Source organism: Vulpes lagopus, chromosome 3 (assembly GCF_018345385.1).
Source record: "Vulpes lagopus strain Blue_001 chromosome 3, ASM1834538v1, whole genome shotgun sequence".
Lineage (NCBI taxonomy): Eukaryota > Metazoa > Chordata > Mammalia > Carnivora > Canidae > Vulpes > Vulpes lagopus.
The window spans coordinates 147,561,707-147,633,795 of record NC_054826.1 but is presented as its reverse complement, the minus strand read 5'-3'; the positions used below and the strand labels follow the sequence as shown (position 1 = coordinate 147,633,795).

The 72,089-nt window shown below is 38.3% G+C and overlaps 1 protein-coding gene and 1 long non-coding RNA gene across 4 annotated transcripts; one reads left to right on the top strand and one right to left on the bottom strand.

The window, feature by feature from the left end:
* Window positions 1-16,762: 16,762 nt before the first annotated feature.
* Window positions 16,763-18,494, bottom strand: LOC121486669. Its single transcript, XR_005986702.1, has 2 exons — window positions 18,248-18,494; window positions 16,763-17,999 (listed from the first exon to the last, which is right to left on the bottom strand). It is a non-coding gene; the product is annotated as an uncharacterized LOC121486669 (long non-coding RNA).
* Window positions 18,495-18,774: 280 nt separating this feature from the next.
* Window positions 18,775-55,587, top strand: ZNF326 (zinc finger protein 326). Of its 3 annotated transcripts, XM_041747749.1 has the most exons (12): window positions 18,775-18,932; window positions 21,231-21,275; window positions 28,175-28,210; window positions 28,306-28,417; window positions 30,539-30,944; window positions 33,341-33,539; window positions 38,036-38,147; window positions 43,321-43,468; window positions 45,317-45,416; window positions 47,805-47,935; window positions 49,956-50,051; window positions 54,681-55,587. In XM_041747749.1, exons 1-12 carry the CDS (start codon window positions 18,917-18,919, stop codon window positions 55,050-55,052), a joined length of 1,773 nt encoding a protein of 590 aa, XP_041603683.1. In that variant the 5' UTR covers window positions 18,775-18,916; the 3' UTR covers window positions 55,053-55,587. The 3 variants fall into 3 exon arrangements, with proteins under 3 accessions (XP_041603683.1, XP_041603684.1, XP_041603685.1); XM_041747750.1 differs by lacking the exons at window positions 28,306-28,417; window positions 30,539-30,944 and having other exon boundaries at window positions 18,865-18,932; window positions 28,175-28,264; XM_041747751.1 differs by lacking the exons at window positions 18,775-18,932; window positions 21,231-21,275; window positions 30,539-30,944 and having other exon boundaries at window positions 28,192-28,210.
* Window positions 55,588-72,089: the final 16,502 nt, after the last annotated feature.

Sequence of the window (72,089 nt, the reverse complement as noted above, 5' to 3'; positions counted from 1 at the left end):
CCAGACTGGCCACCTGGAGTCAGTGATGTGTTCTGTGTGTCGTCTGCCTCACCAACAACCTCAGTCCAACCGGAGAGACTGCAGTGAACTGTGTTTACTGACTTGGCCAGATCATTGCCTTGTGGGCAGAGGGAAAGGACAGCAGCAGAAAATCTGGAAGCAAGACGGTCCACCTCCCACAGTGGGGTTTGAGAGACCCATTTGCCCCACCCCACCCTGCTCCTCCTTTTGAGTACCTAGCAGGGGCCACTGCTTTGGGACCACAGGCAAGGAACACTGCAAGGGGGGAAAGTGGAAAGTCTCCCTTGGTTACAAGGAGTAGAGAAACATTGAGCCCATCCAGGAAAGAGGATTTATCACAGATACAAAAGTAAACCAGAAAGCTGATCAGGGGTCAAGGCAGCGCGAGGGCCTGGCTGTTCCCTTTGTCTCTCCCATAGCATGTACCTTCTCCCTCTTGTGATCTCTCTGCTTTTCATCTAAGATATATCGGCTCTATTTTTCTCTATGTAGTAACGGGTCAATTCTTCTATCCAAAGGCCAGAAAGAGCTGGTCCAAATGGCTTTGCTTAATCACACTGTCCCTTTTGGTAGAGCTCTCTGCCCAAGGTTTCTTCATGAGCCATTAGCCAGCTGATGGACAGGTTCTTCAGGCCAGTGCCCACCACTGGTGCACTCAGGGATCACTGATGCACAGACAGCAGCCTAACCTGACTTTCCTGATCTGGGGGGCTGTGGGCAGGGCAGTTTATGCTAGAAGTAAGCGTCAGACGACACAGTCTTCTGGGACTTGCATTTAGACCAACTCCCAGTGTGATCACGTGCCAACTTTGCTTGACCAGATGGGCACTCAGATTTCCTTTTCTATAAAGAGGGGATAATAATTAAACCCATTTCACAGGATTGTGGTGAAGCTTGAACAGGATAGCACATAGGTTAAAGGGCTTGGTAAATTGTTAAATACTAAGCTCATGATATTATTATCAGAAAGAAATAACCTCAAGCCTTTGTGACCCGTTTTGGCTTCTCAGAAAGACTAATAGTTCATCTAAAAAGAGAACAGTGACAGGAAACATGTAAGGAGTGGGGAGTGTGGGGGGCCGGGGGAGCAGGGAGCGGGAATGCCCTTCTACCCTGAGTTAAGGGGTTTCCAGGGGTAGCTGGCCAGAGTCATGATCCTCAGGGTCTCACAAGACTCTGGGTGCTTGGTGTACGGGTGTTTGTAAGCTCATGCACACACATTTGTGTGTGTGTGTGTGTGTGTGTGTAAAATGATTGACAGAGAATAGAGAACCCTCTTTTGTCTCTTCAGAGCCTCTCTTCTCCTTTACTGAAGGTCCTCCTCCTTTTTTTAAAAAAAAATATTTTATTTATTTACTCATGAGAGACACAGACTGAGAGAGAGAGGCAGAGACACAGGCAGAGAGAGAAGCAGGCTCCATGGAGGGAGCCTGGTGCGAGACTCGATCCCCCATACTGGGAGGGCGACCTGAGCCGAGAAGGCAGGCACCCAATCACTGAGCCACCCAGGCATCCCAGTCCTCCTCCTTTAAAAAAAAATTTTTTTTTAATTTTTAAGTCATCTCTACACCCAACTTAGGGCTCTAACCCAAAACCTAGAGATCTAAGAGTTGCACACTCCACCAACTGAGCCAGCCAGGCACCCCCTGATGGTCCCCTCCCTACCACTAACCTTTCCAAATTTCTTTAAATACCAGGAGAAAAGCAAACAGGAAATTAAAATATCAGAGTTGAAAAGGGAGAGGTGACATAGGCAGAAGTCATATGATATTGGGTGTGAGTTCCCCAGAAGGACTGGGAGGTTGAGCCCACACAACTGGGGAGTTTTGGCTCATAACCAAACATCCTGTAGATGCCAGTAAGTACCAAGCCCTTTGAAAAGTGGCTCTGACCTTGGGCAGAGCTGCATCTGGGCACCCCTGGAACTCCCTGATTCACCACTGAGGTAGCTGAATGAGGGTGTGGTCCTGCCAAGTACAGTGACTTACTTGCTGAGCTCTCTGGATCCCTTAAGGCACAGGAGGAAAGGTAGAGAGGACTGCCTGCCAAGATTCTTCTTTAGCAGACCTCCTGTCCTGGATCAGAAACTAGGCTCTGTTCGAGTAGGCTCAGGTTGCTCCCGTTCAGGTTGTCACACAAAAATGTACTGAAGCATATAGGAAAAATTCAATTTATTCATGAAAACAAAGCATTCCAAAACACACTGCAAGCTGGAATGTCTGGGTCCAGCAGACTATCTACTGAATTCTGCTGGCTGAGATAGGCCTATAGGGCCTCATAGGGCAGGAAGATTAAATAGGAGAGAAGGAAAAGTAGAAGCAAAGTTCTGATATATGTTCCTTTGAGAAGCACTCAGGAAGGGCAAACAAGGCAAGATAGGGAAGTGAGGAAGGAGATGAATCATTCTCCTCTATATCTGGCTAATTCTCTCATTGGCATTGGCAGATCTGACTGCTGAATGGAAGTCCTGGGGTCCTTGTTTTCTTCTCCCAGGGCTTTCTGTTCTCTGTTAATTAGGACATTGGAGAAATTGTCATGATAATTATAGTGTCTAGACTTGGGGAACTATGGGAAGCAGTAAGTGAATATTTAATTGCAGAGTTGAGAAGACACATGTAGATGACAGTATTTTCAAAGTCTCTTCTGAGAACAATGCTGCACTGAGCTGTATTTCTTGGGATTGCCCTGACATTGCCTGTTATGTAAGGGGAATCTTGGATGTTTCGTCTGAGCATTTAGGGTTGTCAAAATTCTCATTTCTTCAGGAAGATTCCAAGGATATGCAAAGAAAGCTGTGGTGTAGTGCCCTGATCTTTATTAGTTTTACCCACCAAAAGTATCTTCAAAAGGGATGGCAGAGGCAGATGCTCTCAGTTTGTTGCCCACACTAGAAGGTATTGACTGATTCTCTTGGAAAGATAGGTCAGGTAATTCAGATGGAAACCTCCCACCTTGCCAAGTTTGATAATCATTGTTTCCCTTCCATAAAATCAATGGCACACTTTCTTCAGCTGCTTGGCAGAAGAATGGAACAGTGTTTCCCTTCCCAACATACAGTAAATCTATGCTTATTGGTATCTAGTTAGAAATCCCCATTATTCAGCATTTCCCCACTTGGAGAGGACAAAATGATTGGTGTTCATCATGATGCCTGGAAGGTTCAAGGCCACCTCCAGCTGCCTTTTTACTTTTCCCAAAGGAAATGTCACTATTGTTTTTGCTGATTATGCATCTAAAAGTGGCTTATTGTAAAGATTCAACATTGAAAAATGGGAAAGTGGAAAACCCCCTTATAAATGTTTCACCTCATGGTTAATCCCCCAGTTAAACACTCAATAGACTAGTATAATCACTTGGAAATTTTCATGCATATAAACATACACATGTATATAGGATATATTTATGCAAATGAGATCATACAATGCATACTATTGAGTAACCTACCTTTTTTTATTTTATATGTCATAAGCAAGTATGTTAAACATATAGAACTACTTCAATTTTTTTTTTTTTTTTACAGTGGGGAGGGAGGGGAATACCAAGCAGTCTTCATGTCCAGTGTGGAGCCTGATGTGGGGCTCAATCTCACAACCCCGAGATCTGACCTGAGCTGAAATCAAGAGTCCGACCCTTAACTCACCAGGCCACCTAGGTGCTCCTTCAACCTTTCTAATGGTTGCACAGCATTAAGTAGTACAGATTCATCATAATTGATTTTACTGTATATCTGTTAATGAATACTTAGGTTGCTTCCTATTCTTTGCTATTATAACTAATTCTGCAATGATATTTTAGCAGTGCTCTGATTATTATTTTCTTTAAGGTTTATTTATTTATTGGAGAGAGAGAGAGAGAGAGAGAGAGAGAAAGAGAGAAAGAATGGGAGGTGCAGAGGGAGAGGGAGAGAGAATCTCAAGCAGACTCCACACCAAACATGGAACCTGATGAGGTCCCAATTTCACAACACTGAGATCATGACCTGAGTGGAAACAAAGAGGTGCTTAACTAACTGCACCACCCAGGTGGTGCAATAACCCCTCTGATTATTTTTTATTTATTTATTTTTAAATTATTTTGTAAAGATTTTATTTATTTATTCATGAGAAACAGAGAGACAGAGAGGTAGAGACACAGGCAGAAGGAGAAGCAGGCTCCACGCAGGAAGCCTGACATGGGACTCAATCCCGGGACCCCAGGATCAGGCCCTGGGCTGAAGGCAGACGCTCAATTGCTGAGCCACCCAGGTGTCCCTGCTTTCTGTTACTATAGTTTACGTTTTCTATAGTTTCATGTAAGTAGAATTAAATAGTATATGCTTTTTTGAGTTTGGCTTCTTCCTCTTCGCATTATGTTTTTGAAATTCATCCACAGCGTTGCCTGCATCAGTAGTTCGTCTCTGTGTCCTGTCGAGTACTACCCCGCTGCCTGGGTATACCACAATTTGTTTATCTGTTCAACTACTGATGAAAATGTGGATTGTTTCCAATTTGGGGCTATTATGAATAAAGGTACTGTTAGCATTTGTGTAGAAGTCTTTGTGTAGACATATTTTTATTTCTGTTGGGTGTGAACTTTATAAGAAACCTTCGAACTGTTTGCCAAAGCAGTTGGTACCACTTTACCTTCCTCCCAGCAGTGGGGCAAAACACTAGCTATTCTATGTTTTTCTCAATACTTAACTTGTTAGCCTTTCTAATTAGAGCCATTGTTTTTGGGGTGCACAATAGTACATGATTATCACATTAATTTCTATTTTCCTGGTGACAAATGGTATGGAGCATCTTTTCATAAGCTTTTGGCCATTTGTATATCTTATTTTAGGAGGTATTTGTTGAAATATGTGGCCCATCTTCTAAAAATCAGGTTGTCTTATTATTATTGTAAGAATTCTTTATATTCTAGATACGACTTCTTTGTCAGATGTGTGCATTGCAAATATTTTCTCCCAATCTGTGGCTTGACTTTTTCTTTTCTTAATGGTGTTTTCCAAAGGGCAATATATTTAAATTTTAATAAAGTCCATGAATTATTTTTTAAATGTCAAAAAAACCCCACAAAAAAAGAATAAGACTAAATAGTGGTTAGTGCAGTTTTTGTACCAAGTGCATACAATATTTCATTTCCTTAGAAACTATAAACTTACATTAATTAGAGTACTGGATTAATCAAAACACCTTTTTTTTTTCTTATTGCCCTGGATAACAGAATTTGCTATATTATGTTTCCTCATGCAAGGACTCTGAAAGTCATCTTAAGTAAGCCCCTTATCCCTTTTAAAGTAATTTAATTGGGAAATGTAGAGAGAAAGGAAAGCATCAGATCTCTGCTGACCATTTATACCAAAATACTTCTTCCCTAAACAAATAATCTATAAAAATCTGTCAAGAGTAATAATGAAGGCATATATCGAGTGCTTACTACGTAGTGTCAGGCACTGTGTGCTAAATGGATTCTTTCATTTAATTCTTATAACAGTGACACTATTAATTGGTCATCATTGTTATTTCTACTTTATAGATCGAGAAACTTTTCAAGTTCACTGAACTGAATGGAGAGCTAGGATCTGAACTCCAGCTATATATGTGCCTATATGCTTCTTTTTTTTTTTTTTAAGACTTATTTATTTTAGAGAGGATGGGAGGGGCAGAGGGAGAGAGAATCTTAAGCAGATTCAGTGCTGAGCATGGAGCCAGACTTGGGGCTTGATCTCACAGCCCTGAGATCAGGACCTAGGCTGAAACCAACAAGATGCTTACCTGACTACGCCAATGAGGCACCCCTGTGCCTGTATACTTTAACCACCACCCACCCTTTACTCATTCTGTGAGTTTTCTTTGGTGCATTAATAGAGATGTATTAAATGTCCATCATACAATTAACTTAGCAATGTAACTAAATTGTTGTGCTCTAAGGTTATTTACTATCCAATCTGTATTCTGATTTCCCAACGCATCCCCCAATATATTTTAACACCAATAATTAACCCCTATTAATAGCATCAAGCATGCTGTAATAACCAGCTATTTCATCCTAACCATATATTTTTATTTTTAAATAGCTTTTATATGGCTGTCTCATCGTGTTTATTTAAGCATTTATTGGTTTTGAGGGGGACCCTTTTTGAGATTTTTGAATATTTCATTTTAACCTCAAAATGAATTTTTTCAATGTAGAGACTTCATTTTCAAGCTCACACTTGCTGATATTCTTAAGTAAGAAATTAGAAGATTCTGGTATTGAACCCTCTAACTTTCTGGCAAGGTATAGCTCAAAAGACAAGAATCTGGAAGGCTAGAGGGAAGTCGCTAAGGGAGACAAAAGCTGTCCGTCAAGAAATTTTGCTGAGTCACAGCTGTCCTGCATTTTCAGAAAAATTAATGAGAGTTAGCAGAGACACGCAGAGGTAAGGTCTCCGTGCATCGCAGAGCTGACTGCTAGGAAGGAGTGGTGCATTTTCACCATGGGCTTCAGAGGATGGTGGAGGACATTAGCACCATGAGTGTGTTTTTTTGTTTTTGTTTTTGTTTTTTGTTTTTTGTTTTTTTAGCACCATGAGTGTTGATTGAATGGAGCTTCCTTAGGCTCTGCAGTTACACCCTCCGCTGGTACTCCACTGGTCATCCTGGGAAAATGTCTGAGTAGAGCTGTAGAAGACAATGACAGGACATGCAGTAGGACATCTTCATTACTTTCAGCTTTAAAAATTAAATGAAGCCAAGTATATTGTGAACATTTTTCTTTCTCCTCTTCAGTTTCCTGAAGCAAAAAAACAACAAGGAAATTAAACGGCATGGGAACAAATTCCTTGGTCTTATATTAATTCCTGAGCAAAACATCACAAAATTATGACCCTTCTTCCCTTAACAATTTGTATCAGTGGAAAGGCTTAGATCATAAGACAGCTTTGGGGAGAATAGTATACTATGTAAATAGGACCTCTACTTCCTCCTGTAAGAGCATCATGAATCTGTAGGGCCAGGGCACATATTTTGTCAGAACAACTAGAGCCAAACTATGCCATTTGTATTCTCTCTCTCCCAGGCAGGTTTGGAGCAAGAGAAGAAGTGAAGGAAGAAGGGGGAGTCTTTGGAGTTAGTAATTTTGTCCACTGATCCCAGCCAGGGCAAATAGATCCCTGGAAAAAAACCGGTACAGACCCCTTCCCGGCTCTAGCCGTCTTATCCTCCTACTCCATCCTGCCCTTCTCTCCATACCTCTTTTTAGAGTTTCTGAAAGGATGTGGTTGGAGGGGTGGAAATTGTAGAGAAGCGAGTGGAAAACAGCAAGTAGACTCAGCATGAGGTGTGTGTCAGAAAGCTCCTCCAGTTAACCTTCCCCATTTTCTAGCCTTATGGCTTCCACTTGTTAAGTAACCTTGGAGAAATACCCCCTTGTTCTCATCTGAAAAGTCAAAGGTTTGGGTTACAGCTAGATGATCTTCCAATGCCCTTTAGGCCTGACAACTGGGACTCTGCTGTAATTCTTTGTTACAGGTTGCACTCCCTTCGTCCAAGACCATGCAAACAGGCATGTGCTTTTTGTAGGGGTCTGTTTTACAAGCTCTGGGCACCTTCCTTTAAAAACAACTCACTTTTCTACACTCATGTGTTTCTTTAAAAACAAGTATGAGGATTGATTGGTCAGAACAATGTGCTTCTGGGAACATCTGGTGGCAAGAAGGCCAGTGATTGAGCCAATGCACTATTTATCTCTCTTTAAGGACTACATATTGGCCAGAGTATGACTCTGTATGCTTCTCTTCCTTCCTTCCTCCCTCCCTTCCTTCTTTTTAACAGGCTTTAATTCACTTTCTTTTTCATTAAGATTTTATTTATGAGAGAGAGATAATGAGAGAGAGTGAGCACAAACAGGGGGGGAGGGGGAAAGCAGATGCCCCACTGAGCAGGGAGCCCGATGCGGGGCTTGATCCCAGGCCTCTGAGATCATGCCCAGAGCTGAAGGCAGCTGCTTAACCGACTGAGCCACCCAGGTGCCCCCACTTTATTTTTCTCGTATAAGACCATGTGGTGGCACAGCTGGTGCCCGGGGCCTCTGCACGGACACTCTGCTGTGGATTCCTACAAGACAGCCAGTGAGTTCCTTGGTGATCACCGTGTCTTTCCAGAGGTCAAGGGTGAGAGAGCTGTGGGTCTTGGGAATGGTGGCAACGGGCCTGGGCCAAGTTGCCCAGGGCGGCAGTGCAGCCCCTGGCCAGGAGTGCCGTCGTCGGGCCTGGCCGGCATCAGCAGCTGCTGGGCACGGGGCCAGGCCGGCCCTCTGGGGACAGGGCCGGGGCACCTCGTCTGGGACAGAGCGGGGCTTGGCCACCTTGTACCCTTGGTCGCCTGTGCATGGGGATGATGGAGAGCTCGGCAGATCGTGGCCCCCCGGGGGGCGGTGGCTACCCCCTGGGAGCACTTACCCCCAGACGTCTCCAGTGTGAGCTCCAACGGTAACAGATGCCTTGAACCCCGATCGCTGGCCAGCAAGGGGCTGCATCATCTTCGAAACCTCATCCGGGAAGGATGCCCCCTGGGAAGGGTCAGTGATCTCAGGCTCCCTGATGGCGGGCAAGGGGCAGATCTCTTCCAGGGACTTGATCCCCGCGTCCTTGACCAGGCGGCCGAGCTGGGTGATGGGGATACACTCCTCCTTCTCCATCCCGCCTCTGCCAGGGCTTCACCATGGGGAGACCCCAGCCAGGGTGCTGCTCCCATACCAGGGGCTCTGGGCCCTCCGGGGCCCTCCCACAGCACCAGTGTCATCCATTTGGTGTTTTCTCAGAGGAAAAGCTACTTTCTTTTCTTCAAGCCCGATCTCAGCTAGTTCACTCTTCATCAGGACTGCAGATAAAACTACAAAAGACAAGTAAGCTTCTCTTTCAATGGGGCTCCTGGGTGGTTCAGTCGGTTGGGCATCTGCCTTCCGCTTGGGTCATGATCCCAGGGTCCTAGGATCGAGTCCTGCAAGGGACTCCCTGCTTTGTGGGGAGTCGGCCTCTCTCTCTTTCTCATGAATAGATAAATAAAATCTTTAAAAAAAAAATCAGTTAAGTCTCTTTCTAAATAGCTTAAAAAAAAAAAAAAGCCTCTCTTTCAAGACAGGAGAGTGAGCCTATGTGTACTTACCTCCCTGCTAAGACTCCACTGGAAAAAACATAAACAAGTATGAAAATAAAAAGTGTGTGAGGAGAAGGGATAGAAGCCCACAGAGTAGATCTAAAAAAAATATCTGAAAGATGAAAAGTGAAAGGGGACGGTTATGGTTGGGTGAGGCAGAAAGTGCCATGGGCTAGAATATGCAAGATAAAGTGGCAATTGGAAAACTTGGGAAAAAGCAAATCCTGAACAATAAAGTCAGAGGCCACACATGAAGCGAACTACAGTCAGGCATGAATATAAGCAATTAACAGAGTGTAAGAGGCAAGCTATTTGACCTTGATGTTAGAAATAGCCTCATTTGAACCCAGGGGTTATAACAGTGAGTTCATGGGAAATGTCATCCTAGCATATTAATATTGAACAATGTTCGTATCGATCATAAAATATATGTAGCATATTGGCTTGTTTCCATTATTTTATATGTTAATAAACTTTATATTTTATTTATTTAAAGATGTTATTTATTTATTCATGAGAGACGCACAGAGAGAGGCAGAGACACAGGCAGAGGGAGAAGCAGGCTCCATGCAGGGAGCCTGATGGGGGACTGGATCCCGGACCCCCAGGATCACCCCCTGAGCCAAAGGCAGATGCTCAACTGCTGAGCCACCCAGGCACCCCGATAAACTTTATATTTTAAAAGAGTTATAGATTTACGGAAAAATGTAAAGATAGAGAGTTCCTCTATTATTAACATCTTATGTATTATCCATTTGTTATAATTAATGAATGAATATTGATACCTTATCATTAACTTTAGTTAATACTTTATCATACATTATCAGATTTCTTTAGTTTTTCCCTGATGTCTTCCATTCCAATTGCATTTAGTTATCCTGTCTCCTTAGGCTGTAATAGTTTTTTAGATTGTCCTTGTCTCCAATGACCTTGATAGGTTTGAGGACTATTGGACAGGTATTTTGTAGAATGTCCCTCATTTGGGATTTGTTTAATGTTTTTCTTATGATTAGATCGGGATTATGGGTTTTGCAGGGAACACTGAAAAGGTAAAATGCCATTTTGTCACATCAAACCAAGGAAGCCTACTATCAACATGACTTATCAACTTACCACTCTTATTGACCTTGATAACCTGGCTGAGGTAGTGTTTGCCAGGCTTCTCCATTGTAAAGTTACCCGCTCCCCCATTCACACTGTACACTTTGGAAGAAAGTATATAGGCTTTTAGCTTCTAAAGTCAACCTGTAGACAGAGTAGAAAAGAATATTTTGTGGTTGCAGTACAGAATGTAAACATTAACAGTTTGTTGGTGGTAAAGTGGTGCTGACAAAAATGAAAGGCAGAGGAAAAGTGGAACAAAAAACGAGAGGAAGGTATTGGTCCCCCCAAAATGGGAAGGGGGAATATCTTCCTTTTCTAGAAAAGGAAATGCATGGATACTCTATTTAAAAAATAGAAATTTGGGCAGCCCCAGGTGGCTCAGCGGTTTAGCACCGCCTTCAGTCCAGGGCGTGATCCTGGAGTCCTGGGATCAAGTCCCACGTCGGGCTCCCTACATGGAGACTGCTTCTCCCTCTGCCTGTGTCTCTGCCTCTCTCTCTGTGTCTTTCATGAATAAATAAACAAAATCTTAAAAAAAAAAAAAGTTGGTAATCTAGGAAGAGAGATACTAAGAGTGCAGTGGAAGGAAATGCCAATGATCTCAGCCCAAATGAAACCAGAGTTTTTGCAGAGGGGACCAGAGCAAAGGCTGTTGGTTTTCATTGGAAGCTCTTTTATACCATTGCATTTACTGCCATGTGCACAAATTGTTTGCTTTATTTTATTTTTAAAAAATTGTTTGCTTTAAAACCAAAGATGAGGGATCCTTGGGTGGCTCAGCGGTTTAGCACCGCCTTCAGCCCAGAGCGTGATCCTGGAGTCCCAGGATCAAGTCCCACGTCAGGCTCCCTGCATGGAGCCTGCCTCTCCCTCTGCCTGTGTCTCTGCCCCTCTCTCTCTGTGTCTCTCATGAATAAATAAATAAAACCTTAAGAAACAAACAAACAAACAAACCAAAGATGCTGTGTGGATGGTGCCAGGCCTCATACTAGACCACCTAATATGACCCATTTTGTGTACAATCCACCTTCGGTGATCCAAACCAACCAGCCATTCACACAAATCGCGCTACCATGTGGTGTTTTTTTTGAGGCAGAAACCTCACTTCTGAGAAAGTAAAGGGGTAAGCTTAGGTCTTTGATTTGTAGGAAAGACATTAAAAAAAAAAAAACTTTGTTTCCCTTGAAATAAGGATTAGGAAGATTTCAGTTGCAAAGGGGAATTGGCTGGAGGATGCATCAACTGTGTCTGGTTGAAAAGTATGGGCAGTCGGTGGAAATCCTCTGTGTTTCCTGTGTTTAGCGTTTATACAACATGTTTCAGTTGAAAAGCCCTTCACTGTCATTAGTTAATTACCTCCCAAGGGCTGCAGGGTAGTTACAGGGAATAATGGATCCACGCCAGCTTTCCGAGCTGTGAGTCGTACAAGTGTGTGTACCAGCCCCAACTCAGGGTGTAGTTGTTACACCATTTCCCACACATGGATCGATCGCTTAATGTGTGGTTATTCAATCTCTGAAGTTCTTTTTCTAGACTTGACATCTGCTCAATAAACATAAGTTACTGAAACAGTAGACAATGTATTCTAATAGCACCTCTTGTAAGTGTCTGGAAAATCAAAAGTGGTAACTGTCTTAGGTTTATCATTCAATAAGAATCTCCAAAGTGAAGCCTAAATACTGGCACTTATTAAAAGTGCCCTGGATGATTCTAGAGTAGAGCCAGGCTTGAGAACCACCGACTTAAACGGCCAATAGAAGCTCCTTCCCTATCCCCAACAATAATTATATCTATAAAGAAAATGAAAAACAACACTTGGCTAAGGAGAAGTAATTGTTGATACATGTTACATCTTGTGTTGTATCAAATACATATTTTACGTTATAAAAGTGCAAAAAGGGGTGCCCAGGTGGCTCGGTTGGTAAGTATCGGACTCTTGGTTTTGGCTCAGGTCATGATCTCAGGGTTGTGAGATCAAGCTCCGCATTGGGCTCTGTGCTCAGTGCAGATTCTGCTTAGGATTCTCTTTCTTCCTCTCCCTCTGACCCCCCCCCCCCCCAAATAAATAAATGTCTTTAAAAAAGTACTAAAGAAATTTGGAGAATATAGAAGAGTAAGTATGCATGCCTGTGAGTATGTAAAAAGTCACCACAAAAAGAATCACTGTTCATGTTTTACGATTTTTCTTTCCATTTTATCTTTATAGTTTGTCTTAAAAAATTATTGGCATTGCTGTTACCAGATTCTGTATACAGTTTTGTATTTTGTTCTTCAAATTTACCATTATAATAAGCATTTTCCACTGTTTTGTGCTTTAAAAGATCATCTCTAGAAACAAAATCTACTGAAATGAGGCAAACAGGGAAATTTATATCCACAATTGACCCCAAATAGTAATTCGGGTGCTTTTAGAGAAGAGGCCCACAGGAATATTCTCTACTCCATTTCCCTTTAGAACACTTCAAACCAGCTGGAACTAGAAAGACACGTGCCCCCTTTCTGGAGTCAAACCTTGACTATATTTGGTGTGTGGTGCCCTCTACTGGGTCTCCTAGGACTGTGCCCTTTTACTGTTTGTAAACTATACGTGTTGGCTGAGAACTCCAAAGAAGAGGATTAGATGGTATGTATACATGTTTTAATTTTGTTTGCATTTTTATTGACATCTGTTTCCCTAAGGTAGAAGTGAAGCTTTTTAAATACAGGAGCTGACTGTGGGTCTGTTTCCTTCTTATTCATTCAATAAACATTTTAGAGTCTACCGTGTGCCAGGTATGCTGCTAGCAGGCTGGAGACACAAAGATGAGAGCTTCACCTTCAAGTGGCCCCTTATCTAGTGGAAGTGTCACAGCCAGTGGGATAACCTGCTTACTGAGTTCGGGATAGTCCAACAAGAGAACGTGACTCCATGTAGATCCTTGTCCTCCTTTCTCTGGGAAAATCATCCTCTTCAATGAAGCATGCAGCTTTGGGAGAGACACATGTAGCAGAGCCAGGAAGAAAGGGGACACCTTCCCAACAGGGCAGATCTATCAAATCAATTCTGGCAATCAGTGGGGTTGACAGATGTCACAGACAGCTTGCTCTCAATTTACTCAGAAAATTAAAATTTATGATGGACTGAGCACATTAAGATAAAATGAGTAGCAATAATTCACAGGTTTAGTTGAGCCCCTAGAAGGGAATAAACCTCATTTTCTAGAATTGTATACCTTATGTAATACATACCTGAGGAAGGAAGGGTAACTATTACATTTTGCAGGCCTTTTTTCAGTAGAGGGAGGGAAAGAGAGACAGGTAGGGGGAGGTAAGGGGAGGGCCAGAGAGAGGGGGAGAGAGAGAATCTGAAGCAGGCTCCACGCCCAGGGCAGAACCCAAAGTGGGGCCTCCTCTCACAACCTGAGGTCATGACCTGAGCCGAAACCAAGAGTCGGATGCTTAATCAACTGAGCCACCCAGGTGCCCCATACTATTACATCTTGAAAGCACTTTTGGAATCTTACTTTGCTTTTTCGGGAAGGAAATGCATATGAAACTGAGTTTTTCGAGTCTGAGAAAGACCTAAAGTACAAGACAAAGTGGGGAAACTCTAAAGCATTCATGATCACTTCCTTGCTACATTGTCTCTTTGACTGCATTATGTACAATTTTGCAAGATGATCTATGGATTGACAAAAATCTTTTTTTAACCTGAGGACCTTGATGACGATATTGGACCTACAAGTTTGGCTCCATACAGCAATAGACCGATGCACGACTGTATAATATTTGTCGTGAATATGGAACCAGTAATTGTTCATTGTGCAGTCTTGGACAAGTAACCTAATTTTCTCTCTAATTTTCCTCATTTGGAAAGAATATAACCTATCTTACTGTAAAGATTAGAAATAAGACATGTAAAGTGTTCATCGAAAAGCTTGGCCCACAATAGCTGTTCAGCAGAGCAGAGTAGGCACTTCAGAAAAATAGAGATGCACATGGGGGCTCTGGAGCCAGGCTGCTTGGGTCTGAATCTTGGCTCTACTCTCTTTTTCAGTGGTGTGACCTTGGGCAAGGAACTTTACCTTTCTGGGTCTCAGTTTCCTTATCGGTAAAGTAGGGGTGATAGTACTACCTACATCATAGGCCTCTTAGGCAGATAAAATGAGTCAACACATATAAAGTGCTTTGGAACATTTATTAATATATAGTTCTTAATAAAAGTTAATTATTATTTTAATGCCTATGTCTTTTAGCTTGTAGAGACACCTGCATCATTTTGAAGTTGTATATTAAAATCAAGACAGACATCTTCTCATATGTATAAAACACATCCATTTGGAGCTGTCAACACCAGCTGTTTTCAGCAGATTTCAATTGCTTTGGTTCTGCAACCAGCTCCTCTTTGATAAGTGCTCAGAGCCCTCAGTAGGAATTATGCTGTTTATGTTAAGTTTGGCTGCTTTCCTTTTAAGATAGTCATTTTTAGTTCTTGACCTCCCTAAGAATTTATGAATCCTCTAAAGAACATGAGGAGGAAGAATTATTTGGAGCCAATGAGGAAAGCATTGTGAAGTTAGGACTCTCCTCCTTTTCTTTCTTTTTTTTTTTTTTTAGATTTTATTTATTTATTCATTTCTGAGAGACACACACAGAGAGAGGCAGAGACACAGGCAGAGGAAGAAGCAGGCTCCATGCCGGGAGCCCAACATGGGACTCGACCCCGGGACCCCAGGATCACGCCCTGAGCCAAAGGCAGGCACTAAACCGCTGAGCCACTCGGGGATCCCTGGACTCCCTCTTTGTAACCTTACTGTCACTTACTCTCCAAAATAATCACGGGATGCTGTGGTTTTGTGCAGATGAAGGTCTGGGCGTTCAATTTCGGTTGATTGGGTCTTTTCTTCGGTGGCAATTTTGCTCCTCCTCCTCAATACCCAGTGCCAATGTGCTACCCACAGGCCATCTAAGAAGGGTACAAAGAAGGGTCTTCACACTCAATGAGTGTAAACGAAGAGCTAGACAAGGATATAACTAACTCACTACAACAAGAATCTAACTGTGCTAACCAGTATTTAAGGTGACATAGAAGGAAGAGGCTTCTTTTTTTTTTTTTTAGTACAATTAAGCATAATGCTTTTATTTGTCTCAATCTCTTACCGAGTTTTTAAATTTCTTACCAATTTTTAAAAAAATATTTTATTTAAGTTCAATTTGCCAACATATAGTATAATATCCAGTGCTTATCCCACCAAGTGCCCTTCTTAGTGCCCGTCACCCACTTACCCCATCCCCCCACGCACCTCCCCTTCTGCAGCCCTTTGTTTCCCAGAGTTAGGAGTCTCTTGTGGTTTGTCTTCCTCTCTAATTTTTCCTCACTCAGTGAGGGAAGAGGATTCTAACTACGAGTTTAGGGAGAGGTTTAAAAAGAGGCAATATGAATATTGAACCTTGAAGAATGGCAGAGGAGGAGAGGGAACACAATAGAAGCAGAAAGAACGAGGTGAACAGGGACTTCTGAAAAATGCATGGCTGGTCTGGGGAACAGCACTTGGTCCCGTGTTGTTGAAGCAGAACAATGTGTGTGGGAGGATTAGGAGATGAGGAACAGAGGCCCCTGGGTCATCAAGGGTCCTCTCATCCAGCTCTTATCAGGTTCTCGGGAAGGAGATGGTGGGGCTTCTTGGACATCCCTCAGGATGAGCTCTTAGGTGTAACACCCCCACCTCGGTTCCTCCTTCTTCTTGTAGGCTTCTCTTGGCCTCAGCCGATCTAACCTTTTAACCTCTGCACTTAAAAAAAAAAAAAATTCTCTTTTATTTTCCAATAGGCTTTGCTGGTCTGGCATTGAATAACGTGCTGCCTATTGTGAAACAAATGAGGATGGAATGGCCTAAGACTTTGTACAAAACACTGGCCCCTCAGGGTAGAAATCTAAGCCTAAGCAAGTGGGAACAGGCCCAGGAGTCTGATTAGTTTCTGGGGAATAGGCAAGAGATAATAACAGTGAAGGAAGAAAATGATGTTTGGCACAAAGAGTATTTGTTCGATACAGGAATTAAGGAATGATTTGACAGACTGTCAGGTATTGCAAGGTGTCTCAGGTCTTCTGGGCTTACTCAGTTATTGCCATCTCTGTACGAAACATCTAATTGGGAAAGAGGAAGGAAGGGGAGAAGGTATCTGTGTCTCCTGGCTCTCCATGAGTTTGTGCTGAGGCCAGATTTCTTCTGGAGTTAGGAGTTCTATGACTGGTAGTCTCTCTCAGGAGAGAAAGGAGAGAGAGTGAGTGTGTATGGTTGTGTGTGTGCATGTGCATGCACACACATGCACATAACACAAAAATACAAATAGTGACTTAATTATTTATTTCCTTATACTCACAACAAGCCCTAAATACCACAGGTTACAAACCATTCCTTTGCCATCATACCAAGAAAAAAAAGTAGTTAAAAACATCAAGAGAGCTCAGTTAGACTTGATAAACATATGGGCTCAGCGCTTAGGATGTACTAAGATGGCTTGGTCCTAATATCACAGGGCTTTTAATGTGGATAGACATAAAGCCAGAGTATTTCATGCAAGGGAGATGGTGCGATAACAGAGGTTAGCTCAGGGCCTTGCTACTCCAAGTATGGTTTGACCACCAGCAGCAGCAGCTCCTGGAAACGTGTGAGAAATGCAGACTCTCTGGCTCCAGTCCAGACTGACTGAATGTGAATCTGAGTTTTAATGAGATTGCTGGGTGAATCATACGCACATTAATATTTGAGAAGTACTGGCCTAGGGTGCAGGGATGGGATGTGGGAACATTTCTTATAGGAAGAACTACGTTTTGAGAATGAGTAGGGTTAACTGGGTGGTATAATAAGCAGAGAGAAAAGTGTAAGTAAAAGTTTAGTGGCATGAAAAAGCCTAGGGATGTTTTGCGAAGTGACTTAAAATTGCTCCCCAGAAGGAAGAGAGTATGAGAGAGGAGGAGGGAGAAATGTAGGAAGATGGCTGGTCAGGCAGTGGCCAGATCCTGTTGCAGGTGCTCTAGGTTGTAGAGCTTGGCCTTGACCTAATCCATAATAGAGACGTTGGAGGACATGTGCAGATTGGTGTTCAGAGCACTGCAGCCCTGAGAACCCTGAGAAGGTCAAGGCCAGAGGGCAGGGAAATTATTTAGGAAGCTACGGCAATGGTTTGGGAGAAAGAGAATGAGAGTAGTACTGGTACTGCAGGTGGTGCAGTAGGAATGGAGAGAAGGGAACAAGCTGAAGAAATTTTAAGAGGTAATAAGCAGATGAAGCACTTCATCTGGACTGGGGAGGGAGGGCGAGGGAGGCCTGTGTCTCAACTAGATGAATTGTGCAGGCTTCCGGCTAGGATTAGTGGGTGGTTGCTTATGACACCACTAACAGAGATGAAAGAATAAAGGAGGATAAGCAGGTTTGAGGAGGGGAATTATGAGTTCGGTTTTCAACATGTTCAGCTCAGGTGAATAGAGAACATGTATAGGAGGAAAAAAGAAAGAAGAAAACAAGGGCGGAGAACTGGGTGAATCAATCAGGGTGGAGGAGGAGGAGGAGGAAGAAACAATGCCCTGTCGAGATTTGGGGCTCCAGTAATACACATAGTGTATCCCGGGATTTTTCCTCCAGTCCTATTTCCAACAGGCTGCCTTCTTGGAACCTGGTTCCAGCAGCTGATCGGACCCCAAAGAAGAGAAGAGGGTTTGGATTCATGGTTTCCCATCCTGTGATCAACTCATTGTTGACATTATTTGCTCTACTAAAAAAAAAAAAAAAAAAAAAAAAAAGAAAAAAATTAACCTAGAGTTAAGCTGCTCCAGGGTCACAATGAACAAACAGTTGTCTTTTTCCATGTTGCCCCGAGGGTGAATAATTCTGCCCACTTCCCCACCACTATTTCCAAAGTGACAACAGCGCAAAGCCGGCTGGCGCTGGTGTCTGCGCATGGTCGTTCTCCAAGTTCTGGATGACTTCTGCCCCGAATCTTCCCAGTCTTTGAACTCTTACCACAGTTTTACTTGGCGCCCTAAAATTCAGAAATTGCTAATAGCTTGTCTTGGATCGCTCCCATGATTATTTCCCATTCGGCAATCTGTTCTCCTGGGCTCACGCAGTTGCGAAGAGCGTCCGGGACTCCCGCGTCTCCGCGGCCGAAAGTCCGTAGCTACTTGACCCCCTTCGGTACAGTCATCACCAGCCAATAAAGAGCGAAAGGTCGGCACGTGGTTTAGTAGTTCGGGCAGGCGGAAGGTGCTCCGACCCGGTCCTGTCGCTCTTGCCAGGATCAAACATGGCGGGCCGCGGCCAGCATTTCCGCAACAGCCAGGTCGCGGTCCCCGTGACCCCGGCCGCTCCTCGGCGCTCCTGTCCCCACCTCCCTCCCTCCTCCTCGGCGGCTCCGGGAGGGTCCGCACCCGCGAGCGCCTCAGCGGAGCCGCTGCCCGCCCCCCGACGGCCCGCCCCCCCGCCCGCGCCAGCCAATCGCGGGCCGCGCTGCGGCGGCTGGCAGCGCCGGCCGGCCCCGCCCCCCAGCCTCTCTGTGGCCTGCGGCTGCCGGGCCGGTAGCGCCGCTCTCGGTCGCGCGGACTGGTGGTGTGGAGCCGCGGGTCGCGGGTGCTCGCCGCCGGCCACAGCTCAGCCCAGCGCCGCCGAGCCCGTGAGCCCCGAGCCTCCGCCATGGACTTCGAGGACGGTAAGCAGAGCCTGTGGCTGGTCGCCGCGGCGGGCGGGCGGGCGGGAGGCGGGGTGGCCGCCCCGGGGGTCTGTTTACGGTCTCAAGATGGCCGTGTGGGCTTTGTTCTGCGGGCCCGGAGGCCGCCCGCCCGCCCGGCCGCCCGCCGCGGGCCCAGGCCCGGAATCGGCCTGTGCGGGGACCCGCGGGCCCTGTCGCGCCTGCCCGGCGCCCGCGGCCGCCGAGGACCCGGAGCTCCGGGCCGGCCTCGCCGCGGGGAAGGGCGCACCCGGGGCGCCACGGCCTCGGGCCCCGGGCCCCGGGCCCCGGGCCTCGGACTCGCGCTCCGGACCCGCCCCGGCCGCGGCGCCTGCAGCTCGCCGGGGTCGCGCCGAGGGCCGAGCGAGGCCTCCGCCGCCCGGCCTCCCGCGGTCTCGCCCCCGCAGGGCGGCGACCCGGCCCGTCCGTTTCCGTAAACCCTCGCCCGGGGTGGAATTGGCCGAGGCTCGGTCCCAGCCCTGTCCGCTCGTCTCCGCTTCCGGCGAGTTTAAAGGGCGTCTGTGGAGAGCGGAGACGCGGGGTCGCCGGCCCACCCGGTGGTCGGCCCCGCGCGGGCGCCGTCCTGGGAGCCGCGGCGGCTTCCCTCGGGACTGTGCGTGGGCCGGGCCCCAGGCAGCCGGGGTCGGGGCCGCGGCCCGCGCCGCGTGCCCTTCAGGCTCCGTGGCGGCCAGGGACCAGCCGTTTAAACCCACTGGTTTTCTCAGCGGTTCCTTTCAGCGTGTCTCTCACGCCAGTTCTTGAAACCATGTTCTCGGGCTCACAACGGAGAGTGGATTTTGGGCCTCCCCTTTGCCTTCCTACCTCGCCTAACTTTTATGGGAATTGGCGTCAAGATAAAATATGCGCGTCCACAAGGACAGGATCAGGGAGAGGGCACGGGAGGGTTTGCACCGTGAAGCCCGGCCTCACCCTGAGCAACCAGCCGTTTCTGATGCAACAGATTGACGGGCTGGTTGTGAGTCCCAAAGCCGACCCAAACCCTGTTTTACTTAACCCTCGTTACCTAGTGTGATCTCAGCCCGTGAGTCTGACCACATGATCTTTGGATCTGTGATTGGGTTTCATGCCACAAAGAGTTAAAGCTATACCAGCCCTAGGCGTAGGAAGGGGTACTGGGATGATAGCCCTTCTGTGGACCCTTGAAAATCATTTCGGAATGGGAAGGTCAGCGCCGAGGAGGAGCACCCTCTGGTATTTTTTGTTTGTTTTGGTTGAACTTTGACTCCTTTTGCTATAAATACCTTTAAACCATGAATTCGAAGTGCCCAAGCGGGGAATGAAACTTTAAGAATGTATTAACTGTGTTTTCGTGCTAAAGTCTGTTGACAGCACCAACCCCCAAGGCACCGGACAAGCTCCCGAGGTGGGGGGAGGGAACAATGGGAGTGGCCCCCCCCTCCCCCCACCCCTCCCCAGGGAATCCATTTTCTGTAGAGAATTGAAAAACAAAAATGAAACTTGGTTTGTTTGCTTTCTATTGTCCCCATGAGCCTAAAATTCCAGACAATGTCAGTAATAAAAATTATAAACAGTGTCTGTGAGAGAATACTCCCCCTCTCTCTTGCTTCCTCTTCATCTTTACTGCTATATTTGGGAGTGGAATTTGACTAAAAATATATCTGAGTCTGATCCTGCGTAGTGTACCTGGATTCTGTGAGCACTGTACTCACTTCCTGCCCTTTATTAATTTATTAGTAACATTAATTAAGGGATTTAACAATTTTCAAGTCAGTTTTGATGGAAATTGCCAGTATGGATTTTGGTGATGGCACATCCTGGGTAGATACAGCACAGGCACACATATACGCATGTGCATATGCAGTCTCAAATAAGATCTTGAAAACTTTAGAGAGCAAATAGGCACAAGAACTGTATTAACTCTGAAAAAATTATGTGCTTCATAGAGTCAGTTCTCAGCCCGTTTTGCAATTTTTGGTACATAATCTATCGACTTTCTCTTTGTTACCCTGAATAAATCAATATTGGATTCCTCTTGGTAGTTATTATATATCAGGTGTTATAAGCTAATTTTTACATTATCATAATTTGGATAATAAACCTGCGTCTTGGGGAGATAATGAAGAGAAAGAGATCTATGTTTTCCCATGTGAAATATTTGTAATTATTTATATCCCATTTTTGCAGATAACTGAGTTAATAGCATTTTAAAAATTGTGTTTGATTTGAATAGATGAGTATGTAATTTCAGGCTTTTGCTAATAATGTACTAATTTCTTTCTGTTAAATGTGTCTTCATAGATTACACACACTCTGCTTGCAGAAATACTTATCAGGGCTTTAATGGTGAGTATCCTCTTTCGTTTGCTCTTAAGTATATTAAGGGAATGCATTTCAGTTCTCTACATGCCCATAATGTAAAAAGCCAGTTCTCCCTTGTTTCAATCATTGTGTTGCATCTTGATGTATTACCACTCAGTGTTCACATTGTCATATTATGTATTTGAACCAGGCATCTGGAATCAGAAAAAGTTAGGGCTATTCAGATTAGTTTGACTCTTTGTTTTATTTGAATTATGATTCATTTAATTTATTCTAGGGCTTGACTACCTTCTGAGTGATGAGTTACAGGAAACTAGCTGAGTTATTTTTGCTGAATGAGAGGCTTTGAATAATGTAGATTAAGTGGATTATTGGCTTGGTTTTATGTTCCGTCTAATGTAATGCATTTTGACCTTGTTTTTGAGGTCATTTGCTTTAATGTGTTGAAATGTGTTAGTATATAAAGAGCTGTCTAGAGGAACACATAAAGAAGCTTGAATATTTATTGATTTACGCGTGACTTTAGAGTTGTGATTACCGAGGTAGATAAAATCGTAAGAGGCATGCAGAATACAATTGGCTGTTATTTTGACAGTTTTTGAAGTTAAGGCTCTGCCAGACAGGATGATAACATAAAAAAATATGTGGAACAATTCAGTGAGGTTAAAAAAAGACCCCAGAGTGGAAGTAGATATCCTAATTGCCAGGGAAATGGAAAATTCAACTGTTGTACAGAATATATTTTCAAAATAAAACTGAAGCAAATATACTACTAAATAAAGCTAGCTGTGCTTTCATTATAAAAATGATTACAATCCAGTTAATTTCTTTGTATCATCTCTAAGAATTTAGAGAAACTTGGTACTTGATATGAGCTAAAAAGGCTCAACATATAGGAAGCAGTCAGTATATATTGAATGCTGAAGAATAGTTTTTTTTTTTTTTTAAGCTTTTATTTTTAAGTAATCTCTACACCTAACCTGGGGCTGGAACCTACAACCCCAAGATCAAGAGTTGCATGCTCTGCTGGCTGAGCCAGCCAGGTTCCTTGAACCATTTTCTTGTTTATTTGTTTTTTTAAAAACTGTATTTATTCATTTGAGAGATAGCACAAGTTTTGGGGGAGAAGCAAAGGGAGAGGGAGAAGCAGACTCCCCACTTAATCCAAGAGCCGGATGCTAAGCCAGGAGCCGGATGCGGGGCTTCATCTCATGACCCAGAGATCACACCACCAGCTGAAGGCAGACACTTAACCACCTGAGCCACTCAGGTGCCAAGGATACAGTTTTGAACAGGAGAGTGACATAATAAAATTACCAGAGGAAGCTTGATTTGTATCCACACTTAGGTAGATTAAAAACTGGAAAGTTAGGAGTGCCTGGCTGGCTCAGTTGATAGAGCATGTGACTCTCGCTTCTTAGGGTTGTAAATTCAAGCCCCACATTTGGTATAGAGATTATTTAAAAATAAAATTAAAAAAACAACACAAAACTGGAAAATTGGCTAAAAAAGTCACTTCAGAAATTTAGGTATTAGGATTTTAAAGACCCTAAACTTGGGAAATGAAAACAGTAATTCTTTTTTTTTTTTTTTAAGATTTTGTCTATTAACTTGAGAGACAGAGAAAGAGTGATAGAGAAAGCACAAGTAGGGGAGAGCAGAAGGTGAGGGAAGAAGCAGGCTCTCCACAGAGCAGGGAGCCTGATACAGGGCTTGATCCCAGGACCCTGGAATCATGACTTGAGCCAAAGGCAGACACTTAACCAACTGAGTCACCCAGGTGCCCCATAAGATTTACTTTTAGCAGTTTCAAATATACAGTATGGTATTACCATCAGTAGTCATCATGGTATACATTATATCCCCATGACTTACTTTTTTATGACTGGATGTTTGTATCTCTTGATTCCCTTTGCCCGCTTCTATCCTCCACTCTAGTAACTACCAATCTGTTCTCTGTATCAATGAGCTTGGTTTTGTTTTGTTTAGATTGCACATGAAATCATACAGTATTTGTCTTTCTTTGTAATCTGCTTTACTTAGCATGATGCCCTCAAAGTCCATCAATGTTGTTGCAAATGGCAGGATTCCATTTGTTTTTATGGCTGAGTCCTATTCCATTGTATATGTATACCCCATCTTCTTTATCCATTCATCCTTCACTGGGCACTTAGGTTGTTTCTGTATCTTAGGTATTGTGAATAAAACTGTAGTGAACATGGGGCACATACACCTTTTGGGATTAATGTTTTACTAATGTTACCACTTTCATTTTTTCCTCTTAATTTAAATTCCAACACTGAGATTGTTAGATTCCCCTAGAGAGCTTTTTCAGAATGTTTCTCATACTCTGGTCCTCTTGAATCTTAATTTTTAGACAAGTGGTCTTTGGTTGTTCATGTTATGAAAAAGTACTCTGAATGATTTTGGAATGCACTGTTGGTTAAAGAGCATTATTGACAATACTTTGAGGTCTAGGATATCTACATTTTATAAATGAGGATTTTAATTTCAGAGATCTAATTTGACTTCATTTAACAAATATTTCTTGAGTGAACACTATATATCAGGTACTATTCTAGGAGCTGGCAATATAGCAATGAATAAATATTCTTGCCTCTGTGGAGAGTGTTCAGTCTAGTGGGATGAAATATAAGGTAAACAAAATAAAGTAACATATCGTGTGTTAGATGGTAATAATTGCTTAGGGGAAAAATGGAGGAGAGGTGTGGTGGTGGTGGTAGGTGTGTATTGGGGAAAGACTTATTAAGAAGATGTAGAAAGTAAAAGATTTGTAGTTACCAAATGAAGCCACACTGTAATTCATTGTTAGCATTGTATTTTCCTGTGACTAAGATGAAATAAAAGGTACTGGAAAGCATATCAAGTTCCAGATTTCCTCCACACCATTTCTCGGAAGAAAGTTGTGTTTCTGGCGTTTCCATGTTTCCTTCCTGCTTCATAGTAACTCTTTTTATATAAATAGCAGACAAAAAAGGGAGAGTATTCCAGATAGAGGGAAAGCAGAAATAAAGGTAGGGCTGAGTACATTGTGCCTCAGAGAGACTTAAGGATGTTTTGTTTTGGGCAGCCTGGGTGGCTCAGTGGTTTAGCACCACCTTCAGCCCAGGTCGTGATCCTGGAGACCCGGGATCAAGTCCCACATCGGGCTCCCTGCATGGAGCCTGCTTCTCCCTCTGCCTGTGTCTCTGCCTCTCTCTCTGTGTGTCTCTCATGAATAAATAAATCTTTTAAAAAAAAAAAAAAAGAATGTTTTGTTTTGTTTTAAGTAGGCTCCATGCCCAGCGTGGAGCCCAATATGGGGCTTGAACTCATGATCCTGAGATCAAGACCTGGATACTTAACAAATTGAGCCACCCAGGAGCCCCTAGACTTAAGAAGAATGTTTTGACTAGAGCAGGTGATTTTTGCTGAATAGTCTTAAGACTAGGTTAGAGTGGTGAATTGTAGCCTGAGGCATTGAAAATTAAAGGTAATTTGTTTATATCTGAGAGATGATAGAAAATAAAGACCTGAAAGAGTGGAGGGATTGAGAAGTGCAGATACAGAGGAAGAGCATTCTGGGCAGCAGGTGCCAAAATGGCTGCATACTTACTGTATTCTAGGAACAGCAAGGGGCCTGGTATACCTGGAGTGGAGTGATAAGGGGGGGAATAGTGGATGGTGAAGATAAGAAGTATATAGGGCAGGATTTCTCAACCTCAGCAGTATTGACATTTTGGATTAGATAATTCTCTGTTGTGGGGAATGTCTTATTGTAGACTGTTTAGCTGGATCCTTGGCCTTTGCACTTGATGTAAGCAGCACTTGCCCTTTGGTTGTGACAACCAGAAGTGCTTTCAGATGTGGTCAGATGTCCCCAATAGAGCAAAATTTTCCTTGTTCACTACAATGCTTTGGCTTTTACTTTGAATAAGATGGGAGCAAGTGAGAAGTTACTGAGTGTTGAACATGATTTAAACTTTAACAGAATTATTCTGGCTGTTTTCTTAGAATAAACAGGGGGTTAAAGTGGAAGCAGGAAAGCCAGTTAGGAGGCTATTGCTGTAATGTAGGTGAGAGATGCTGGTGGCATGTAGCAGGATGCTGGTAGCGTGGAAATGGTGAAAAGTGGTCCCATTCAAGACCTAGTGTCACATAACTCGTTAATTATTTTGATCCTGAGTCAGTTGTTTTTCTTATTATAGTCCTCACCTCCTTCCTTAAGATTTAGTTGTAACTGAGTTTTAACATTTGTTGAGCTTATTTGTATGATTAGAGTGATCAAAACATAGATTTGTCTTAAAATATTAGGTCAGTTTTATTTTTGAGTGAATTACTTTCACTTAATAGTAAAGATGCAATGTTCTTACAGTTTTATTTTTATTTTTAAAGATTTTATTTAATTATTAGAGAGAGAGAGAGAGAGAGAGAGAGAGAGAGGCAGAGATTCAGGCAGAGGGAGAAGCAGGCTCCGTGCAGGGAGCCTGACTTGGGACTTGATCCCAGGTTTCCAGGACCACGCCCTGGGCTGAAGGCGGTGCCAAACTACTGAGCACCCCGGTTGCCCTACAGTTTTATTTTTTAAAGTGATTTTTAAGTTCTTTTGGTGACCTGGAAGAATATTGTTTATATATAAGCGGTCATCTTACAGAATCTATATTCCTCTAATCACACTTTATAAAGTATAAAGACTTTCCCTTTTTTTCTTTTCAGTTAACTGAATAGTAACAGTACTGTGAACAATAAGCCAAAGTCATTGCTAGGTAAAGGCAGTTCTCCTAATTTTTGTGTACTCCACAGTGTTCAATAAATATTAGTAATTTATGACTCCATAGTGAAATAAAAATAAACTGACTAAAAAACAAAAGGATTTAGTATCCAAAGGCAACCTCTGCAAGCTCAAAGTTGAAACTAGCAGAAATAACAAAATACAAGACTTTTTGCTTTGTGTACCTAACTGAACCTAACTCTTAAGATTATTATTATTTTTTATTTTTAAAAAAGATTCTATTTATTTATTGAGAGAGAGAGCACACATGAAGGGGAGAGGCAGAGGGAGAGGAAAACTGAATCCCAGGCAGACTCTATGCTGAGTGCAGAGCCCAAGGTGAGGTTCAATATCGTGAACCCAAGATCATGATTTGAGGTGAAAGCAATTTGGATGCTTAACTGACTGAGCCACCTGAGGCACTCCTTAAGATTATTCTTAATAATCTTAAGCTTAGAAGAAGGCTTTTTATTTTGAAAATTTTATTTCAATTTCAAAATTGCCCTCTATCTGAGATAACATAGGTTAGCAACTCTAAAGATAAATAATTGCCTGTTTTGTTAGTCTAGAACTGTGAACATGGTACACTAGCCACATGTGACTGTTGAGCACTCGCAGTGGGGATGATTAGAACTGAGATGTGCTGTAAAATGTAAATTATACACCCCATATGAAGTCTTAGTTTGAAAAATACAAGATAAAAGAGCTCGGTGATGCTTTTTGTATGTTGATAATCTTTTTGTGCTCTCATGCATATTGGTACATACAAGCATTATAAAATTCTAAATTTTACTTGAAAGTTCAAATTTTATCATTGGCAGCAAAAGTACTGTTACTTTTGGCAGTGTATCATAAGCACTATATAAGAGCAACAGACGTGTAGATATTTAGAAGAAAGAGAAGATACTCAACTGAGACAGCATCATTGAAAGGGTTAGTATTTGAAATGGACTTTTAAAAGATGAGAATATTTCAGGGAGCAGATATTGGAAGTATTAGAGGAAAGTGTTTCCCATAGAAGCAACAGCGTTAGAGCTAGAGGGGTGGATATTTATTGATCTTCGGGAAAATCATTTCATCCCTTTGGATTTTAGCTCCTAATCTATAAAATAAGAAGATTAAATTGAATTTTATCCTTTAGGTTGCTTCCAGCTTTGAAGTTGCAAGATTCTGAGTCATATTTTTGTGAAGTTGTTACTGTTATCATTATTATTGTCATTGTTGTTAGGACCAAAAATATTTAAGTGATTGTAATTTAGTGTTTAAAAAATATAAAGGTATTTGCTCTCTATCTGCTATTGTATTTGTTAGTGCATAAAATTTGGGGAGGGTGGTAATGAAGGATTTTGAAGAGTTTTATAGGACACATTCTAAATAATTTAAAATTTTTTTCATTTTTATAATTGTAAATTCATTTTATTACTTCTTTTGTTGTATTTTTCATGTTAGAGGTTGGAATGTAGGTGGAATTGCAGTTTAATAAAATATACTCAGTACCCTTAATGTACTAGAATTTTTTGAGTATTTTGCATTAGAGTTCACATTCATTCCTTTTATTTTTAGTATTTGAGGATTTAAATGTTTGTTGAGTCATTATTACTTAAAGGCATAGTACTGTAGATTGGCCCCCTACTCCATGATTTTACTTTTTAAAAATGTCCGTTTCAGTTAATCTATGAACAAATTGAAATTAGGCTAGTTGAAAATGTGGCTGCCTCTGGGTTTTTGACATTTTGAGAGCAGTTAGATGCAAAAACTAAAAACAAAAACTGTTCTTTTTGACAATAGTCAATGCTGACTTTTCTTGAGAATTGGAATTATTTATTATTGATTACATACTATGTAATTCTAATATAGAAGCTTTAAGTAGTACTCTGTCAAATAAATATTGGTTAAATTGAAAATAATTCTGACATAGAACTTTTTTAAGTTGATAATGTTTTTTTGGGCAATTAAATTTTCTTAGCAAATCTATTTTTTTAGTAGATTATTCTCTGTGAATTTTTTCCTTCCATGTCTAGTATGAGTTTATCTTAAATGTTAATGATGAATTAGTATCTCAGACAATTGGTGTGAGTATCTTGTGTTTTATGAAAAATTCCCAAGGAGAATGGTATATCTTACTGACCTTTTGTTATTGACTCTGTTGTAGGAATGGATCGTGATTATGGCCCCGGATCATATGGAGGTCTGACATTCAAGGATATTTATCTAAAAATTCTTCTTTTTGGTGCCAGTAAAGGTGAGCAGCATTTAATTTTTTTCTTTTTAAACTCTTTATAGGGATGGACCGTGACTATGGCCATGGATCCTATGGGGGTCAAAGATCCATGGACTCCTACCTAAACCAGTCATATGGCATGGACAATCACAGTGGTGGTGGTGGGGGTAGCAGGTAAATTGCTTAATCACTTGGCCAAATAATTAGATAACTATAATATTCTGGATATTTTAATTTAAGTATTCCTTAGGCATGTTATGATACTTGAATTTCACTATTGGTATTGAATAATCACCTTAAATGTATAAAGGTGTTAATTAATAGTTATAAAAATTATCTCAGGGTCACTGGCAGACATTATTTTAGGAAAACTGCAAGTAGCTATTTTCATATTAATATAGAGTAAGATTTTCCGTCTTCAGTAGTGAACCTTTTATTTTACTTATTTTTAATTCCTTATCATTCAGAATGTTCTGAACAAATGATAAAAAATGTTACTGGAAATATTCTTTGTCAAGTTTTTTTCTTTATGAGCTTTAAAAGTATCTTTTTTAGTTGAGGGTGTTCTGTAAAGCAGCAAAGCAGGTTTTGACTGGAATGGGTTTAAATGAACCAGTCTAGCAACATTCAGTTTCTGAGAAACATTTAAGATAGTTATTCTTTTAATTTCAGAGTAAGTTGTAGTAAGAGCTTATTGTAATTATAAAACATTCTTTAAATTCATGTCTAGGTTATTTATTGGCAGATATTCCTTATGCCAAAAACACTGTGCTCTAGCTAGGAGCTTTGTATCAAAGCTATGAATACTATACCTTCACTTATTTTAATGCACTAGAGTTTATATTGTTTTTATATTTTACTGTTGATACTGTGTAAAGCTCAACACTAGTTAAGTACAGACCTTAGGGTTAACTACATTTCAGGCAGAAGGGGTGTACCTTTTGAGGCACAGATATTTTTACTAAATATAACTAGTTAGGAAACACTTGAAACTAGCCTCCTTCTTCATAAGTTGAAGGAACCGGATTCCTTAAGGATGGACCAAAAGATGCTTTACATTCCTTCTTTCTGCTTCAAGTGTGCCATTATGGTTTATAGTAGAGGAAAATCAAGAAAATAAAAAGATACAACAATTTTGCTTATGTGATAGATGTTTTAAAAAAGAGTTGGGAGGAGAAATAATTTTTATATGGTTACCAGAATTCAGAAGTAAATAGTACATTCTATTTAGTGATTTGTAAATAATTGAAGTAATGTAACACATTTAAATGTTTAAATATATCCGTTATTGCCCTATTGCATTGTAAATGTGATGTGTATAAACTATGTAGATGTTATCATTTATCTCCTGTGTAATTGTGGGCCTTTATAAAACTATGTTGTAAGATATCAAGCAACTTTTGTAATCCATGCTTTGGATTTGTGAGAAGTAAGATGATTTGTGTCTTCTGTTGACTCTGTTAAAACCTTGAGGAGACTGTGTGCTCCCCTTTTTTAGAGTAGTTTTATGTGATAATTTCCTGCCAGGAAATAATTTTTTAAATTATTGAAGACATAAAATGTATTCTTTCTCATCTGCCTTGAAAATTTATATGCAGAGGGTATATGTTGGTGGTCTTTTACTTTATGTTCTATTTTATGTGCTTATTCTTCTAGATTTGTTAGATTTGCTAGTCTACAAGTGGAAAGTAACTGAGGATTGATTATTGGCCTTACCAAAAGTTGGGCAGGATATAAAATTTTCTTAACCAGAGATAATTCTCCAAATTTTTACTGCTATAGACACAATGAAGCAGTTTTGTGATATAGATTATTAGGGGTGCAAAAGGATCTCTTCTGTGTCACAAATAGCTTATATTGGTGTAGTCTTCAATTTGTGTCCCTATTGAAAGCCAAAATATTGTAAATATTTAATATTTTCCATTACTAGGGATGGATTCGAAGAAAGTTTGAGTAGTTTGTGAACTTTAGTAAATGACTTTTTCCAAGACTAGGGCTGGGCTTAAATACTGACAGACAAATCTTAATAAAATAGAAAAGCTGCTATAAAGCAGATTTTTAAGCTAAGGTTTACTTACCTCAATTCATATCTAAAAACTGACTCAGATAGCTTTCTATCTGGTCTCATGTTGAACTGCCCAGCCCTAATCAGGTGTGAATAAAAGTAGAACTGTGCAAACCAGTATGGTATAAATGAATTTTAGTTGATAAATGTCATCTGATAATTTGTCTTTTGAATTGTCTAACATTAGTAAGCTTACTTTTGTTTTTTCCCTCACTGTGCAACTTTTCCAGGTTTGGACCTTATGAGTCTTACGACTCCAGGTCTTCTCTGGGTGGGCGAGATCTGTACAGATCTGGCTATGGTTTTAATGAACCCGAACAAAGCCGCTTCGGAGGTAGTTATGGTGGTCGATTTGAGAGCTCCTACCGGAATAGCCTTGACTCTTTCGGAGGTAGAAACCAGGGCGGGTCTAGCTGGGAAGCACCTTACTCCCGTTCAAAATTGAGGCCTGGGTTTATGGAGGACAGAGGAAGAGAGAATTACTCTTCCTACAGCAGTTTTTCTTCACCCCATATGAAGCCTGCACCTGTAGGCTCTCGGGGGAGAGGAACGCCTGCTTATCCTGAAAGTACGTTTGGAAGCAGAAACTATGATGCTTTTGGAGGACCATCAACAGGCAGAGGCCGAGGCCGAGGAGTAAGTACAACAGAATCTTTTCAGATTCTTTTCACTAGTCACTCTTTTAAACCCTTTCAAGACCATGGTTTTCATCTAGAATAAACACTGTTCATCCCAGTGTATTTTAAAGCAAAAGCTGAATCATAAGCATAATTCTTAGGTTGCCTGTAAAAGTTTTTCCAGCACTTCAGAAAATAAGTGGCAGTGTAAGATGATTGTAAGTTTTGCCAAATCTCCCTTTATTAAAAAGGTGAGGATATTAGGTTTTGGTCTAAAAGGGGTTAAAAGGAGTTGCATTTTTCCTTGTAAACACTAGCAGTTTTGCTGGTGGGACAGTTCTTGGATTATTGTAAAAGGTAACTGAACCCTTTGGAGTTTTTGAGTAGGTTAAAGGTGCAATGTATGAAAAAATGTTTATACTTTGCTGCTATAACTCTAGCACATAGAATTTCTTCAGAGCTCCATATTTCACATTAAACACAAAGGACTAAAAGCTGGATAGATGAGGGTAGCTTAGCCATGTTTACATGGTGAAGAAGTTGATATGTTTAATAGGTTGTAGAACGATTTGTGGTCAGTATAATTACTAACTCACTCTCTTAATATATGTCCTGTTGCTGGGTGTTCTGTTTTCCCTTGTGTCATAAGATTTTACTATTGAGAAGTAAGTTCCTACCTGTACAAACATGTCTCTGGTTCCTTCCTAGGAAGTAATATTTTATAAATTATTGCTTACACGAGTAAATATACTAGTCTTCAAGTGTTTTATTTCAGGACATAGTATAAAGATAATGACTTACGTTCTTAGGTAACTTGGTGGACATGAAATTTTACCTAGTTAAGTGTATGTAGATTGTGGAGTTTTGTAGTTTGGTCTATGAAGGATATTGTATTCTTGCTTTAATGTAAGAAATGTTGTTTTTTGGGGTTTTTTTGTTTTTTTTTTGTTTTTAAGTCAGTTACTCTTAATATTCTCTCTTTGCAGAGGAAAGAACTTCTGATAAAAAATACGTAGTAGGGCACACATTTTTATTAGCCTTTGGTACATGAGTGTAGTTTGTTACTTCTGTGTAGAAATTTTGCACGTATAACAGTTACCCTTTACTTATGTAAAATGCATTGCACCTTTAATGGATAATTAATGAAGATATTTCTAATGTGATTCTATAAATTATCTGGTAACACTAATCTATTCAAGTCTCCTAGGTTAGATAGGGATTCCTAAGTATAATATACAAATGTAAGCAACTGATATGTTGCTATTCCACCATAATTAGTGACTGTAGGTTAATTGAAAATTGTTGGGGTAATAGGCTTTGGCTTTTGAAATTGAAAATCAATTCCAGTTTGAAAATTTTAAAAATGCATAACATTTTCCATGCTTTGTATTACTTTAGGCAAATGATTTTTTTCTTAATGAGACTTCAAACATTAATTTTGTTTTCACAATAGAAAAACAGGCATTCCTGTACTTTGTGTTCACCATTCAAGTGTGAATGGACTTTTCTTTCTTTCCTCCTGTTAATGAAGTAGATGAACCAACAGGACTTTTCTTTTTTAATCTTCACTTGTACAATTCCCACTGGATCCTTCTCTTCAGATTACTCCTCAATCTTTATCTTCTAAAAGTAAGATTAGCAGAATAAATTTCTATGGACATGTGGCCTCTTGGTGTAGTGGATTTTGTTAATGATAGGAGAAGAGGAAGGGACACAAGAGTCGTTTGGTTGCATGACTCTTCGTCTGTAAACTTTCACTTCTTGGGCTTCTGGGTTAGAATATGTTTCTCTAGGTAAGAATGTGAATGGAACGTCAGATGTAATTCTTTATCTGAAGTGTGTCCTGGAAGTTGATGCATGGTTATGCTTTAACTCTCCTATTTCATACTAATGTTCCATCTCGCTTTCTCATTCCCTTTTTCAACAGGGAGAAATCCTAAGTGATTTCTGGATCTTTTTTACTTCAGACTTCAAATATGGTCTTCTTTATGCATCTTAGTATTAAGCCAGGTTTTAGTGAAATAAAGATGTCTTTTAAGGTCTTTTCATGGGAAAACATCAATTAGGAACTCTGAAGAGGAGTTGTCAGAGAGTTGTACAAGTGGTAATATTCTGACAGGCACATATGTTGTTTATGATCTCAAGTAATTTTGAATGGTAAAAATTTAAAAAATAGGTAGGAAGTATCCTTATTTGTTCTACTGGAAATAAAAATACTAATTCACTGGATTTGGGTTCATGTAATAATTTTACAAAGCCTTTCAATGTGTATTCAGAGTGGACATGTAAAATTTAGTTACATTCTGGGGAATTTTCAGGTGAAAATTATTAGATAGGTAACACATAAAATTTGTGTGAATTCATATTTTATCTTTAGATGTTATGCTAATGTTTCTTGATTTCACAAATTTGCAGCATATGAGTGATTTTGGAAGCATTCATAGACCTGGAATTGTTGTTGACTATCAAAACAAACCCACCAATGTGACAGTTGCTGCTGCAAGAGGAATAAAGAGAAAAATGATGCAACCATTTAATAAGCCTGGTGGAACCTTTATCAAGAAACCCAAGCTAACAAAGCCTGTGGAGAAGATGAGCCTCAGCAAATCACCCAGTAAGTAAGAAAACATAACTGATATGGCTTAAGGTACTTCCAATTTTTAAAAAGTTTAGTGCTTTTAGATAATTTTCTCATGTTCATTTGACAAACTGCATAGTAATTACAATTGTAGAAACTAAATCTGTGAATCACCTAGTATAGTTACTAATTGGTCACGAACATTGAAATTACCCAGAGATCCTTTTTAAAAATGTACATTTCTTTGTTCACCCCTCTTCCCTAAATGCTTATTTAGGATAGAATCAGAACATCTGTTTTAAAAGGCTTTTCACATGATTTTGATTCAAAGTTTTGTCTTGAGTATTATATTTATTGTCGGGTGGTATCGATGAGGATGTAGTATTGTGCCTTTACACAGAATCCTCTTAAGGGACAAAGGGGCTATTCATATATTTTCATGGTTTTTGGTACCAGGAAAAGGTGTATTTCTTCTGGAAAATTAATTTGTTTTTAATTTTGTGGGCATGACAACTCTTAGAGATAGTTATGTTTCCGTCTTTACAGTGTTAAAAAATCAAAAGCCAATCTGGAAATGAAATTAAGGGGCACCTGGGTGGCTTAGTCAGTTAAGCATCTTGCCTTTGGCTCAGGTCATGATCTTAGCTCAGGGTTCCTGGAACGAGCCCTGCATCGGAATCCCTGCTCAGCAGGGAGCGTGGTTCTCTCCCTCTCTGTTTTTCCCTGCTGCTGGTGTGCGTGCGCGTGCGCGCGCGCTCTCTCTCTCTCTCTCTCTCTCTCTCAAATAAATCTTTAAAAACATTTCATTTGTTTTTAGCATCAAGACTAAATACTGAGGAGTAAATTTAACAAAAGAAGTGTAGAACTTATGCCTCAAAAACTATAAAATAGTGTTGAAAGAAGTTAATGATCCAAATAAATGGAAAAACTAAATAAATGGTTCAGAGATCAGAATTCTACCTTCTTTGCAAAAATTGACCAGTTGATTCTAAAGTTCACAGGGAATTGCAAGGGATCCAAAATAGTGGAAACAATCCTAAAGAGAAAAATAAAATAGGAAGACTCACACTTCACCTTACCTGGAAAGACACAGTACTTTTCAGTCATCAAGGCAAAAATAAATATAAAAAAATAATAAGTAATTCAGTGTGTAAGTAAAAATAGACAAATATTTGGTGTATGTTGTTTTACTGCTACATGTTTTCATAAAGAGTTCCGAAAAAGATGTTTCCTGAGCTTTTATTTAGGTATGTCCTTGACTTCATCTAATTTGGTCAAATGTACTTGATTTCATGTAGAAATACATTATAAAGTTAAAAAATAAAATAGAACAACATAGATAAGTAACAGTAATCTGCTTCTGAACTTTTTTTTATAAAAAGACTTTACTGAGCTATGATTTGCAAGCCCTACAATTCACCCATTTAAAGTCTGTAACTCACTGGTTTTTAGTGTATTCACAGATATATGCAAATATCACCATGTCAATTTGAGAACATTTTCATCACCTCATAGAGACCGGGTACCCTTTAGGCATTATCCCCTTCACACCCCATAGCCCAGAGCAACCACTAATTTACTTTCTACCTTTATTGATTTCTGTATTCTAGACTTTCATATGAAAAAAGTCATGTAGAATGTGGACTTTTGTGATAGGCTTCTTTCACTTAGCATAATCTTCCAAGATTCATCCAAGTTACGCATGTATCAGTACTTCATTCCATTTTATGGCTGGAAATACTCTGTTGTATGGATATATCATTTTCTTTATCCATTCATTCATTGATGGGTAATTGGGTTGCTTCTACCTTTTGGCTACCATGAATAATGCTGCTGTAAATATCTGTGTATAAGTTTTTGTGTGAACACATGTTTTCATTTCATATATCCTTAGATATATCTAAGAAATGAATTGTTGGGTCATATGGTAATTGTGTAATCATTTGAGGAACAGCATGTGTTCCAAAGGAGCTGGCACCATTTTACATTCCCACCAACAGCGTATGAGATTTCTGATTTCTCTGTATCCTCACTAAAGACTAACCAGTCTTTTTGATTCTAGCCATGGAGGTAGTATAAAGTGGTATCTTATTGTGGTCTTGATTTACATTTCTCTGGTGATTAATGGAAGGGCATTTTTTTTCTTTTGCTTTTGGCTATTCATGTATTTTTCTTGGAAAAATGCCTGTTGAGATGCTTTGGTCACTTTTCAGTTGGGCTCTCTTTTTATTGAGTTGCCAAAGTTCTTTATATATTCTAGAGACAGGTCACTTTTCAGATGTATTCATATTTGTAAATTTTGTCTCCTACTCGGAGTTGCCATTGTACTCTTCTGATGGTATCCTTTGAAGCACAAAAGTTTTTAAATTTGATAAAGTTCAATTTGTCTATTTTTTTTGTTGTTGCTCAGTTCTTTTTTTTTTTTTTTCCTTTGAGATTATTTATTTATTTATTCATGAGAGACACAGAAAGAGAGGCAGAGACACAGGCAGAGGGAGGAGAAGCAGGCTCTGTGCAAGGATCCCAATGTGGGACTTGGTCCCGGGAATCCAGGATCACACCCTGAGCCAAAGGCAGATGCTCAACCGTTGAACCACCCAGGTGTCCCTGTTGCTCAATTCTTTTGGTTTTTTAAAGAATTCCTTGCCAAATTCCAAAGTCATGAAAATATACTCCTGTATTTTCTTCTAAGAGTTTTATAGTTACAGTTTTTGCATTTAGGTCTCTCACTATCACTTTTGCATGTGGCTGTCTGGTTGCCCAGTACCATTTGTTGAAAAGACTGTTCTCTCCCAACAGAATAATTTTGGCATCCCTGCTAAAAACCAGCTGACCATAGTTATACGAATTTATTTCTGGCTTCTCACTTCTGATCTATATGTCTGGCTTTTCACTTCTGATCTATATATCTATATATCTGTCCTTGTGCCAGTACCACAAGGTCTTGATTACCATGGCTTTGTAGCAAGTTTTGAAATCATAGTGTGAGTCTTTCTATTTTGTTTCTCCTTAAAGGATTGTTTCCACTATTTTAGATTCCTTGCTATTCCTTGTGAACTTTATTTATTTATTTATTTATTTATTTATTTATTTATTATTTATTTATTTATTTATTTATTTATTTATTTATTTATTTATATATAAAATGGCAGATTCTTTTTTTTAAGATTTTATTTATTCATTCATGAGAAGACAGAGAGAGAGAGGCGCAGAGACACAGGCAGAGAGAGGAGCAGGCTCCATGCAGGTACCTTGATGTAGGACTCGATCCCGGGACTACAGGATCATGCCCTAGGCCAAAGGCGGCACTAAACCACTGAGCCACCCAGGCTGCCCCCCCTGTGAACTTTAGAATCAACTTGTCATTTTTTTGTGAAGAAGTCAGAATTCTGACCGGGATTTTGCTAAATCTGTAGATCAATTTGGGAGGAGTATAACCATCTTAACAATGTTTTCAGATCTCTGAACCATCATTTATTTAGTTTTTCCATTTATTTAGATCTTTAACTTCTTTCAACAATGTTTTATAGTTTTTGAAGTATAAGTTCTATACTTCTTTTAGTCTTGTTGATACTAACAAATGAAATGGTTTCTTAATTGTATTTTCAGATTGGCTTTTGATTTTTTTTTAACAATGTAAAGAAGGAAATGTGACTATTTCTGGAGTTGTCATGTCCACAAAATTAAAAGCAAAAGATTAAATTTAGTGCAAAAGCAAAAAGATTAATTTTCCAGAAGAAGCACACCTTATCCTGGTACCAGGAACCATGAAAAATAACTTAACTTTGTCCTCTAAAGGAGATTCTGTGTAATGGGACAATACTGTATCCTCAACGATACCTCCTAATGATAAATACAACACTCAAGACAAAACTCTGAATCTGAGTCATGTGAGAAGCCTTTTAAAACAGATAGATGTTCTGATTCCACCTTAAATAAAGATTTAGGGAAGAGGTGGATAAGGGTATGTGCATTTTTTTGAAGATTTATTTATTTATTTATTTATTTATTTATTTATTTATTTGAGAGACAGCACAAGTAAAAAAAAAGTGGGAGGAGGAGCAGGGAGGAAGGGGGGGCGAATCTCAAGCAGACTCTTTCCTGAGCTCAGAGCCTGACACAGTCTCGATTTCACAACCCTGAGATCCTGACCTGAGCCAAAACCAGAAGTCAGAGGCTAAACCAACTGAGCCACCCATATGCCCCAGGGCTTGTGCATTTTTAAAAAGTATTTCTGGGTAATTTTATTGTTAATGACTGATTAGTACTATACTAGGTGATTCACAGACTGACTTCTACAATTGTGATTACTATGTAGTTTGTCATATGAACATGAAAATATCTGAAAGCACTGAATTCATGATAATGGTATTCAAATGAATGAAATTTCAGAAATACTGGTTAATTTCTGGTGAGTTCAATTTAGATTGTAGTCACCAAGTAAACCTTGCATGTCTATACTTTATGAAGTGGAAACTTAAAAGGGAGAATGGAAAAGTGATTTTTAGTTTTGACTTTTGCTGATACTCTAGCAAAAACTGATCCTAAAAATGAAGAAGAAGAAAAGCGACGAATTGAGGCTCGACGAGAGAAACAAAGGCGCAGAAGAGAAAAAAACAGTGAGAAATACGGAGATGGATACAGGTTTGTGTTTAGTAGAGTCTGAAAATTGGTCTCATTAAAAAACATTTTCCTAAAAAACAAAACAAACAAAAACATTTTCCTAGAAAGTGCAGATACATCAACTGGAATGTGAAAACATTCATGAGGTTCAAATGAAAAGGTTTGATAAAAGATTTTTGGTATTTATGTGCAGTCACCATTTAGAAAACATAAGAAAAAAGAGTTCCACTCATAATGGTATTCTAAAAGTAAAAAATACTTGGAAATACGGTATTCTTAAAAAGAAATACATGTCATAACATGAAGGAAACCACAAAGTCTTCTTGAGATTTGAGTACAGGGAAACAGTGATATTCTTGGATAGGAAAATTAAATATTAGAAATATAACAGGTGTCATCAATCTTGATTCCAAAGAAGGTTGGGTATTAGGTAAAAGAAGATTGTTAATTTGTAAACATATGTATTATATGTAAGAATATATAATAAAAAAGAGGTTGGAAACAGAAGCAAAACTACTTAAAAAAATTGAACAGCTGAACAATAAGAAGAAAAATAGTTTAGATCTTCTTATACCAGTGAAGATGAATCCAGGTGGATTAAAGAACATATACAATGGAAAATAACAGGAAACTAAAATAGAATATTTATAAATAATTGCTGCAGAAGTCTTTTCTTTCTAGGCTTAAAAGTTACAGATTAAATTATAAAGGAAATAATGACCACATTAATTTAAATAAAAATTTAAAACTTGAAAGCAAATGGACTTGGAAAACAAACATAAGAAATGATTAATGTCTAAGATAAATGTCATCCAATTAGTATCTTTTTTTTTTTTTTTTTTTGAGAGAAAGGGTGAGGGAGAGTGGGGCTACGTAGAGGCAGAGGGAGAGAGAATCTTAAGCAGGCTCTGTGTTCAGCAAGAAGCCTGATGTGGGACTGAGTCTCACAACCCTGAGATCATGAGCTGAACTGAAATTAAAAGCGGGATGCCTAGTTGTCTGGGTCCCCCAGGCGCCCCCAACTAGTGTTTTTTATTTTTATTTTTAAAGATTGTATTTATTCACGTGAGAGAGAAAGAGAGGCAGAGACACAGGCAGAAGGAGAAGCAGGCTTCCCGTAAGGAGTCTGGTGCGGGACTCAATCCTGGATCCTGAATCTTGGGATCAGGACCTGAGCTGAAGGCAGACGCTCAACCGCTGAGCCATCAGCATCCCCCAACTAGTGTTGATTGGCTGAAGGAACGACAGCTATGTAATAATTTTACGGAAAATGTTGAAACTCATTGTAAGATAAACTAGAAATTTAAATAATAGCATGGTGTTTTATTAGTGAGGGGAAAAACAATATTGATATACTAACAAGGATACAGTCAAAGCACACTATTATAATTTTGCTAGTAACCAAATAATATGATTATAATTACTGGGAAGCAGTTTAGTAGGTTATTTATTAAGAGGGAAAGAGGGAGGGGCAGAGGGGGAGAGAGAGTGTGAGAGAGAGAGAGAGAGAGAGAGAGAGAGAATCTTAAGCAGGCTCCATGCCCAACTTGGAGTAAGCGCAGCACAGGGCTTGATTTCACGACCCTGAGATCCTCACCTGAGCTGAAATCAAGAGTTGGAAGCTTAACTGATTGAGCCACCTAGATGCCCCCAATTTAGCAGTTTTTTAAAATGTCTTGAATTTTTTTATAGTCTGTGTTCTAAGAAAATAATATAAAAGTGTTAGAGTTTAATCTAAAGAGGTGCCAATGATAGCATTATTTATAATAGCTCCAAACATGAAACAAATACCAGCGATAACAAGTAGTCAAGTATGTTTAAGTTTTGACACTTGCCTTTATGGGTTCATAGGCCATTCTTGAAAATGAAGGTTATAAAACCTGTAGTAACATGGAGAAAACAGGCAAAATAGAAAAAAATGATATATACAACATGTAAAATATGCATGAAAAAGTCTAAAAGAAAACTTTTTTAAAGGGCAGAAATTGATATATTTTTCATCATCTTTCTCTGAAATTACTACTTATGTTAGGAAAATAAAGATTATAAAATTTTATTTTTATTTTATTTTTAAAAGATTTTATTTATCTATGAGAGATACACAGAGGCAGAGACATAGAGGGAAAAACAGGCTCCTCTCAGGGAGCCCAATGCAGGACTCCATCCCTGAACTAGGATTATTAAGGCCTGAGCTGAAGGCTGAGTGAGGCTCAACCTCTGAGCCACCCAGGTGTCCCAAGATTATAAAATTTTATTTTATTTTATTTTACTTTTTTTTTTTTAAGATTTTATTTATTTATGATAGAGGCAGAGACACAGACAGGGGAATAAGCAGACTCCATGCTGGGAGCCCGACGCGGGACTTGATCCCGGGACTCCAGGATCATGTCCTGGGCCAAAGGCAGGCGCTAAACCGCTGAGCCACCCAGGGATCCCCGGATTATAAAATTTTAAAAGTAAATTCAGTGTATTTTCTATTCAGAATGTAGTTTTGCTTTTTTTTTTTTTTTTTTTTTTTTAAGATTTTATTTATTTATTCATGAGACCACAGCGAGAGAGAGGCAGGCTCCATGCAGAGAACCTGATGTGGGACTCCATCCCGGGACTCCAGGATCATGCCCTGAGCTGAAGGCAGGCGCTTAACCGCTGAGCCACCCAGGGATTCTCACTATTTGGTTTAAGTGTAGTAAAACATTATGTTGATTTTATTTATGTAAAATATAGTAAAAGAAAATTCACTTGCGTCTTAATTCCCAGATTTTTTTTGTTTGCTTAGACTGTCTTTGATTTTAGCAAGCTCGGTATTATAGTGGGCCCATAAACAACATGGGGGTTAGGGTGCCAACCCTCCACACAGTCATAAATCCATGTGTAATTTTGGGTTCCCAAAAAACTGCTAATGGCCACCTGTTGACTAGAAGCCTTACTGATAATACAAACCGTTGATTTAACGCATATTTAGTATGATACAGTATTATATACTCTATTACAATAAAGTAAACTAGAGAAAAAAAATATTAAGAAAATCCTAAGGAAGAGAAGATACATTTACAGAACTGTGCTGTAAAAAATCTGCATACAGGGAACCTGTGCTTTGCAAACTCTTGTTGTTCAAAGGTCCTCTTGTATAATGTTGTACTTATATAATCTTTGTGTCCAACTTTAATAACTTTTTCCCCATGTTCTTTCTGATTTGTTACTCATAATTTGTTGGGACTTGAGAAACAATAGGATTAAGCTTATTAAGAATTAACCTATGAAAAGAAGTTTTAGTTTTAAGAAGCCGCTAGTTTTGGTCTTTGTGGTATCTCTCTCTGCCACTGTGGGTAGAATTTCTTCTTTTGACAGGGGTGGGAACAAATTAAAACGAACTCTTTAAGGCACGTAGGAATCTGAAGATTTTACATTATAAGATTAATTTTTGTATTTACCCTATGAATACTTCCCCCTTTAAAAATTGTAGCTTTGGATAGAATATACCCATGTTAATATAATAAATGTGTGACTTGGAGAAAATGGAAGAACCGAACTTTCATGTAGCTATTTCCTCCATAATTTTAAATATAAATCTGATGATATAAACCAAAGAATGTCAGTTCAATTAAATTGTCATTTAAGGAGAAGAATCATGTAAAATAGTCTAAAATTATTTTAATTTATCAGCAGTTTTGATTTGGGAGGATAAGAGATTGACAGTACATAACTATTCTTATGATATGTTCTTTTTGGATAATTGAATGCTTTCAATATAATAAGAAGCGAATCTGGGGGGGAAGGGGACAGAGGTGTGAGAAGTACAGACAGACAACAGTATGTGGGGAAGAGTGCCAAAAGAGAAGTACAAAGTGTCTTACAAGAGAACACTAGGAGTGCAGGAGTGGAGAGCAGGAGTGTAGTGTAGGAGTGCAAGAAAATCAGGGACATGGATGGAGGCAGTATTTGAACTGATTCATAAAGGGTAGGATTGCGTAGGAGCTGTTTGGCAGCCCAGGTGGAGGACATGGCTCGAGGTCATAGCAAAGAAACGGACATTTCATTGATATTCAGGAAATGGCAAGCTGTGTAGATTGAAAATGAATCTATTGGGGGATGAAAATGTAATCTAATTTAAAAAGTGAAAACATACGGTGTATTTAATGGGTAAAGCCAGAAGGAAACAGAGATTAAAAACTTTCTTAAATGCCAACTGAAGGTGTTTTGGCTTTGTTTTTTGAGGTGTAAGTCTGTGAAGCCAAAGAAGTCTTTTGAGCAGTGAAGTGTTGTTGCCTCCTTTAGGAAGTGACAGTAATTTATCAGATTATTCCTATGTGTCAGAGATTTTTCTAAGGGCTTTCTATATTTTAATTTTTTTAAGCCTCACAATACTTCTGTAAGGGTTCTCATATCAATAAGATAAGAAAGCTAAGACCCAGTGAAGTTAAATAATTTTGACCAATGTCACATAAGAGGATATAACCCCAGCAGTAGGCTCTAGGTCCCATAATTTAAACCAGGAAAATAAATATAATAGTGGTATAAAGAATTAATTAATTGGAAAATGGAGACTGGAGACAAACCAGTTAAGAAACTGTTGTCATAATTCAAGGAAAAGGAAGTAACAAGAATATGTTAGACAGGAACACTTCATGGGAGGAAAACGGGAAATTCATAGTGGAGTGGCTCCTGAGCTTCTAAATTTGTCTAGTTCAGGCTTATCAGTCATCCTGAAGTGGTCCTTAGAGGGCAGGCTTTTTTTCACCCAACAGCTCTAAGGGAGTGAATTATGGTTGTCTGATACTCCATTTGGCTTTGTTGATACTGCCTTAGTGGATTGCAAGCTTGAGAGTGGAACAGAATATAAAGTAAGTTAGTGGAACTTTGGGACTTTATATTTTTTGAAGTTTGGTTTGGCTTTCTAACTAGTCTAGGCTTGAAGTGGATAGTTTAGGACTAGATAAAATAGATCCATTGATTCCATCAATTGTACCCAGAAGCTCCAGGGTGGGCCAGAAATGCAAAGTGGTATAGTAACAGTGTTGTTCAAATAGGTATTTAGAGAAATACTGGTTTTTCTGACTTCAGCTAAATTTAGATCAACTGTAAAATGGAATAAAGGAAATCATTTATGCTGGTAAAATTAGTTTCATTGGTATGGTCTTAGGAAGTCTAAGTAAATAAAGCAATATTTAAAGAAAAACTTTTTTTTTCTTTGTAGAATGGCATTTACGTGTTCATTTTGTAAATTCCGAACGTTTGAAGAAAAAGATATTGAACTACATCTGGAAAGTCCTTCACACCAAGAAACACTAGATCATATTCAGAAACAAACCAAATTTGATAAAGTAGTTATGGAGTTTTTGCATGTAAGTAGCTGTTTTTATTTTATTTATTTTTTAAAGATGTAATTTATTTATTCATGAGAGACACACAGAGAGAGGCAGAGGGAAAAGCAGGCTTCCTTTAGGTAGCCTCATTTGGGACTTGATCCTGGGACTCCAGTATCATGACCTGAGCCAAAGGCAGACACTTAATCACCTGAGCCACCCAGACGCTCTAAGTAGCTGTTTTTAAGGCGAGAAGCACTTTATCTTATTTTTTACTTTTTCAATTTCCCATCTCTCTCCCATTTTAAGTTTCTAAAGATTTAGTTTATTGGTTTTTTTTTTTTTAGTTTGTTTACTTAAAGAGTTTTTTTAAAAAAAATTAACTCAGAATTAGATGTTAATTCCTCTGTAATAAATATTAGATTTGTAATGTGAGAGAACATTTTATTTTTTACAGTGGTTTCTAGCAGAGGTGTCAGGAAAAGAATTCTTTTAACAACTATTTATTGATGTAGGTCAGGTATCATTCAGTGACAGTCTACTGTGTACTTTGCTGTTCTGGGTACTTTCATTCATTGTTTCATCACAACTCCTTTTTATTTTGAAAGATCGTGCTCAGAGTAGTGTGACTTTCGGTTAAGTGGCAATATGAATTCAGAGCCAGAGAGTGGGTGTCTGTTTGGTATCTTTTATATTATCAGCGTGTGGTCACCAGTTCAACAGTTTTTCTTGAATACTTGAGAAAAGATGCTGTTCAGGGACCAAAGACACAGTGGCCACCCTCTGTGAACTAACAGTAATTGAAAGGGGAACACACTTTGTATATCCACAGATGGCACAGTTAAGTTGAAGGGCCAGGAGTGAGAGTATAGATGGGTTTTGGAGAAGGGGAGGATAGTTGGGGCCAGGGATGTGTAAGGGCGGGATTAGAGCTGGACTGCTAATTGTACACACTTAATTTGGGCAAAAGCATGGAATTGTTACAAGGTTAGAAATAGAGTGATCATTCATTCCTCCATATCCTTGCAGAATTGTGTGCCTCTCAGAATATTTTCTTCTGTAATTTCATTCCTTAACTAGTTCCTACTTGTCATTTAGGACTTAAGTACTCAAATGCCCTGAGAAGACCTCTTAACTATTCCAGCTCTTTTTGATTTCTCTTGTTATTTATGCCTAAAATACATTTTTTTTCTTTTAAGGTTTTTATTTAAATTCTAGTTAGTTGACATACAGTACACTATTGGTTTCAGGAATAGAATTCAGTGACTCATCACTTATATACAACACCCAGTCATAACAAGTGCCCTCCTTAATACCCATCACTCATCTAGCCCATCCCCCACCCGCCTCCTTCAATTCTTAGTTCTCTGTTGTTGAGTCTCCTTTGGTTTGTTTCCCTTGCTCCTTTTTTCACCCTTTTTCTGTGTTCATCTGTTTTGTTTCCAAGTTAAATTTAATTTGTCATATGAGTGAAAGGAATCCCATGGTATTTGTCTTTCTCTGGCTTATTTCACTTACCATAATACATTCTAGCTTCATCCACATCATGGCAAATGGCACCGTTTCATTCTTTTTGATGGCTGAGTAATATTCCACTGCACATACACATCACATCTTTATCCATTGTATCAGTTAGTGGACATTTGGGCTCTTTCCATACTTTGGCTATTGTTGATATAAAATACATTTTGAAAGTAACTACTTTTTATAAGTGTCTGAGTAATTTCTTTATATTTCATGATAGTCTGTTTCAACTGAATTGTACACTCCTTCAGAACAGACATTAGTTCTTATGTAACAGATGTTATCTTCAATAGGCTGACTTTGGTGCTAAGCATATTCTGAGAGCTCACTGAAAACTTTTTTTCCCCCTATTTTGTTTTATAGGAATGTATGGTGAATAAATTCAAGAAAACATCTATTCGTAAGCAACAGACAAATAATCAAACAGAAGTAGTTAAACTAATTGAAAAAGATGTTATGGAAGGTAAGTATTTAAACAAATTATTTTAGAATTTTACATGTATATTTTACATACTATACCCTATTTCAGTGTAAATGATGCCCATACTATACCCTATTTCAGTGTAAATGATGCCATTAGAGTGATGCTGTGAGTTGCTTATTAGAGATGAACTCCTTTGACTTTCTTTTCCCATGTTTGCAAGTTTATCACTGTCTACTGTTACGTCTCTCACTTCAGTTTTGCAAGGAAAATCAGCTTTTCCTTTATATGGAAGTGAATTCTTCCATCTGTCCTCTGTTTTATTCCTTTTCATCTCTCTAAGGACTTTTGCTCTAATAGTGAACTCTCCTTTTTTTTTAGTTTGTCTTCCTCTGTTTCTGAAGCCTATGCTTTCATCTTAAAAAAAAAAAAAAAATCTCCAAAGGAACAAAGGAAAAGAAAAATAGACAATAGTTCCCCTAAAACCTGCTTTTCTCCTTGAACAACCATGCTGCTTTAAGCATAGTCCACATCAGGGATCCCTGGGTGGCGCAGCGGTTTGGCGCCTGCCTTTGGCCCAGGGCGCGATCCTGGAGACCCGGGATCGAATCCCACGTCGGGCTCCCGGTGCATGGAGCCTGCTTCTCCCTCTGCCTATGTCTCTGCCTCTCTCTCTCTCTCTCTCTATCATAAATAAATAAAAATTAAAAAAAAAAAAAATAAGCATAGTCCACATCAATCTGTTTATTTACTACGCATTACTATTTCTCCACAGTAGACCACTTTCTGCTACCAGTGGTCTACTAAAACTGCTCTGATCTATCAGATTCCCAACACCAGCTTCTGTAGGTTCTTCTGAATCATTATCTTCTGCAACATTTTTCACTATTCTTTGTGAATCTGCTTTCTCCCCCAGGTTCCATGGTGGTATCTCACTGTCCTAATGTTCCTTATTTCTCTGACGTTTTATTTGTGCTTCTCTTTCTCTACAAGGCTTTCAGAAGTTGGTATTGGAACTAAGGACTATTCTGTCCTTATTTCCATTATCTTCTCTTTTGTATTCTTTCCTCATGATTCATCATGATTCATGTGCAGAGCTTAAATTAACACCTCTATGTTGATTACCTATACATTTATATCCTTAGCACAGATCTCTCCTGAACCCTAGTCTCAAACATCCAACTGCCTATTAACTTCTCTCTTTAACAGTCTTACAGAAACAGTGTATCAAAAAAATTTGTAGACTCTTTGAACATCCTCCATCCCATAGAGAAAACAAGACAAAAACTCAACAGACCTATCTTTTAGTAACCTTGGAGGATGGCCCCCACGATCAAAGCCAGAAGTATAAAGCTAGTCCTAAGTAATTTTACTTTACTACATCTATAGTATTGTATCTTATCAGTTGCGTCCTTTTTTTTTTTTTTAAGATTTATTTATTTATTTAGGATAGACAGAGAGATCGAGAGAGAGAGAGAGGCAGAGACATAGGAGGAGGGAGAAGCAGGCTCCATGCCGGGAGCCCGATGTGGGACTCGATCCCGGGACTCCAGGATCGCGCCCTGGGCCAAAGGCAGGCGCTAAACCTCTGAGCCACCCAGGGATCCCCAGTTGCGTCCTTTACATATCGTTTAAGTCTGTTCTTTACTTCTTTAAATATTGCATTCGTTCAAATCTATCTGTTCTCTTGGCAATTATATTATTTTCTTAACTAGTTTCCTCACTCCCAGTCTTTCTTACCTCTAATTCTACTGCATGATTATATTACTTCAAGGGAAAAAAAAGGAATTTTAGCTGGTTCCCCATCCTCTGTAGGATAAATTTCAAATTCCTATGCTTGGTATGCAAAGATCTCCATGGTGTAGGCCCTGCTCTTTTTCTCTTTTGTCTCTTCTTTATTCTCAGTGCCCCAGCCATACTGAATTAAATGCCCATAAAATGCCATTTTCTCTCATACCTTTCCCTTGCATATATTTATACCTTCACCAGTAATAAATATTGATCACCAGTGATATTTTGTTTCTTGTGAATCCAATTTCGACATCTTTTTCCCTATCCTTGTCCACCCACATTTATTATCATGGAAATTCTTTTTTTTACTACAAAATCACCATTTATCTTCTTTTATATTATGTATTTGGGAGATGGACTTCTAGGCCTCAAAACATGATTGGATAATATGATTAGAAAATATAATTATACTTTTTAATTTTATTTCTTATCCATATTTTTAAACTATATATATTTATATGCCGATTTATGAGATGTGGTAGAAAAACTCAACATAACCTACATACTTTGATCCTTTTTTTTAGATGAAGGGGGTTATAAATAACCATGGAAACAAAATAATAACAACTTGTTTTGTCAGAAATAAGAATATGTGTAAATCATTACTTTTCTTATTAATAACTGGCTTTTTTTGGTTAGGTGTTACTGCAGATGATCACATGATGAAAGTAGAGACTGTTCACTGCAGTGCATGCAGTGTGTATATCCCTGCTTTACATGGTTCAGTGCAGCAGCACTTAAAATCTCCTGATCATATCAAAGGAAAGCAGGTAAGTTTTGATCTATTTTAATGAAGTCATTGAATTATTCATCAATCTTTTATTGTCTTTTAAAGGCCATTGTTTCATAGCTACTTGCTTGCATACAGCTTTCTTAATCTCATGTGTAAAAAACTGTAAAGATACCTAGAGAGGCAGTATAGCATAGTAGTTAAGCATGGTGGTTAAGATTGGGCTCTGAAGCAAGGATTTGTGGGTTTGAATTCTGGTTCACTATATAACATGTGGTAAGCAAATGAATTAACCTTTCTTTGTCTAAGTTTCATTATCTGTAAAATGGGGGTGGATAATCATTTTACTCTTACGTGACTGTTTAAAGATTAAGTTAAAGTATGAAAAACACTTAAAATGGTTCCTGACTAGTATAAGCTTATATAATGTAAGGCTTCAGGAAATCATACTCCTTGGACTGACCCCCTTTTTTAAGTTGATACAAAACAGTTTTAAATTAGAAGAGGGAGGCCTCGAGGGAGGGAAGGAGAGAGAGAGGGAGACTGTGTGTATTATAGATTTAAAAAAAAAAAATATGTGGCCTCCATCCCCCTGATGGCTGGGAAAAATAAACTAGTATTATCAGTTACTATCAATCATTATGTTTCTGATTAGAACTTACTCAAAAATTCTTGGAAAAATGTTTTCTTTTGATTGGTATATTTCTGCTTTTATGTTGGTTGATTTTATAAAGTCCAATTTCAAACAAGCTAGTTTATATTGTTGGAAACTAGCTTGTTTGAGAAGCAAATTTAAAAATTCAAATATCAAAGACTTAAGTTTTATGTTTAAGATTTATTTATTTATTCATTTATTTTAGAGAGAGCATGTGTGAGTGAGCAGGGGGAGGGGCTGAGGGAGCGAAAAAATCCTGAAGCAGACTCTCAGTTGAGTGTGGAGCCCCACTTGGGGCTCAGTCCCAGGACCCTGAAAACATAACGTGAGCCAAAATCAAGAGTCGGCCACCTAACTGACTGAGCCACTTAGGCTCCTCTAAAGACTTAAGTTTTAAATAGAGCATACCTGAGTCTTAAATTTATGTTTTGTATGAATGTGGCCCTCATTTAACTCAGACATTGTTAGCCACATTAAGCACATATCTCCTTTAAAAAATGTTTGTCCTGGGACCCCTGGGTGGCTCAGTGGTCGAGCATCTGCCTTTGGCTCAGTGGGTGATCCCAGTGTTCCAGGATCAAGTCCCACGTTGGGCTCCCTGCATGGAGCCTGCTTTTCCCTCTGCCTGTGTCTCTGCCTCTCTCTGTGTGTCTCTCTTGAATAAATAAATAAAATCTTTAAAAAAAAATTAAGTAAAAACGTAAAAAAAGATAAAAATAAAAAAATATCCTTTCTCTTCTCTTTTGATATTCTCTTGACACCTTTTTGGTAACTAGACATTCCATATTATTACCATTCCTCCTTTGTATAATATAGTCTTATGCTAAATACAGTCCAAAGGAGGACTAATTACTCCAGTAACATGAAAAATTATTCTTTCTTTTTAAAAAATATTTTATTTACTTATTTGATAGAGCAAGAGAGCACAAGTGGCATGAGGGGCAGAGGGCGAAGCAGACTCCTCACCAAACAGAGAGCCTGATGCGAGGCTTGATCCTGGGGCTCCTGAAACCACGACCTGAGCCAAAGGCAGACACTTAACTGACTAAGCCACCCAGATACCCCCATTCTTTCTTTTTTGATAGCATGAAAATTAGTAATTGGAATAGTTAGGGCAGGGGGAAGTACATGTAGAGTAGGAAGGAGAGAAAGCACTGTCTAGTAGGTTTAGACATTTATTTGGTGACTGTTTTTTAATGAGTCTGATTGGCTTATTGAATCTTTATTCTTTGAATCCATGGATGATTTGATTTAGATTGTGGTCACAGTAGCCATTGTTGCTTTATAGCTTAATTTGCCAGAAAGTAAATCATTTAAGTCTAATAGTTTGAACATACAATATTAATTATAGAAATGTTTTCATGGAATAGTTTTCAAGTACCTCAGTGTATTCTATTTTTCATAGGCTTACAAGGAGCAAATAAAAAGAGAGAGTGTCTTGACTGCTACGAGCATTTTAAATAATCCAATAGTGAAGGCGCGATACGAACGTTTTGTTAAGGTAAGATATTAGGGCAAACCTTTTTAGGTTATACCCTTGTATCTTTATAATTAAATGGTGACATAGTAACTATGATGTGTAGATATAGTGCAATATTAAGAAGAATTTTACCTAATATCTTGCATGTAGATAAAATATCTTTTTTCCTAATTGTTGGGTGAGGAAACAATAGGCCATTCCTCCCTTATCTCTCTCTCAGCTGTGGATCATTTGAGAGATATGCAGGAGTCTGATAGAAGTTCAAAATGTCAGCTTTATTCTTCATTTTTAAATAAAGGGCGACTTAGGGGATATGTCTTATGTGTGTAGTTACTTACTGTGGACTTTCTGTATTAAACTTCTAAGTTAGATAAACTTAACCTCTCCCCAGCCTCTCTTTCTGGTTCAGGTAGACAGCAGTAGGCTTCCTCTAGTTTACCACATGGCCTACAGTAGACTAGAATGTACCTTTTCTGTTGCTAGGAAGACCCAAAAGAGGGGACCCAGAAAGGCTAAGTTGTACATGCCCAGTTTCTTCTTCTAAGCATACTAATTGGATAAGTTATTCTTCTTCCTTGGATAGAAGTTGGAGGGGAAGCAGGAGGTCAGATATGCTGCTTCAGAAAAAGCTCCCTCATAGAATCAGGAGGCCAGCAGGTTTGCCCCAAATGTTAGTTAATGAAGATGTGAACAATTGGGTACACCTGGTACACTGCTTGTTAGAATTTTTAACTATATGTTATTGTGGTATTCCTTCTTCATATAAAATTCTTTACATATTGTATATACTTTACAAATAAGAACTTGTATGTCAAGTTTCTGAATAATACTATTTTAGAGGTTAGCTTTTGAGTCTTTGTAAGATAATAACCTCATTTAAAATCATCCTACAGTGAAGAGAGCCATTATGTTGAAAATTTGTAAATGTGATATATATATTTGTAACTAAATCTTGATTTTATGGATTAGCGAAGTTTTGTTCATTTTGAATATTGTAGTGATTAACAGGTGCTCTGTGAAAAAGCCTGATACATATATTTAATGACCATTAACATACAAGTCAATCAAGTGACTTAGAAGCTAAATAAATCTCAGTTCTTTCAGCTTATCCCTGAGGGGTCCTATTTTCTAATATGTCATATTTGTCATTTTAACTACATTATTGATACCGTTTTTAAAAGGTGAATGCAAAAATTATAACAGAGTAATGCAATTAAAAAAAAATAGTGACTACAGACCTAACTGAAATTCAGTTTTTTGGGGAGATATGGCATCAAAAAGGTAAGAGCGTCATTGTTAAATAAGAAAAAAATTTGATTTTTATCCTTGCTATATATCACAAACTTTTGAGAAGTTAATGATGGTTTCTTTTGATGTATGAAAGTAATATTTAATGAGATAAGAATACAAATGGGACTTCTCAAGCTACACCTGAGTCATTTCATAGAGTGTCCTGCTTATGGGAATATTGTTGAGAAAGTACCTGAACTGAGAACTCTTCTAGAATTTTTCCCTATGAATGTGATCCACGGACCAGCAATATTGGCCATCTCCTGGGGGTTCATTAGAAATGCAGTTTCATTTGAACAAGATCCCAATTGAATCATAAACATGTTAAAATTCAAGAAGCACTGGTGTCCCATTACTCACTGGTATCCCTTTGTTCACCTTTCCTCTCTGCTGTCTTCCCTGTTGTTATTCCACAGAACATCCTCTGCCCATGTTTAGCTCTGGTCCTCATTTAAAACTCTTTCACCATTAAGTTCTCTGTTTGACAAAATATCTTTTTAATCTTTGTCCTATGAAAATAACCAGTTTGTCACTTTCTCCCATTTCTCCAACCGTATCACCTGTTCTACCTTCACACCCTTGCCTGGATCTTCATGGTCAGACCTTATAACAAAGCAGTGCTGCTGTTCTAAAATTCCTCACTTACTTGTTCTACCACTTAGCAGTTCCCAGCACTATGCCTGTGTCTATGGTTGCCTTTATTAACGGTCTCGCTACAAATGTCATGGAATTGGACCAGTACTGTGTTTTCTAGATGGTCATTGCAGTTCACAGTAATTTTGCTTCTTACCAGTCAATATAATGGGCTTCCTTCAGTGATTGTTTCAAAGCTTTTCCACTCTAGATTTCATCCTTATCCCTTTACTTACTTCCCATGTTCTTACCACTTCTTTTGCTTTAGGGAGATTGAGAACATTAGATGTGAACTGTAAGTTTTCTCCTTTTTGTGTTAGATTTATGTACCTTAGTCTCACCTTTATTGTTATCTGTGAAGAAAGATAACCCCCTTTTTGCCCTTCACCTATGTTCTTGTTTCATCAATTTTCTTTCTCCTTGCTGGCATCTTACTTGTTCCCTGTTTATTTTATTCGTCTGCAACCGGCATGCTTATAATCATAAGGTCCCTAAACTAAAAACGACTTAACCTTTCATACTCTGCCCCTTCCCATCTTACCTTTCTCTTATCACTGTACTTTAAATAGGTAGTTTATCTTACATTGCGCTCTCTAATTTCTATATTATCCATTCTTTAACCTGGTAGTTGTCAGTTGGAGATGGGTAATTAGAATTCCCTGTGAAGCTGAAATCAAACAAAAAGCTGCCTAGGCACCCCCTTTAAGACCTTCTGAATTAAGAGTTTCCCAAACTTCTGATTAATATCTCGTGAAATGCTTCCTAAGTATACAGTTCAGCAGATGTCTCTCCTGGAAATTTTCATTCAGAAAGTCTGAAATTGATTCAGGAACTTGGGTTTTTAGCGAGAACTCTTAATTCTTGACTGAATTAGAGTCTCAGAGTGTGGACTCTGAGAATGGAATGTGGACTTGTGGTTTTTGGGAGCTTAGAACAATAATGAAGATTTACTCTTAGGCAGTCATTGCTGTCCGATTTCATGTACATCTACTTTTGCATCTGCTCTAAGGTAACTGGTAACTTAATTTTCAAATACTTTTTTTTAACATTTTGTTATTTACTATTTTAAACATACAAAAATAAAAGGGATAGTGTAATAAATCCCTCAAGTACCCTCATTCAACCTTAATAATTATCAACTCTAGTGACCTTTTTCAGTTTTTTTCTAGTATTACCTGTTTTATTTGGCACTGTTAATCTGTCACTTATTCTTGTAACTTTGTTTTGCTGGATAATATTTTACTATCCTGAGTTTCCTCCTGCACTTTTTTTCTCTCTCAAACTTTTGTCCCTGTGTATAAGCATTGACTTTTCAGTGGGTTTTATCATCAGCGCTTTTATTCTTACTTCCTTGGCCCTTTTATTCTGCTTATTTCCCTGGCTTCAGTATTCACTCTGTGCAAACAATTCACAAATTTAAATGTCTTACTTTGAACTCTCTTGAATTGTGAATTTAAAGCTGCCTCTTAGACATTTAGACATATTAAATTCTAATTATATAGAACATATATTTGCTTCTTCCACTTTCCCCATCTTAATTTACATATTTTGTTAATATGCCGCTACATCTTTTACACTTTCCTGAATTATTAGAGTAACTCCCTCACTAATATTTCTTCTCTTGCAACTTCAGTTCATCCTATATGCTTTCTACCTGATGGATCTTGAAGTAGAGTACCAGTCTTTTTTTTTTTTTAATTATTTTTAAAAAGATTTTATTTATTTATTAGAGAGAGAGAGAGACAGACAGAGAGGCAGAGAGACAGGTAGAGGGAGAGGCAGGCTCCATGCAGGGAGCCCGATGTAGGACTGGATCCCGGGTCTCCAGGATCACGCCCTGGGCTGAAGGGGGTGCTAAACTGCTGAGCCACCAGGCTGCCCTAGAATACCAGTCTTATACTTTACTGTTTAATAAACTTCATCGCCCCTTCATTTCTTACTGTATTAATATAGCCTTCTGATATGGCCTAGTTTATGAGACAATCCAGACACATAATTCAAGTATTTATAAAAATTAAAATAATTAAGTTGTATCTGTGAATGCTAGTAAATTACAGATTTTTTAAAAAGATTTTATTTATTTATTTGAGAGAGAGACCACAGGAGTAGGGGCAGAAGGAGAGGGATAGGCAGATTCCCTGCTGAGCAGGGAGCCCAGTGCAGGGCTCGATCCCAGGACCCTGAGATCATGACCTGAACTGAAGCCAGATGCTTAACCGACTGAGCCACTCAGGTGCCCATAGTGAATTAAATATTTATCTACTTACCATAAAGAAAAAGTAAGGTGTATCCAATAGGTACCTGATTTTCATTTGAGTGTTTTATAGAGATCCTGCCACAGTAGGTAGTAGATTGAATTGTGGCATAATTTAGTAGAACATAAATCTTTGCTTTATCTACTTTTTTCCTACTAAAACTCACAAATTTACTTTTGTCATATGATTTTAGAAATTCAGTTAGGAAAATGTGGCCTTTGATTGTTCCACTTTATGGAATGTATAGTAATGCTTTTAGTAATTTATATACCCATAGTGATATGAAAATACTGAATAAATATTTAGTGGATTTGTCATACGTTAAAATAAAAAGTTTCAAACTGTATTTTTAATGTCATAGCAAATAAGTTCACTGATAACAAAGATGAATGTCCTGATTATTTATTTATTTATTTATTTATTATTTTTTAATGTCCTGATTTTAAAAGCTGTTTTTCCTTATGCTTTTTAGGGTGAGAATCCTTTTGAAATTCAAGATCATTCTCAAGATCAACAAATAGAAGGAGATGAGGAAGAGGAAGAAAAAATTGATGAACCTATTGAAGAAGAGGAGGAGGAGGAGGAAGAGGAGGAGGAAGTAGGGGAAGTAGAGGAAGCAGAAGAAGTGGAGGAAGCAGAGGAAGTGGGAGAAGGAGGAGGAGAAGAAGGAGTGGGAGACACAGAGGAAGCAGGGGACATAGAGGGAGTGGGGGAAGGAGAGGCAGTGGGGGAAGGAGAGGCAGTGGGGGAAGGAGAGGCAGTGGGGGAAGGAGAGGCAGTGGGGGAAGGAGAAGCAAAGGAAGAGCCTGTTAACTTCCCTGTTGACCAACCTGAAGAAAATTAAATATACGGTGTTAGTCAGATTTAAAAGAAGCTTTAAATTTCTCTCCTAATATGGAAAAGGGTAAGAATTTTAATAGTTTAAAATATGAGAATTAACACCCATGTTGCATGCATTCCACACATTCAAATTTGTTTTATATAATTTCTAAATGTTTGCCATTTTGTTTAATAAAATGAAGGTAAGACTATTTTAGTTTAGTTTTTATAGCTACCAAACTTAGATTAGATAAATTGTTTGTATAATTTTTAAGCTTAATTTTTATTACTTTATTGGTGTTAAGGATAACAGATGTGTATTGTTAGTATATCTACTTAATCATTTGAACTTAAATGCTGCTGTTGGGAGTATATATTCAAGTGTGCATTAATGTTTTGAATACTTACCCTAGAAGAGATAAATTGGGCAAGTATTTTGTGCTCTGACTGTGTATTTTTTTATGGCATTGGACATTGAATAGTAATTTGCGTTAAGATACGCTTAAAGGCTTTTTGTGACCATGTTTCCCTTTGTAGCAATAAAACGATTTTTACAAAAACCTTCCCTGGATTAGCAATTTTAAATGAAACCATTAATCAATTAAATGAGTAAAATGAGGTTTTTGCCTTAATATAGGAGTTTAGCTCACATAAATGAGAAGAGTTGAATTTTAAAAAATTACTTCAATCATTTTTTAAAAGTACTACTAAAATATTTTTTAGCATATTTCAAGTTGAGGTCAGTCTACAACTGACTTGTTTATACTTGTTTTAATTCCTTTTCTTTGTGCCTGTGTCAGATCTTGAAATCTTCTTGAAAATACATTTGGATACAAATGATTTTTATAGTTGTGTTAGTTCTTTTGTCGTGTCTGTTTTTAGCTGAAGAACCAAGAAGCAAACTATCTCTTTTCTAAGAAAGAAATATTTCTCTCTTGAATATTTCTCTTTTTTTTTTTTTTTTAAACTTTTTGTAGGTTGTAGGCTTACATACACTGCAAAAGAAGATGAGATTGATAGATGGTCTATTTTCACATGACCATCTCTGTCACTGAAAAGTAGTGCTCTTGTTTCTTTGAATCTTTATTCGGGCTTCTTTTGAGAGGGGGACTTGCAGTGAAATAAGTTAGCTTCTCAAAATTTTGAGGTATTGAGTGGATGAATATATGGGAATATTATGTAATTTTAAAGCATTAAGTGCATGAACATATAGGCATTTGTAGAATTTCAGAGGTAATTTCTCTTCTTGCATACAAAGCATTTAAAACTGCATTTTTGGGGGCTAATATGGGTTCATTGTTGGGAGCTGGATTTGTTTATCTTTACGCTTTAAATCCTTTGTATCCACTTATAGGGATTTATAGCCAAGTAAGAGAAGGTTAGTTGAAGACTGGAGAAATTTGGATCCCAGCTAAGAGTCTGATATTTAAATAGGCTTCAGAAAGCCTTTGTGCTCAGGAGTTAAAATTTTAAGGATAGTAGGACTTGATCAGTGGTCTTGTTTCTCATTTATTTACTTTTTATTTAATTTCTCCTTTACTTAAAAATATTTGTGTAAGGGTAAGATAAAAGGAGAACAGATCCATTTGGATTATAATTAGTAGGTTCTTTCTGCAGTAGGGAGGGTGTTTTTTTTTTTTAAAGGGTGGCCCTAGTAATTTAAGATTTAAAATTTTCAGAAAGAATGCTGTATAAGAAGAATGTGTGTAACAACTTCCAAGAAATTTATTTATTTATTTATTTATTTATTTATTTATTTATTTATTTGATTTTTAAAAGTAATCTATACCCAGCATGGGGCTCAAATTCCAAAACCTCGAGATCAAGTCACATGCTTCACTGAATGAGCCAGCCAGGTGCCCTGTAAATGTTTTAGAATAAAAGATAAATAGCATCTAATTAGTAGGTTTTGTGGGAAACATGTAAAAACTTTTGTTCAGACTAGCTAACTTGCGAGGTATTATTATTAATAAAGTATATTTTGTTGTACTTACTTCAGAAATTCAAATTTATGTGTATCCTATTAGATAATTTATAGATAGTTTAATTTGCAGACAGATTAATTTTTGTGACCCTTAGAGTTTATATTTTCAGTACTATTGTGATAAGAGTTTATGATATCTTTAATAATCTTTCAATTTCTGTTATCCAAATATTACTTGTTTATTAAAGAGCTAAACAAGTAGTTATAATAATCAAAGAAATTTATTTATAACTCATACAGTTGTTTAAGCTGGATGCCTAGCAGCATCTGACCTATATGGTCTTCCCTTTTTATTATGTCCCACCTCCAGTCTATTGGAAAGCCTGTGTTTTCTATTTCTAAAATTTATCTGCCCCCTCTTCCACATCTGCTGCTACCAATCCCACTTCAAGTCCCCATCATCTCTTTCCTGGACTATCTAAATAGTTCATTAACTAATCTTGTTTCTAGTATTGCCCTGTTAGATTCAGTTTTCCACACAGAAGTATAATCTTCTAAAAATATAATTTGGATAATACTAATCTCCTGCTTTTTGTATCTGTACAATCCAAACTCCTTATCATGGTAATCAGGACTGGCTTAGTGTTCCTGCTTTATATCATACTGTTGTTCTCACCAGCCATGGCAGCCTTCTGTTTTTAAATGAAGCTCTTTTTTGTTTTATGGGGTTTTTATTTAGGATTTTATTTATTTTTTCATGAGAGACAAAGAGAGAGGTAGCAACATAGGCAGAGGGAGAAGCAGGCTTCCTGCGGGAGTCCAATGTGGGACATAATCCTGGGACTCCAGGATCACACCCTGAGCCGAAGGCAGACTCTCAACGACTGAGCCATCCAGGCCTCCCCGCAAGATCAGTTTTAAGAGGAGAATGGGTTTTGTTCCCTTTATTCACTCTTCAGAAGAGGTTTTCCTAAGGAAACAAAGGGCAGTAGTTCTTAAATTTTGGTAAAAGTAAGGATTTGGGGCCACCTGTATCCCAGATTTACTTGACCATATTTTTGGGGGATGTTTTATTTTATTTTATTTTATTTTCTTACTATATTGATTGATTAATTGATTGAGGGGTGATGTATTTTAATAGATACCCAAGTCATTCTGATGGTAGTGTTCAGTGATTGCATTTCAAGAACATTTCTAGTGTCCTCAGATTTCTAGTGCCTATAACTCATCTATCAAAACAGGAGTTTCTGCCCTTTAGTCAACAGGCACAGGTTTCGGGAATTCTCATAATATCTTACAAAAGCACTGGAATGATCTGTTACAAATTTTTAGAGGAGTCAGAAAATTGGACTTTGTTCTTGTTCTTTTTCTCCCATTAGAGTATGTAATTCTTAGAAGTTGAAGTTCTAGTAATAGAACTGTTTTCCCATACAACAAGCTCTCTGTTGTATCATTCTCTACTTGAAATTCTTCACTGGCTTTTTGTACATGTCAGTGAACATCCAGATTCTTTTAGTATGGCATCTCTAGTTCTGTATGTTTTGTTCCTTTCCTGCTTCTCCAACCTTGTGTCTCAGACTTAACATATTTATATTAATTGCCTGTGCCTGTAAACATTTGAATTTATGACCCTGGTTCAGGAGACAGAATGGTTCCTTAGAGTTGCCAAGATTTAACTATCTGTGTTACAAATTCTAGGTCTTATATTTTATATGACTATGCTATAGCATATTATAAAATACACTTATTTTGTATTTATAATTATTTAATTTTAATGAAATTTAAATATATTAATATTTTATAATACACTCATATTTTAGAATAGTACAGTATTATGTAGCATATCGAAAAAGCCATTAACGCTTTCTAAGAATGAGGTGAAAATAAAATATATGCAGCAATTTGTTTTTGTTTTTGTTTTTTTTTTTTTTAATTTATGATAGTCATACAGAGAGAGAGAGAGGCAGAGACACAGGCAGAGGGAGAAGCACGCTCCATGCACCAGGAGCCTGACGTGGGATTCGATCCCGGGTCTCCAGGATGGCGCCCTGGGCCAAAGGCAGGCGCCAAACCGCTGCGCCACCCAGGGATCCCCATATGCAGCAATTTGTATACCAAAAGTCATGGACATATAGAAAAAAGAACTACAAGGGCAAATGTCGATAATGCACCGCAAAATGTATTTGAGAATTCTGTTTTTATTGGTAAGGTTGTTTTTAACTAGACATAGATAGTATCAGATTATCTTATTATCAGACTTACATTATTTGACGTTTACTTTGCCTACCAAATTGTCCTTGCTGTAAATACAAACTTTATGTATGTGTAAAATACACCTAACCATAAGATCTATCACTTTCACCATTTTTGAGCATACATTTCAGAGGCATTAATGACAAACTTGATTACAATTTGGAATCCATGGTAGTTCTGATGGACAGAAAATGGAGTAGTCATGCAGGCAGAAGTGTTTTAGTTCTTGTGATAGTTACAGTTTATATTTATTTATCTGTCTATCTGTCTATCTATCTATCTATCTATCTGTTTATAGTTTAGATTAACAGTGTGACTTTATTCGATAGTTCCTACCCAGATAGCTGGTTCTCTATTTGGTATGCAGACAAAATCAGGGGGCCTGCAAGGCTGGCCTTGGGTGTGGTAAATTCAGTCCATGCTGCCACCAATTTGGGCCTCTTCAGAAGCAGTCATGCTAGTCTCTTCCCGCATTTCCCTTCTCCTTCTCCTGATTTTACTAGTTTTTGTTTAAAATTTTTTTAAAAGACTGTTTGAGGTAGGGGTGAGATAGAGTTGTTGGTGATAAGATGGCCTCCTAGGTGACCAAGAGTGTAGAAGGGAACAAGTATAAGTATAAGCTTAGTTATTAGATAAATATAAATTATGAATTTGGGGAGAGGGCTAGATCAAAATGACATATTGGATTCAATACTTCTACAGTTCTCTTAAAATAACAAACCATGCAGTGATTCATACAACACTGGAAAGACACCAAAGTTTCTGTGAAGCATTTCTAGAAGATACCAAAGAAGGAACCAGATTTTGGTGAAACGGAGAGCCTCAGTCCACATAGAGATGAAAGTTAAGGAAGCACCTCCATTTTTATTTATTTGTTTTTGTTTTTTTAAGAGGGGAGGGGTGGTGGGCAAAGGGAGAAGGCAGAGAAGGAGTCTGATAACAGGTTCCATCCTCAGTGTGGAGCCTGACATGGGACTGGATTTCACAACCCTGAGATCATGACCTGAGCTTAAATCAGGAATTGGATGCTTAACCGACTTAGCCACCCAGGTGGCCTACACCTCCATTTTTTTAGAGTCAGCTGTCAGAGTGGGTGGCTGTAGTATGGTAAGCCATGTTATTGAAGGACTGAGTAGTTAGGCTAGTCCCTGGTTTAGGAGTCTTGGTCCATGATACTCCTCCAATCAGAAGCCATACCACAGCTTGCTGTTTGCTAATTAGAGTGAAACATCTGTAGTAGTAGACTCCAGAGCATATATATAGCAGCCATCAAAGTGTGCTAATGCCCTAGGTGTTTGTGGATACCATAAGGGGCTTTGATTCCTCATAGTTAGAAAACGGGTAAACAGTAAAACCTAGTGGCTATCCATTTTTCCAACTTAATCCTCCCTCCTCCTTCACACAATTAAAATCCAGGTTCCTTGTAATCAAAATCTGCCACAGAATTTCACTCAAATTGAGAAAATAAACCAGGTAACAATACTGAAAAATCTAGTAGTTTTACAAACCACCATCTGCAATCCTCCCACTGCCTGTTTTTGTATGGATTTTACATTTTTAGAGAGTTGTAGAAAACAAAAAGATATGTGACAGGTACCTAATGTGGCCTCCAAAGCCTAAAATAGTAATGGGACCTTTACAGAAAAAGTTTGCTGATCCCTATGTTCTGATTTACCAATAACAGACAACATAGAAGCAACAAACATATAAGGAAGAGGGCAACAGTACAGGTAAACAACTTTAAACTTAAAAATATTTTAGCAAATGCTAAAGTAAATTTAGTATTATATGTAATAATAAGCAATAATTATAAATATTTTTATATGTAATCCTTAGATACAGTATTATATATTATAGTCTTCAAAGAATTTTAGAGGTCATTGCACTAATTTAAAAAAATGCAGGGGATCCGTGGGTGGCTCAGCGGTTTAATGCCTGCCTTTGGCCCAGGGCGTGATCCTGGAGTACCAGGATCAAGTCCCGCATCGGGCTCCCTGCATGGAGCCTGCTTCTTCCTCTGCCTGTGTCTCTGCTTCTCTCTCTCTCTCTCTCTCTCTGTGTCTCTCATGAATAAATAAAAAAAATCTTAGAAAATAAAATAAATAGAAAAATGCAAACCTATGAGAAGGAAATATCTTGGAAATAAAAAATAGTAGTTGCTAAAATAAAGATGTGTTTTAGGCCAAGTTTGAATAAACATGTCTGAAAATCAAATTACTGAGCCAAAATTTTAAACTGAAGGATACTACCAGAATTATAGAAGAAAAGATCAGAAGAAGGAAATTATGAGAAAAGTTGAGACAGAAGATCAGGCAAACACCATCCATTTAAAATGAAACCTCATGAGATTAGGAGCCATATATAGAGAATATCCTACATCTATCACAGTGTGAGGTGCATGGATAAATGCTCAGTAAATATTTTTGAATGAATGAATGAATGTGTGTGTGTGTGTGTGTGTGTGTATGAGATCCAGGAGTTGAGAACAGAAAGACTGAGAAAAAGAAATAACAGGAAAATAATTTTTTTAAATTAAAGACTGACCACATATTTAAAGTTCAAAGTACTGAGGAAAAATAATGAAAAAGGGAGACACTTAAAATATATCATGACAAATTTCTGTAATCCTAGGGTAATGAAAACAACCTTAGAATTTCTAAAGAGAACTAATTTAAGGAGAAAGAATCACATTGGTCTCAGATTTGTCATCTGTACATTGGGATGCTAGAAGATGCTGTTATTTTTAAAGGTGAATGGGAAAATTTTGAATTTAGAATTCTGTCTTGAGTCAAACTTGTTTTAAGAAAAAGGGCACAATAAAAATATTTTAGAAAATCAAGAATATGGAAGGATTCAGAAATAATTGTCCAAACAATGCTACACCAACATGGTATCAAATTATAATGAAAAACTGTTGACGAAAAACAAATATACAATCAGCTAAATATTTGAATACAGTTCTCTTAAGAAATTTTTGGCCGAAGAGTTCATAATTGACACTGATTTTGAACCATGTAATTCAAAAACTTTAATAGAGTATTTCTTTTTCAAATACTATGAAAAATGACCATGAAGCAGGCCACGAAGAAATTAAATACAGGCTCTGTTCTGTTACCACAATGCAGTAAGTTAGAACTTAACAAGTAGATTGCAATCAGTTAATAAAATCTAACCAGATATAAAAGAAAACATGGTCTTTGTAATGCTTGCATTTAAAATGAAACAACAACTTTAGAGAATTTAAGGAAGAATTCCGATTTTATTTAAGCTTTCAAGATTACACAGAAATCTGAAATACCTCTCAATTTGATCAGGCTAGCAGAACCCTTATTTCATAATGTCTATCAAAGATAACTATAGATCCATCTCACTTAGAAGCAAATGTATTTGAAAAAACATTAGCAAATTAAATCCAAGAGTAGGGTTTATCAAAGCATAAAGCACAATCTATTAATGTAACTTCAAATACTTTAGGAAATCTATTACTGTAACTTAAAAAGGCAGATGAAAAAAATCACATAATAATCTCAACAGATGCTGGAAAAACATTTGCTAAAATTTAATACTCCATCCGGATTTAAGTCCTGCCAGGCTAGGAATAGAAAGCTTTTTAACTTGGCTGAGGATGTCTATCAGAAACCTTCAGCAAACATCCATATTTCAGACAGGAACAAGCCTGTTGGACGTACAATCACATGACGAGAAGAAACCTATTAGGAGGGAGAACACAGTCATTATTTCAGGCCAGTGTGATGTGGAGATCGTGCATCCAAGATAATTAATTGAAGAACTATTAGAGGTGGGGGCACCTGCGTGACTCGGTTAAGCCTCCGACTCTTGATTTCAGCTCAGGTCAGATCTCGGTCATGAAGTGGAGCCCTGCTTCAGGGTTTGCACTGGTTGTGGAGCCTGCTTAAGATTCTCCCTCTCCCACTGCCCACCGCTACCGCCAGCCCCCGGCCCTGGCCCCTGGGCATGCATGCTTTTGTGTGCAGTCTATCAAGAACAAAACAAGATGAAACCATTAGAAATAATAAAAGGTACTTTTCTTTAACAGTTTAACATGAAAATCTATAGCTTTCTATAGACTATGGCTAATTAGAAATGTTAAGTTTTAAAAAATCTAACTTGCAGTAAAAATCTGTTATTTAGGTATAAACTTTATGGAGAAGTGCAAGTTCCATATGAAGAAAACTACACCTTTTAATAAAGGGTATAAAATGCCTGAATGAGGAGTTAACTTTCTATGTTCCTTTTTGTAAAAATTTAATGTCCAGATGTTAATTATCCTCAAATGAACATAAGTGAGTTACAATTCGAATAGGATTTTGTTACTTAGTGTTGTCTATAAGAGAAGGTTAAAAATAACAGTGGCTTAAGGTTGAAGTCTTTCATATAAAAGTTCAGGTAAGCAAAGCAAAGCAGTGCCCTTTTTCAGGGATTGGTAAACTGAGGCTCCCTCTGTGTTCTGCCATCTTCAAAACCTCTAATCTCCATTCATCCTGTCTCTGTTTTCATCAGTGGAGAAGAAGAAGAGAAGAGAGTCACACACCTTCACAGTAGGAAAAGGTCCCAGAAATTGCACCTGTGTTTGTACATTATTTCCGTTGCTTATAACAGCTGTATGAATGCACCTGCCAACAGGGTGGGAATTGTACGTACTTGGTAGGACATCCTTCTACCTAAAAAGCAGAGGTTCTATTTGAGGAAAGGGCAAAATGGGTATTAGTGTATTATTAGCAGAGTATGCCATTTAAACTGATTCAAAAGTTCATCTGCAAATAAAAACAAAATTTAAAAAAATGAAAATTTAGCATATGTTTCTTACTAGAAATGTATAACAAAACAACACTATATCAAATACAAGTAGATAAGTAAGTGAAACATTAAAGAAACAATATGTAAATATATAGTATATGATAAAGGTATAATTTTGAATCACGGATAAAAGCTAAAGTAGCCTATAAATGGTTCGGAAACTGAATAGTCACACTGGAAAAGGCCTACCTATGTCATACCACCAACAAAAATAAATTTCAAGTGGATTAAAGAGCTAAAAGATAAAAACCCCTACACAAGTATTAAAATGTAAGGAACAATTTTGGGGCACAGGTTTTTCTCAGTAAGATATAAGCTCCAGCAGACATAGAGAAAAATATTGACAAATATGGTACATAAAGGAAATGACTGCAGGGTGAAAGACTAAACAAAAGTTAAAAGGAGTAGTAAAGGGGGAGAAAATATTTGCAATATGTACAAGAAACCAAAGAGTAAGTCAATAAAGAACTCCCATGTATCAACCATTATGTTAATAAACATTCAAAGACTTAACAGCCACTTTTGGTGAAAAAAATCCTTCTTCTGCATGGTTGATGGCTGAGTAAATTGTTTCATCTTATTTGGAGGGCAATTTGGAACTAGCCAGATTTAAAATGCACATACTATTTGATCCAGCCATCCCACCAATAAATAGCTATTCATTTGCTTGAGATCACAAATGCCTGAAATGTGCATGAATACAAAGATAATTGATTTCACTTCATCTAAAATGTATTGAGGCTAATGCTTTACTTTTGCCAGAAGATGTCAAGGTTTTTAACACAACATAACACCTGGCTGATAGTGGTAAGATGCCATCAATTGTAAGACGCAGCCTGAGAGATGAAAAAATGTCAGGGGAAAGTGTGTCTAAGAAATGCTGAAACAGTATAAAAGAATGGTCTTTGTAGAATTATTTGTAATAATGAGAAACTGGGAACCTAAATACTCAGCAACAAGGGAATGATTAAAATGTAAAGTCATAACAGTACTCCCAATATTCTATAGCCATTGGAAACAATGAGAAAGATCTGTGTGTTTTGAGGTGGAAAAATCTCCAAGACATTGTTCAGAGGAAAAAAGGAGTTAAAATGTATGTATTAGAGTTTTACTTGGAAGAACTATATATGTATAAATTCCAAACTATATATTTGTGTAGAAATGCACAAAAATAAAAGTGATGTATTTACATAGAAGAAAAGTTGGAAACGATAGTGTTTACATGTGAAGAGGGAAATTGCATTGTGAAACTTTTTTTTAAAAACTGCTTATTTCTGTTTTTCTTTTTTTTTTTACATAATAAGGATATAATCATGTGTCATGTTTATAATGTAAATGTTTAAAAAGAATCTGGAAAATACAGAGACATAAGGAATAAAAAAACATCTAGAATACAACCGCCTAGATAATAGCACCATTAACAGTTTTTGTGTATTTCTTTCTAATCCACTTTTCTTTGCAACTGGGTAGATGTTGACACCTTTCCTTGAGGTAGGAGATACGGGAATAAAAGGTGTAGGTGAGGAAGATGATAAATCAATTTGGGGGCATGTTAAGTTGGCATTGCCATGATACGGTGATATCAAGTAAGCAATTGGATATATAGGCATGGAGCATAGGGGGAGCTCATGATCAGCTTACAGTATTAATGCTTTCCCTTTCAAGTGATAGATTTTAGTATTCATATGTCTGACACAAATAAAAACGTCATTTCTTGTGGCAGCATAGTGTAACATGGCTTATTAGCCCTGGAATTCAACAGATCTTCCTTCCCTGCTGTTCCCCAACTCCTCCCCTCGCTGTATCATTTTCTACTTCCGTCCATCTGTCCATCTTGGGAAAAACATTTAAATGAAAAAAGCTTCCGTTTTCTCATCTACGAAACGAAGGTAATGTTACCTTCCTTGCAGATTTTTGCAAAAATTAAATACATAGCAGCGCCTGGAGTGCTTAGTTGGCTCTCAACATTTAAATTTTAGTGTTTTTCTTACTGTTACCTAAATATATCACTGCAAATTTTTGGTTTATTTTTAAGATAAAAGAGAAATGGAAGTACTGGCTTGGTAAGTTCTTGGTAAAAATACAGTAATTCAGGTTTTTTTTTTTTTTTTCACATTCATTTTAACATAGTCTTGATCTTTCATGATGTGTTTTAAAGATTACATTACATTTACTCCGTAAGGTTTGCACAGGCCTTTGGTTAAAATTATCAAAATCACAACCTGGTAATTTAATATAATGAAAGGGAAATAATTCATGAGTGTCTCATATACAAGACCTTATTAATCATAGTTATTCCAAACAATTTTTTCCTTCTGCGTCAGAGGTTCTCAACGGACCGGTATATTAAATAACCCACTAATGTTAGAGCTTCAAACTCAGCCACCACAAAGAGGTAAATAACTCTCCTCAACTGGGATTTGGGTTGCTTGTCAGTGCTGAGGTCACTATCACTGTTAAATGACAGATGTTTTCCTGAAAATCCCTTGTATCTCTTCTTGTAATATAAAGTTCAGTGCCTGCAACAACAGGGTGGTGTTCTTTAATAACTGTTAAATTTATTCTTTAGAGATTTTACAAAGATGTCCTATTGCTCTTGGAGGACTCCCTTGACACCCAACTCTGCATTTTCTTTTTGCATAATGCCTACAATTTAGAGCCACCAAGCTCCCTGTTGTATAGCTCCTGTATTCTTGGTTCAGTACAATCAAAATACTCATAAATCTCCTTTTCTTCCAGTAGCTTTCTGCAGCAGCTGGGGTATGACAGTGATGTCCCTGATCTATAATTCCAGACAACCCTAGGGTGAACACATAGACCAATCCAAAGCTACTACGTCAGATAAAGTGATGTTGTTTGCACAACTCAGTGTCCTCAAGAGGTTGTCATGTAATACTCCCAATTTGTATTCTGCATAAAACTCCTTTTACAAGTTATAAACTTCCTACAGGGAACAAATGTATCCAGCTAACGGATGCTGAACATATGATTGTAATTTTATACTCTAACGGAATGGGCTAAGCCTTTTCTATCCTAGAGCTAAAAACTAGAAAAGAATCCAAATTTCTATGTAACTGTGACATTATCTTCAGTTTTGGAATTCTAATGAGGCAGTGTGTTCCTGAGACATTGCATTTGATATTTAATGCTAAGAATATGAATAATATAAACATTTGTACATGAGACTTAAGTGTTTTATGGATAGTCATAACAAGAATTTAATTGATTTTTCAGAAAAGTATTTACTTGAGAGAGAGACAGAGATAGAATGTGAGCAAGGAGGAGAGAGAGAAGCAGGCTCTCCCCTGAGGAGGGAGCCTGATATGGGCTTGGATCCCAGGATCACAATCAGAGCTGAAGGCAGACGCTTAACCAGCCGAGCCACCCAGGACCCCTAATTGATTTTTATTATCAAAAATTTTTGTTTATTGAGAGAGCAGGGGGAGGGAAAGGAAGAGAGGATCCTCAAGCGGACTCCCCATTGAGCATGGAGCAGACTCAGGGCTCAGTCCCAGGATCCTGAGATCATAACCTGAGCCAAAATGAAGGCTCAGATGGGCAACTGACTGAGCCACCCAGGCACCCCTAATTGACTGTTTGTACTGTATTGACTTACAGTTGAGTCAGCTATTAAGTTATTCCTATTGTCATATTAATTGCATTAGAAAAACTTCAAATAAATGCTAAACAGTTGACCTTTTAACAACACAGGTTTGAATGGTGCAGGTCTACTTACAAATTTTTTTTTGTATAAATACAGTACACTACGGTAAATAACTCCTATGACTTTGTTAACATTTTTCTTTTTCCTGGCTTCCTTATGATGAGAATAGATTATATAACATCACAAATTATGTGCTAATTGACTGTTACCATCAAGCCTTCTGGTGAGCCATAGGCCACTGTATTTAACTTTTGGGGGAATCTAAAGTTATACATAGATTTTGAATTGTATAGAGGATTGGCAACCTTAACCCCCATGTTGTTCAAGGTCAACTCATGTTTTTATTTGCATGACACATTCTAATTCTCTCAGATGTTTCTGTGCATGGGCAAATGTCCCTGGGAGGCAAAATCTCTCCCAGTTGAGAACCCCTCATTGGTCTAGATACAGTAAAAGCAGGTAGGTATGAAATTGAACTCTAAATGATCTGCTTGATAATATTAGGATTGAAAAAAAGCCACTTTAGGTTCAGCTGTTCTAGGAAGTATTCCCGAGCTTTCTTGACCTTTTCTTCTCTTCCCCAGAGGCTGTAAGTCTCTGCTTCCCAGAAAGGTCTGTATCTTTTTCTTTTGTTTTCTACCTCTAGCTTCTAGCACAGTGGATGGCACATGGTAGATGTTCTTTTGACCTGGACAGATGAATGGATGTTACAGTTATTTTCTTCTTGGAAGTATATATCTATAAAATGACAGACCTTTAAAAAAAATAGATGTTTGCAGCTATTTTATTTTGCTTCGTGTTATCTCCTTAATTGTTATAAGCCTGTGAGACTTTATTCATGAATCATTATTCACCTAATTTTACTGGGTGCTTACTATGTGCCAAACACTAATGCTATGAGCTGAGGACACAGTTATGAAAAAACATACATAATCCTTTCCTTAGGAGTCTTACAGATGATTAAAAGACTGTTATGATCCGGGAATGGCCTACTCATTCACGTCTGACATCACTGGTTTCCAAGTAAATAAACATTATGTAGGATCTAGAAACCTCCTTTAAAAAAAAAAAAGATTTATTTATTTATGATAGACCTAGAGAGAGAGAGGCAGAGACACAGGAGGAGGGAGAAGCTGGCTCAATGCCGGAAGCCCAACATGGGACTTGATCCCGGGACTCCAGGATTGCGCCCTGGGCCAAAGGCAGGCGCTAAACCGCTGGGCCACCCAGGGATCCCCTAGAAACCTCCTTTAGATAACGTGGCATAGTAGAATCATGGCCTGTAGACTTTCAGGCTTTCCCTTCTGCTTCAGACAGCCTAATGCTTTCTTACAGCTTTTGCCATGCTTAGAACACCAGAGGAGGAAATTTGGGGTGGACAGTAGTGGGATTATCATTTGGAAGTAATGAGGAGGCAGTGCTGTTTTTCAGTGGATCTCTTCCTAACCAAAGGCCTGCCAGGAACCTAGAGAGGCAGCATTCCAAGAAAGCACAAGATTTTGCATAGAAAAAAAAAACGTTGAATAGCTTTCTTTCTCTAATTACTGATGCATCCCTGAGTTTGATTAGAGTCCCTCAGCTGTCTGTAGGGCTGATGGCATATAGTAACAAAAATAGTTCAGATTCTCCTGCTCTCACTCCTCTCTGCTAACTTATTCTTTTTAGTTTCCCTGTGAAGTTCCCTCCCTCTCCATTCCAGCTTTCCATATGCACCAAGAACAGTCCCACATATGTTCCCGAATATTTGCTCACACTGCGCACAGTCCCTGCCAGACACTGAAGTCCCCCCATGTATGACATCTCTAAAACCTTCATTTGAATCTACAGTTGAAACCATGCCAGCAATACCGTATGTGATCCTGCAAATGTCTTTCGACCTCATCTCCTAACTTATTATGCCACAGGTACACCGGCCTTTTTTCTGCTCCTCTGATACAGCACATTTGCTTCTGTCTCATGGGCTTTGTGTTTGTTGCTTTCTCTGCCCAGAATGTTTTTTTCCCCAAAGCACTGCATGACCGAGTCTCTTCCATCATTCAGCTGTTAAACTGCAACTTTCTCAGACCTGACTTCCCATGCAATCATCCCATTACCTGCTCACTACCCACCACTATCTAAAATCATTGTATTTATCTGTTCATCACTTACTTGTCTCTTTTATTAGAATGTAAGCCCCCAGAAAACAGGAATATTTTCTTTTAATTCAACAGTGGATACTTGGCACATAAGAGTGGTGGTGGGCACTCGTAAATACTGACATAGTTAAGCAATCAATGAGCCACATATGGCTAAGCAGAGGTATGTGACAACTTGGGAAAATATGTCTAATTCTTATTTGTATCATATTGTATTAGGACAAGTTTCCTTAACTTTGACACCATTGGCATTTTGGATGGGATATGTCATGGTTGTGGGGGTATCCTGTGAATTGTAGGATGTTTAGCAGCATCCCTGGCCTCTGCCCACTAGATGCTAGTCTCCCCAGTTTAAGACAACCAAAAATGTCTCTAGACATTGTCAAATGTTTGCCTAAGAGTAAAATTGCTTCCAGTTGATAATTACTTTTTAGAGAGATCCAAAGCAGGGAAACATGTGCACATGTTTCTTAGAGAGTTTTATTAGAGTCATATTTTTGGTCATTTTTATATTAATGCTGCATACTGTCTGAAACTCAGTGGCATATAACTATATACATATATTAATTTGTTTCTTCTCATGAGCCTGCACTTTGTCTGGGATTGGGCTGATCTTGGCTGGGCTTGGCTAGGTTTGATGTCAAGCTGCAGATCTGATCAGGTCTGTTTCATATTCTCATTTCCTTTGGATCAGTGGCTACCTGATTCAAAAAGCTCAATCTTGCTAGCATATTTTAAACTTCTGGTTTTATTACGTCTTCAAACATATCATTAACTGAAGCAAGACATGTGGCCAAGACTAATGTCAAAGGGTAGGGAAATCTACCACTTATAGTGGAGGTGAAGGGGATTGAATATTTGCTGAATGGTAATCCAAATGATTATACAGATCTTACTATTTTCACTCACGGTTCTCTATTTAGGTAGAACCAATAGAGACTAGAGCAGGAGACATAGCTGAATGATAATCAGAGAAATTTTCCTTGACAATTAAAGGTTTTCTTAATGGGTTCTTGGAAGCTCTTCTCTCAAGATTAGTTTGGCCCAGGATGGTACTTAGCTTAATTTGAATCCCTTTTAGACCTTAAGATAGAACCCCTCCTATATAAAGTTTTGATAAATTATTTGACTTTTATGCATTGAAGATTCTTTGCAGAATGTAACTATTATTAATTTGCCTTTTATAGTATTCTCTTACATACATCCTAAATTGCTTTAGGAAGTTGACTAGGTTTTAGCTGTGTTTGGCTGCAAGTAGCAAAAACTAATTTATGTTGGCTTAAACAAATAGGTTTAGTTTTTTCATATAACAAGGATTCTGGAATCAGATAACTGCTGATATTCGTTCAGCTGCTCAGTGTCCTCTAAGTTAGCATATTGGTTCTTTTGGCCTTTCCCTTATCTCAAGATTTTGTTGCAGCTCCAAGTAGCGTATCTACATTTAAGGCAGGAAGAGGAAGGAGGGACAGGCAGTCCCCAGGCATATCTATCTTTGTTACTGGGACAGTGAGTATTGTCCTGGAAATTCTCCAGCTGGCTTCTGCGTATCTCTCTTTGGTCAGAACTGGGTCACTTGGCCATCCCTAGTTGTCTGTGGTGGAAGATGGCAAGGAGGAAGAGTGTTGGCAAAGACTGCTGAGTCGGTTCTCCAACAAACTCTGGGGAATGGTTTTGATATGCTATGATTTAAGGGAAAGCACTCGTGACAAATAATAATAATAACCTTAATTTTTCAACCATTGACATATCAGCGATTGTGCTAGTTGCCTTGCCTTTATTATATTACTTAATTTTCACTCAGCCTCAGATAAGGATGCTGAGGCTCAGAGTGATTAAGTAATGCCCCCGGCCCCTCACACCCCAGTTCATATTGCTAAACACGTAAAGAGCAGAGCTGTAATCCATATCTAATTCTCTCTCATTCCAAAGCTTGTGACTTAAATCTGATCTGAGTACAGTATAAATGATGAGTAATTCTTAAATCAGGGAATCTATAGAAGTTGTTAGACTCTCAGAGTTTGAGTTAATCCATTTCTTGAACTTGGGAAGTAAGTAATGACCTTGAAATTCAGCCATCTAGGAACATTTAATACTTTTATTAAGTATTTGAATAAGTTAATAACAAACACAGACAATGCACTGTGTTAGATACTATGTGTGAGAGAGACAAAAAAAGTAAATGTAACATTGAAACATTGAGGCTGTACTTAGGAAATTTTCAGCATAGAAGGGAAAATAAGATGAACAGAAAGAGGGATCCCTGGGTGG

Excerpts from the sequence above, each read along its gene's own strand:
- ZNF326 (XM_041747749.1), top strand. Across the intron at positions 30,945-33,340 it reads GCAGAGGCCGAGGCCGAGGA|CATATGAGTGATTTTGGAAG; the intron begins GTAAGTACAACA and ends ACAAATTTGCAG. Across the intron at positions 33,540-38,035 it reads GAGCCTCAGCAAATCACCCA|CAAAAACTGATCCTAAAAAT; the intron begins GTAAGTAAGAAA and ends CTGATACTCTAG.